Source organism: Geotrypetes seraphini, chromosome 11 (assembly GCF_902459505.1).
Source record: "Geotrypetes seraphini chromosome 11, aGeoSer1.1, whole genome shotgun sequence".
In the NCBI taxonomy this organism is placed as follows: domain Eukaryota; kingdom Metazoa; phylum Chordata; class Amphibia; order Gymnophiona; family Dermophiidae; genus Geotrypetes; species Geotrypetes seraphini.
Window position 1 is genome coordinate 130006817 of NC_047094.1, and position 63454 is coordinate 130070270.

Below are 63454 nucleotides of genomic sequence, written 5' to 3' on the forward strand. Positions count from 1 at the left end.
TCTCAGTCCAGCCAACAAATTTGGGCAGTGCAACAACAAGGGTGAGGGGGACCTGGGACGGTGGTACCCTCCCTCTCTTCCCCTCCCCCCCACCACCACATTCACGTGCCCCCTTCCCCATACCTTTTTTTAATTTCATCCCAAGCATCCACCACCTTACTGCCCATGTTGGCTTTGGCATTCTCTCCGACATCATTTCCTGGGCGTGGGGGTCCCGGAAGTGATGTCAGAGAGAGCGCCGAAGTCGACGCGGGCGGCGAGTTGGTGGCTGCTCATGTTGACGTTAAAAAGGTACGGGGGGAAGGGAAGGGGCACGTGCATGGCAGGGAGAGGAGTGAGAAGGGGGGCAGAGAGGAGGAAGGATGCCAGTGCCCCGAGCAAGATGGCGCCCAGGGCGGACTGCCCCCCTCACCTCTCTCCTTACTACGCCACTGACTCTGCGGCAGTTTCCATCGAGGGCTATACACGTACCCCCCTCTTTTACTAAGGTGCGCTGTGCTTTTTAGCGTGCGATAAATATTATCACGCGCTAAACACTTAACCGCTAACGTGTCCATAGACTGACGTGCACATGTTAAGCGTTTAGCGCGTGGTGGGTGCGTGCTAATACTTGGCACACCTAGCGCACCTTAGTAAAAAGAGCCCTACGTTTCTAGCCCTCGATGGAGTGTTTCTGCGTTCCGATATCTTTATTCATTTTATTTATTTCTAAGCTTTTAATGTTTTTTGTGTCATTTATAAGATTGTAGTTGATAGGCAGAATACAAATATTTTGGATGATAAATAAACGAATATATTATGGTTGCGTATATTTTCTTGGTGAATTCTGAACTGTGTTGGGGGGAAAAAAAAAAAAATGAGGAATCCATCACCTGGTCAGGATGAAGTTGCTGGTTAGGTTCAGCTGTGACATTTGAAGGTCATGAGTGCAGAGGTCAGCTTCCTGCGGGAAAGACGGGGGAAAATACCAGAAGCATCTGAGACATCTCTTTCTGTGATAAGCTTGAAAAAAATTAGCTTTTTTTTTTTTTTACAGATCAATTAATCTTGTATGAGTAGGATATTCAGCCATAAAGACTGAAAATAAAAGTGTGCCCGGTTCACAGTCATTCGCGCGCGGGGGAGGGGGGGGCAATGCCACGCCGACATTTGAGCTAAGACAATTGGGCGCAAGACTCCAGTGCGCCGCCGGAAAAGTTAATTTTAAAGAGCTCCGACGGGGGTGTGTGAAGGGGGAACCCCCCCAGTTTACTTAATAGTGTTCGCGCTGCCGTTGGGGGGGGGGGACTTGGGGGGGTTGGAATCCCCCATTATAGAGTAAATTGAACTTTTCCCAATTTTTTTTTTTTTAATAAATTAAAAAAATTTTTTTTAAGGAAAAAGTTAAGTTTTCTGTATAATGTGGGAGGTTGCACCCCCAGTGGCAGCCAACGGCAGTACAAACAGTATTAAGTAAAGTGTGTGTGGGGGGGTCCCCCCCACACCCCTGTCGGAGCTCTTTAAAATTAACTTTTACAGCGGTACGCTGGAGTCTTGCGCACAATTGTCTGGGCTGAAATGTCGGCGTGGCTTTGTCCGGCGCGCTTATGTCCCGTCACCGTTGTGTCCATATCTGTATCAGTATATATTAGAATCCTGTTTATCTCTTAAGTGCTCCTTTGTCTAAGTTGCGATAGTGGTTTTAGCACGCGCACTAGACGTTAACACCAACTTTGAGCTGGCATTAGTTCTTGGTGTGTAGTGGGGGGGGGCGGGGGGAGGGAAAGGAGGCGCACACTAATCTCCAGCGCAGCTTAGTAAAAGGAGCCCTAATTCTGAAAATCTCTTCTGCTAATGAGTCTTCACTTACTATAGAGACCATTCAAGTATTCTATCCATGTACATTTGCCTTATTGTAGGGATAACAAAATATTGTTGTTTCTCTTTTCAATTCTCCCTATAAGATATAGCAATATTCTGTGAGACCATAGGCCATTACTTGAGATGGCTTGGGGAAATCCACTTCTTCTTCCTAGGATAAGCAGCATAAAATCTGTTTTACTACTTGGGATCTACCTTAGGCACTTGGGACATAGGTTGGCCACTGTTGGAAACAGGAGACTGGGTTTGATGGACCTTCGATCTGTCCCAGTATGCCAATTCTTATGTTCTTATGTGAGCCAAGTATAGGGCAGTCAAGCCATTGTGACATCACTGTTGAGGTTGGCTCTTAGGTATTGGTGGAATGAGGTATTATGACATCACAATCTCAGCTCTGGAATGTTGCTACTCTTTGGGTTTCTGCCAGGTACTTGGGACCTGGGTTGGCCACTGTTGGAAACGGGATACTGGGCGTGATAGACCTTTGGTCTATCCCAGTATGGCAATTTTGTTTCATGGGGGGGGGGAGAAGTTTGGATTTTCTATGACATCAAGAGATAAACACAAGAGCGGAGGAACTTGTTCTTGGCTATGAGAACTGAAAACAATAACTACGGGCGCAAAAGTTTATTTTCACTTACCCATTCAACGGCATGGTGAAATATTTGGGAGTGAAATATATATATTTTCTCACCTGAACCGTTCTGGGCTTTCCTGGATTTGAAGAAGTTGACGGCTGGGAATGTTTAGCAATTGTAGAACAGCAAATTGGTTAAATGGGACCTAACGGTTAAGCCTATTCCTGATTCTCTAAATACAGTGTTCCCCCCAGTCGTTCGCGGTCCCGGTCATTTGCGGATTTTCTGACCGCGAATGATCGGGCAGGAGAGAGCAGCCGGAGCGCTGGCAAGTGAAGGAAATCACTCGCAGTATGCTCCGACCGCCTCTTCCTGCACTAAAGTCGGGCCTCACCAATCTGGAGTTGCGTGTCAAAGTAGCTCCTGATTGGTAAGGCCCGACTTTAGTACAGGAAGAGGCGGTCGGAGCATACCGCGAGTGATTTCCTTCACTCGCTGGTGCTCCGGCTGCCCTCTCTTATCTTCCCCGCTAACAACCGTATTGGCGGGGGTTCCTGGAATGGAACCTCTGCGAATATCGAGGGAGTACTGTACCTGATTTGAGTTTCTCTTAACTCTATTATGGCATTCCCCCCTCCCCCAAGTTTTGTGGTCTAAGGAAGATATGTGTGAATGCCTTGTTTTGCGGATAATTCAATTTTACAGCGCTGATTAGCACACACGGATTATTGTGTACAATTCTGGAGGCCACATTATCAAAAAGATGTGCTGAGAATTGAGTCGGTTCAACGAATGGCCACCAGGATGGTCTCGGGGCTCAAGAATCTCCCATATGAGGAAAGACTGAATAAATTGCAGCTATACTCGCTCGAGAAACATAGAGAGAGGGGGGACATGATTGAGACGTTTAAATATATCACGGGCCGTATCGAGGTGGAAGACGATATCTTCTTTCTTAAAGGACCCTCGACCACAAGAGGGCATCCGCTGAAAATCAGGGGCGGGCAATTTCATGGTGACACCAGGAAGTATTTCTTCACCGAAAGGGTGGTCGATCATTGGAATGAACTTCCACTGCAGGTGATTGAGGCCAGCAGCGTGCCAGACTTTAAGAAAAAATGGGATACGCATGTGGGATCTCTAGCGGGGTGAAGTTATGAGGGTGGGTCATTAGGGTGGGCAGACTTGATGGGCAGTGGCCCTTTTCTGCTGTCTTTTTCTATGTTTCTATGTTAGTAAAAGGATCCCTTAATTATTTAAAAAGCTTAAATATTAGCACGCGCTAAACACTGACGTGGCCATAGAATATAATGGATGCGTTGGCATTTTGGGCTCCTTTTACTAAGCCGCGTTAGGGCTTTAACGCGCGGAATAGCGCTCTAGACCTTAACGCCAGCATTGAGCTGGCGTTAGTTCTAGCCACGTAGCGCGGGTTTAGCGTGCGCTAAAAACTCTAACGCAGCTTAGTAAAAGGAGCCCTTAGTGTGCGATAATATTTAGCGAGCGATAAAATGGCTAGCACACCTTAGTAAAAGGAGCCCCAAATTAAGCGCGCCGATCTAGGCACCTCGGTTCAGGCATCATTTATAGAATCTGGGCCCAAATGAACAAATCATTGATGAACAGACTGGATGTCTATGTCACTAAGGCGCGTTAACTAATTTAGCGCGCTCTGATTTAGCATGCGCTAATCAATGTAGTTTACGCTAAATGCTGAGGCGCCCACTAAGGGGTCCTTTTACTAAGGCACACTAGCCGATTTAGCGCGCTAAATGCTAATGCGTCCATTATATTCTATGGACGCAGTAGCGTTTAGAGCAGTGGTTCCCAACCTGTCCTGGAGGACCACTAGGCCAGTCGGGTTTTCAGGATAGCCCTAATGAATATGCATGGAGCAGATTTGCATGCCTGGCACCTCCATTATATGCAGATCTCTCTCATGCATATTCATTAGGGCAGGGGTAGGGAACTCCGGTCCTCGAGAGCCGTATTCCTGTCGTGTTTTCAGGATTTCCCCAATGAATATGCATTGAAAGCAGTGCATGCAAATAGATCTCATGCATATTCATTGGGGAAATCCTGAAAACACGGCTGGAATACGGCTCTCGAGGATCGGAGTTCCCTACCCCTGCTTTAGGGTTATCCTGAAAACCCGACTGGCTTGGTGGTTCTCCAGGACAGGGTTGGGAACCACTGGTTTAGAGGACGATAATATTTAGCGTGCACTAAATCAGCTAATGCACTTAGTAAAAGGTCCCCTAAGTTTAATCCCAATTAACGGTCTTTAAATACAATGAATTTGGGGTTCCTTTTTACAAAGCCACAGTAGTGATTCCCCCGTGGTAAATGTACCGAAGCTCATTCTATTCCTGTGGGGCTCGCTTCTAAAACACTTATATGCACAGAATACCATAGAAACCTATGGTACTTTGCGTGCCGAAGTGCTTTCAAAATGAGGCCCACGGGCTGTGGTGTATTTGCCACGGGAGAATCGTTACCATTGCTTTGGGAAAAGGGGGCCCTATGAATTCTTTGGCATCAATGCACTTATTAAAAACGCGTCTGTGTACTCAAAATAACTTCATATCATCTACAGCTCTTACCAGATACATTGAAAACAGGGGTTCGAGGGAGTCTGGAAGGAGTGCATATGCCTTAAGGAAGCCGAACATAGTCAGGGTCAGACTGTTTGGTGTCAAGCTCACCGCAGGGGCTTGGGTGGCCATTACGATCATTTCCATAGGGCAGGCCTCTGGGTAGTGCAATGTAATCTGCACAAATTTTTAGACGAGAAAAAGGAATACGATTGAACCAACAGATTAAATTCTACCACAATACATGTCATAGGACACCAAATTCTGTAAGGGACCTCTAAAATTTAGGCGTCGCCTAGATGTCCAGCGGTAAACTGCTCAGCGTGATTCTAGGTGTCAGGTCAAAAGCGCGCCACGACAAAGGTGCGCCCAGACAATTGAGCGCAGCGCGAAGGCGCACCCCGCTCTAAATTACTGTTTTTAGGGCTCCGACAGGGGGGCGTGGGGGGGAACCCCCCACTTTACTTAATAGACATCGCGCCGCGTTGTGTGGGGGGTGTGGGGGGGTTGTAACTCCCCACATTTTACTGAAAACTGAACTTTTTCCCTGTTTTTAGGGAAAAAGTTCAGTTTACAGTAAAATGTGGAGGGTTACAACCCCCCAAACACCCCATAACGCCTGCGCGATATCTATTAAGTAAACTGTGGGGGTTCCCCAACAAAACCCCCGTCGGAGCCCCTAAAAACTGTAATTTTGTGCGGCGCGCGCTTTTGTCTTTCGTGCCGTTGTCTATGAACCGTGATTCTATAATGCAAAGATGCACTATAGCACCGCTCAGCGAGTCTAGATGCGTCTCAGTAGTTAGACGTCCTTTACAGAATCGCCTTTTAGGCATCACATAGACGTCTACACAACGTCTATACACTTCTCCCTCCGTATTCGCTGTGACAGGGGATTAACAGAACTGCAAATACAGAAAAACCGCGAATAACTTTTTCATATGTTGTTCGCTGTTTTCTATTAAAAACCATCGTGAATAGGGTGAAACCGCGAATAACATGGTGGGGAGACCTGGCCTGTTCCTGAAGGAGAGGCAAAACACGGCGAAGAAAGTGCCGGGAATTGGCGATTTTCTCTGTAAAACGCTTGGAATCAGCAATTTCTCTATGCAAGCTGAGGTCATTTGGGGGGAGGAGCCAGCAAGCTAAAAACCGTGAATAATCGAAACCGCAAATGCTGAAACCGTGAATACGGAGGGAGAAGTGTAATGTTATCAAGTCTCATTATTATGACATCATTAGAATGGCGATTTTATGCTGTTTTCCATTAAAATTGTATGCAGTGAAATGCCGGTATCACTATTACATTTTATTTATCTTTCAATCCTTTTTTTAAATTATTTTTTATTGATTTTTCAAATTTTGACAGTGCAATACAAATATATTAAACTTGAGCATTATACATAGCGCACTTAAAATACACAAAATTAATACATTACCAATCCTTTTCGCCTTCCCTTCCTCACATAACTATTACACTGCATATGCATAAGTTTGCTTCTGTCACAGGGAGCAGAGTGGGATTTGAACCAACAAACATCAGGGTACTAAGGCTGTTGCTTTAACCCAGTGATGGCTAACCTTTTTGAGCCCGAGTGCCCAAACTGCCGCACAAAACCAAAGAATTTCCTCAAAGTGCCAGCACGTCAATTAAACCTTAATAACAAGATTTTAGTATCTAAAAACTTTTTATAAAGTTGCCTGAACTATGTAACATCATTTTTAAAGGTTGGAATCTTTGTATTGTCAGAGAATCAATTTGATTCACAATCCTTTGGTTTTCATTTCAATTTATTGGCAATTTATAATGTTTTAATGATTTCATTCATGGGCCGAATACACACATACTTTTTTTCTCTGTCGCCGCACTCTTTGACCAAAAGATTTGTAAGCCTGCAACCACGTCAAGGTAGACTCTTTCAGCAGCTCCCCTCCCTCCCCCTTACCTTTGTGGCCAAGTCAAAATGATCTACCAACAATAAAATTTTAAAAACACAAAGCACGCTGTACGCAGAGAAAATGTTAATTATCATTTATATTCCGCGGGTTTTCAAAGAGGTCAAGGCAGATGACTTTATGCAATGTCACCTCAGTAACAACTACACAAAAATAAACAAATATTCCCCCTCCCTTTTTACTAAACCGCGATAGCGGTTTTTAGCGCAGGGACCTGCGCTGAATGCCCCACGCTGCTCTTGAAGCTCATAGGCTTCCTGCGCTAAAAAACGCTATTGCGGTTTAGTAAAAGGCCCGGGGCCATAGTGCAAAATATAGACAGCATATATAAATTCTCAAAACGGACACATTTTGATCACTAAATTGAAAATAAAATCATTTTTCTACCTTTGGTAATTTCATCAGTCTCTGGTTGCACTTTATTCTTCTGACTGTGCATCCAATATTTCTTCCCTTTTTTCAGCCTCCTGTATGCTTTCTCTCCTCCAGACCTCATTGTCTCCCCAAACTTTTTCTTTGTTTCACCCTGCCCCCTTCTTTCTTTTTCTCTCTCTCCATACCCCCTTTCATTCTGTATGTCTGTCTTTCTCTCTCTCTCCGTGCCCCATTTTTCTTTGTTTCACCCAGCCCTCTTTCTTTTTTTTTTTTGGCTCCCTGTCCCCCCCTTTCTTTCTTTCTCCTTGCCCTCCCCTATGCCACCACCATTGGGAAAATGCTGCCACCGCCACTGGGGAATAGGCTGCCACTGCCGCTATCGGGAACAGGCCGGCGCCGAGTTCGCCCTGCTTCTCTTCCCCACGGGGCCGACCAACTCTCGCCACTCGACGTCAATTCTAACATCGGAGATGACGTTCTGGGCCAGCCAGGCAGCGATTGGCTGGCCCAGAACATCCTCTCCGACATCAGAATTGACGCGGGTGGCGAGAGTTGGTCGGCTCCAGAGGGAAAAGCAGGGAGAACTTGGCACCGGCCTGTTCCCAATGGCGGCGGTGGCACTCAAGTGGCTAAAGAGACGCAGTTTGCCAGCCTAGGGAGAACACTGGAGGGTGGCCAGCTGTGCACCCCCTTGGGGCATAAAACCTGGGCAGACTGCCCCCACCCCCACCTTGGTATGCCACTGTCTGTACCTCACTCCCTCCCTATGACCAAAAATTCTCCTTTCTTCTATTCCCCGTGTACACAACCATCTCTTTCCCTCCCTTCCTCACTCCCAAGTCCATGCCTTCTGTGTCCAAAAACACATTCCCTCCCCCACCTCAGCATCTCTTTCCCTCCCTTCCTCTCTCTCAAGTCCATGCCTTCTGTGTCCAAAAACACATTCCCTCCCCCACCTCAGCATCTATTTCCCTCCCTTCCTCTCTCCCAAGTCCATGCCTTGTGTCCAAAAACCCATTCCCTCCCCCACCTCAGCATCTCTTTCCCTCCCTTCCTCTCTCCCAAGTCCATGCCTTCTGTGTCCAAAAATGCATTCCCTCCCCCACCTCAGCATCTCTTTCCCTCCCTTCCTCTCTCCCAAGTCCATGCCTTCTGTGTCCAAAAACCCATTCCCTCCCCCACCTCAGCATCTCTTTCCCTCCCTTCCTCTCTCCCAAGTCCATGCCTTCTGTGTCCAAAAACCCATTCCCTCCCCCACCTCAGCATCTTTCCCTCCTTTCCTCTCTCCCAAGTTCATGCTTTCTGTGTCCAAAAACCCATTCCATCCCCCACCTCAGCATCTCTTTCCCTCCCTTCCTCTCTCCCAAGTCCATGCCTTCTGTGTCCAAAAACCCATTCCATCCCCCACCTCAGCATCTCTTTCCCTCCCTTCCTCTCTCCCAAGTTCATGCCTTCTGTGTCCAAAAATGCATTCCCTCCCCCACCTCAGCATCTCTTTCCCTCCCTTCCTCTGTCCCAAGTCCATGCCTTCTGTGTCCAAAAATGCATTCCCTCCCCCACCTCAGCATCTCTTTCCCTCCCTTCCTTTCTCCCAAGTTCATGCCTTGTGTCCAAAACGCACTCCCTCCCCCTTTTGTGTTCCCTGTTTGTCTCCCAGCCCATCTTAGCAACTTTCTCAGCAAAATGTAGCTCGAGCCGCGTAGGCTTGTCTTCTATTTCCTGCCTGTCCCGCCGTGCACACATAGCCGACCAGAAGTCTTCCCCAACATCAGCACTGACGTCGGAGGGCGGGCTTTGCTTAAGCCCTCCCTCCGACGTCAGCGCTGACGTCGGGGAAGATTTCCGATCGGCTGTGTGAGCGGCAGGGCAGTCGGAGTAGAATACAAGCCTCACGGCTTGAGTTATATTTAACCCCGCGGGTCCCCCATCGTCCCCGTTCAGCTCTCTCTCCTGTGCACCCCCTGGTAGTACTGCCCTGATGGCGGCCCTGTGCGTGCCAGCTGCAAGGCCTTCGCGTGCCACAGTTGGCACGCGTTCCATAGGTTCGCCGTTGCTGCTTTAACCATTGCACCACACATTAGATTGTGAGCCTTCGGGACAGTAAGGGAATTTTTCAAGTACCTTTCTTATTTCTAATCTTAATGTATATTTTCTGTAAACCGCTTAGAACCTAACGGATGTAGCGGTATATAAGAAATAAATTACATTACATTACATTACATACTCAGATAGTCAACTGCATCTCAATTCCAAAGCCAAGCTTATATCCTCTTGATTCTTAAGCAGTCATTTCTTTAGGATAAGTATAAAAAATGTACCTTCAACACTTGTCCAAGTCCTCTTTTGGCCTCTATGTTCCTTAAAGTACATGGAAAAAAATATCTATACATGTATATTGCTTACGAAATCCTCTATTTAAATTAGAGGACAGCTTGTGAAAACAGGTCTATTTATAGAATCACGTCTAGCGTTTAGATGTCTAAGTTCCAATTAATACGTGTTAAAGTCATTAATTGAACTTATTATCCACTTTATTTGGACGCCTAAAGCCTATAGCCTAAGACTAAAGTTAGTCATCCTTTACAGAATTTGGTCCCAAATCTGTTTGTTTTGCTCTTTTCAAAAGCCGGAAGACATGAAACTCCGGATCTCTGAAGTAAAATGCAATGTTTGTTTAGCATTCGAAATTCTGGTCTCCTTAGGGTTTGCCAGATTTTGCAGTCGTAAAATCTGGACCCCCCTAGACCCGCCCGGTTTCACCCGTCCCCGCCCTGTAATGCCCTAATCCCGCCCCCAGTTCTGCCCTAGCCCCACCCTCTGCGGCCGGGCAGGGAGGAAAGCCACGCATGCGTGGATGCCACGAGATGACATCATGCGCATACCCGGATTTCCTTAATGTCCAGTGTGATGTGAGGAGGCTTTTCAAAACCTGGACAAAGTACATAAGCACATAAGCATTGCATCTGCTGAGTCAGACCATAGGTCCATCACGCCCAGCAGTCCGCTCCCGCGGTGGCCCCCCAGGTCAACGACCTGTAGTGATCTATTACTCTACTACTCTATTACTTTCCAGCCTTCTGTACTGTATAGTAACCCTCTAATTGTACCCCTGGATCCCCTTTTCCTTCATGAACTCGTCCAATCCCTTTTTGAAACCCAAAATCGTACTCTGCTCTATCACCTTCTCTGGAAGCGTATTCCAGGCGTTCACCACCCTCTGCGTGAAGAAGAACTTCCTAGCATTTGTTCTGAACCTATCTCCCTTCAATTTTTTTGAGTGTCCTCTAGTTTTTGTTGCCCCTGCTAGTCTGAAGAATCTGTCCCTCTCTATCTTCACTATACCCTTCATGATCTTATGAGTTTCTATCATATCCCCTCTAAGTCTCCGCTTTTCCAGGGAGAAGAGCCCCAGCTTCTCCAGCCTCTCAGCGTATGAGAGGTTTTCCATGCCCTTTATCATTCCCTCTCGAGAATCGCCATATCCTTCTTAAGGTACGGCGACCAGTACTGAACGCAGTACTCCAGATGCGGTCGCACCATCGCCCTATACAGCAGGAGGATAACTTCCTTGGTTCTGGTAGTGATACCTTTTTTGATGATGCCCAACATTCTGTTTGCCTTTTTTGAGGCCGCTGCGCACTGTGCCGCCGGTTTCATTGTTCTATCTACCAAAACCCCCAAGTCCTTTTCTAGGTTGCTTTCCCCCAGTACCATCCCCCCCATTGTGTAGTTGTACATCGGGTTCCCTTTCCCTATGTGCATAACTTTACATTTCTCTACATTGAAGCTCATCTGCCATTTATTTGTCCACTCACTCTGTTTGTTCAGGTCCCCTTGAAGTTCTTTACATTCCTCTACAGATCTAACCTTACTGGAGAGTTTCATGTCATCTGCAAATTTAACAACTTCGCACTTTGTCCCTGTTTCCAGGTCATTAATAAATATATTGAATAGCAGTTTTTAAAAGCTGTCGAGACGTCTGGGTTACCCTAGGTCTGCTGTTTTGCACAGAGATCTGTCCTAATGAGTTTGAAAAAGTGCCAGTTTTTATTCAGTTTAGGCCTTGGGTGAACCCAGATGTTTTGAGAGAATTAGAGAATTAGACTGATAACAGAAAATCTGAGCCTAGATAAAAACATATGTGATCTCAGTTATCTCACCTAAATTAATCAGGCACAGGAAATTCCCCTCAGTCCTTAAGAATAAATCTTTTTTAGTGCATACGTTAAGACCTACACCTCAGAAACTTAAGACTCTTGAGACCAATAAGAAATCTTGGAGAAAGAAGCAAAATGCAAGGAAAGATGGACTTAACCTTTCGTGAAATTAAACTCGCCCACCTCAGAAAATGTATGATTATAACCATCGGTACTTAGCCAAAATGCTTCAGGGAACTGAAAGAAATACAAGAAATACATTTAATTCATGAATATAATACATCTTATACATCACATGTTTTATAAATATGTGTGTGTGTATATGTGTGTATATATATATATATAATAAAACCCTAGAGCGCGCATGCGCTGTTCAAACATCGTGATTCCTGGCGCCGTGAGGTATGCCTCCGTGCCAAATTCGATTTTCGAACACGGAGGCAGGCCAGAACATGGAGCAACTCCCCCCTCGCCGTCACTCACCGCCAGAGTGCCGCCTCACTGCTGCCGCTGATTCGGAGGGTGGGGGTGCACAGGCACACCTGCCAGCATCTTCTTCTCACCCTCCTCGCTCCTGCCTACTCATCCGCCCGCCGCGGCTCCTCTCTCGAACGGGCCGGGGACCACGGGCGGGCGGCCCGCAGACAGGAGGCTGCCGAAATGCACGAAGATTCCCCGGGGAGGGGGGGGTGGAACGGCAAGCGATAGCGAGGAGGGAGTCGGAGCAGGCCGCAGAGGATGGCGGTGGAAGTCAGACAAAGAACGGAGGTAAGGGTTGCTGCTGGACATGGGAAGAGGTGCTGATGGACGGGGGGAGGGGGGTGGCAAAAAAGGAAGGGGGGGCCTACTGCTGGACAGGGGGAGTAGAATAGAGGTACTGCTGGACAGGGGAAGAGGTGCTGATGGAGGGGGGCAAGAAAAGGAAGGGAGGCCTACTGCTGGACAGGGGGAGTAGAAAAGAGGTGCTGCTGGACAGGGGAAGAGGTGCTGATGGACGGGAGAGGGGGCAAAAAAAGGAAGGGAGGCCTACTGCTGGACAGGGGGAGCAGGAAAGAGGTGCTGCTGGACATGGGGGAGTTAAAACAATGGGAGAAGGGCTGCTGCTGGATAAGGGGAGCAGTGAAGGGGTGGTGGTGGACACAGGGGAAGAAAAAGGAAGGCAGAATGAACAGGGGGAACAGGCAAGGGGTGGTGGTGGACAGCCGAGGAAAAAGAAAGACAGAAAGAAAGAAATACAGAAATAGGCTAAGGAGTGAGAGAGAGAAAGAAAGAAATACAGATACACACACACATATTCTAGCACCCGTTAATGTAACGGGCTTAAAGACTAGTATATATATATATTCCAAGAACCCCTGTAAATTATGGAAAAACCGCAAACATGGTTTTTCAGCTGATCGAAGGCAGAAGGGCAGCTGGGGTGCTGGCGGGGGCTTAAATTGTACTTCCGAAGCCGGGCACACTTTCCAACCGCCTCTTCCTGGTACTAAAGTCATGGTTACCCCAATCAGGAGCTGCTTTGATACACCAGATAGCCTGTCAAAGCAGCTCCTGATTTGGGGTAACCATGACTTTAGTACCAAGAAGAGGCGGTCGGAAAATACCGCGAATAACTTGAGTCCGCCATTTGCGAACCGCAAATTTGCGGGGGTTTACTGTATCAAGTTTAATAGAACATAAGCCACGGCCTCTACAGGGAGTGGAGATTCACGAGCCGCTGTATGAATGTGGTCTTGCTATCTATTAACCTTGCTCCAGCATGTCTGCTTACGGGGTTAGCACAACTTACATCCTTCGGGGTGATCGTCCTTTCTAAGGCATTGGCCATAAAATAGCTGGCTGCTAACGTGTGAAAAAAGTCGGTCGGGAAACCAACATATAACATGTAGTTGTTATCATCTGGAAGCGGAATTGGCTTTGGACTTAATGCGTACTCCACAGGATTTCCAGCTGGGCGAGCTTTCCCCTGCAGAGAGAGGCAAGCAGGGAAGTCGAACTGTTAGGATATGAGCAAATCATTTAAACCTATCATCTATCATTCAAAACGAATAATGTGAAAGTCCGGTGTTATCACAATTACAAAATCGGCCATGAATCATCGACTTTATGTGGTCCTGTGAAGGTACCTCCTCTATGGCAGGTTTAGAAAGTATGGTCATTATTCTAATAAGAACACAGATTCACATCACACTCTAATGTTCAACAACATTTTGTTAGCAAGGGCCACAAGCTCAGGGTCTTAATTTTCAAAACCTCCTCTTACTGATCTCCAAATGTACTCACTCAGCTGCCCCTCACTATCTCTCTTCACTTATCTCCCTCCCTCCACCCCCCTATGAGCTCCGTTCAGCTGGTAAGTCACTCCTTTCTGTGCCCTTCTCTTCAACTGCCTCCAGACTTCGTCTCTCCTGCCTTGCTGTGCTGTATGCTTGGCGCAAGCTGCCTGAATCCCTATGGCAGGCTCCGTCTCTGGAGGTGTTCAAGACCCGTTTAAAAGCCCACCTCTTTGAGAGGGCTTTCGACTCCTAACTCCTCTAACCAATAATTGTTAAAATGCCAATTATTGATGTTAGTAGGTTGTTCAATTAAATTACGTGCACAATTTGGGTAAGCGACCAAAATTGCACATGCAATTTTATAGATGTAGGAGGCAATAAATTTGCTCTTCTGACGGCCAAACAAAAAATATCCCCCCTCCCCCGAACATTCCCAGAAACCATGAGGGAAACAATACCCAATAACACACACACACACCTTTTACAAAACTGCACAAGCAGGTTTTAGCCTGGCCGGCATGCTGAATGCTGTGCACTGCTCCTTTTTTTAAAGGAGGGGGGGAATTTTTCCCGTTGCCCTACCCCTGGGGTAGGCAATTCCGGTCCTCGAGAGCCAGAGCCAGTCAGGTTTTCAGGATCTCCACAATAAATATGCATGAGATAGATTTGCATCTCAAGGAGGCAGTGCATGCAAATCCATCTCATACATATTCCATGTGGATATCCTAAAAACCTGACCTGGCTTCGGCTCTCGAGGACCGGAATTGCCTACCCCTGCCCTACCCTATCAAATGCTGCACTTGACATTTAAATGGATCGTTGACCGTAGAGCAGGGATCTCAAAGTCCCTCCTTGAGGGCCGCAATCCAGTCGGGTTTTCAGGATTTCCCCAATGAATATGCATTGAAAGCAGTGCATGCACATGGATCTCGTGCATATTCATTGGGGAAATCCTGAAAACCCGACTGGATTGCTGCCCTCAAGGAGGGACTTTGAGACCCCAGCCGTAGAGTGTTTTAAATATCGTGAAAACCAGGGCTCTTTGTAACTTTTGAAGGTCAGAATGGCTTTATTCATGTCCCAAACTCATGATTCATAAATCATTACCATCAAGTAAAGGTCAATGTATCGGTCGGTTGTTTTTGGCTTTTCTAGCAGAGAGTAATGTATGTCAATGTAAGCATCAGGCTTGGTGACAACTGTATGGAAAGGAAACCGAAAACAAGGCAGTTATTTGATGCAATATGTGGAATGCTGGATGAAAGACAATCAACGGTTCTCAAAGTAGCAGTAAACGGCATTGACTGGAAGACGACTCAACTGCAGTAAAACCTTGGTTTGCAAGCCTAATTTGTTCCGAAAAGTTGCTTTTAATCCAAAACACTCGTATATCAAAGCAAATTTCCCCATAGGAAATTCAGACGATTTGTTCCACAACCCAGAAATTTTAATACAAAATACTGTATGTAATCGTATTAATAAAATATTTTGCTTGTCTTGCAAAACACTTGCATACCAAGTTATTTGCAATCCAAGGTTTTACTGTAATGATGTACGAGAAAAATCACAACAGCTTCTTGAAAATGATCCAGACAGTCTCCAAGCACATGAAAGGCTATTCTATAATTAGGCAAAAATGCACAGAACCCTAGCACTTACCTATTGTAAGTGTACTGTACATCTACCCACAATGCCACCAGTGTACCTAAACACTCTTTTGTAATAACATATACAAGTGGCACAAGGTGTAACGACCTACGTAGGTGGAGCATGGACTGGACATGGGTGGGGGTCCTACTTAGATACGCTCTTCCGCTGTATCTAAAAACGGAAAATACTTTAAAAACGTTCAAAAGCAACTTAAAATGTTTCCTTTTTAAAGATGCTTTTAACTGAAGTTTTAACATTCTTTTTTTTTTTTTTTTAAGCTGATTTTAACTAAAGTCATTTTAGTCTTCTTTTTTTTCTATTAATTCCTGCCCTTTTGTGCTTACCCTTAATGTTTCTCTCATTTACTATAGCTATTGTATTTCTTCCCTTTTTCCTTCTTGTGTCTTCTGTTCGTTCGTCCTTAACTAACCTAGTATGTGTTGTAGTTTGTCTTACAGTTCTTTTTTGAAAGTATGTTTTAATTGTAATTTTGTTTGTTGAAATGTTATTTTATTTAATGCTTTGTACAACGCTTTGCAGAATCGATAAAGCGTTTAATCAAAAAACTAATTAAACAATAAACAATAAAAACTTGCATACATAATTCATAGAATACTCTCAGTTATGCACATCCGTGCCACATTTATGCCAGTGCAATTATACCAAGCCACTGCTTGCCCTGGGATCGCTAGCATGGAATGCTGCAACTATTTGGGGGTTATGGAATCTTGTTACTAACTTTATTTTTGTATACCGCCACAATCAAAATAATTCTAGGCGGTTTACACAAGAGAGAAACTGGACAATCAGTCAAGTACAATATTAAAATGAGAATACAGCATATTGGCTAAAAAGACAATAAAAATTTAAGTCAAAGCGGTAAAATTATTATATTAAGAATAAAAACATTGAATTAAGAAATAATACTGACTTAATTTCTTTTCTATACTGTTCTCCCAAGAGAGGTCAGAACAATTTATATGAATTTATTCAGGTACTGAAGTTTTTCCCTGTCTTTCCTGCTGGGTTCACAATAAAGGTCTGCACAGGAACAGGGATTGCGGGAATCCCGCGGGTCCTGCAGGAATCCCCCCTAACCCACGGGGACCCTCCTCTGGCCCACGGGGACCCCTCTAGCCAACGGGACTCCCCCGGGGATGGAAGGCTTTGGAAGCAGGGTTCGTCCATATAATATAATGGACACGTCAGCCTTAGTAAAAGAGGGGGTTTATAAAGTAATTACCTGAACAGAAAACAAAACAAAAAAAGGGTTCCACCAAAGAGATTCCACAAGGAAAACAGCAGCGCAAACACAAAAGAAACTGTGGAATTGATGATCCTGTCAGAAGTAATTGCAGCTTTTTATAGGGACGGGAGCTGGGATGGAGGTAATTCCTTGCGAGGATGGGTGGGGACGGAGAGGATCCTGGCGGGGATGGGTGAGAATTCTGTCCCCGTGCAACTCTCTAGTTCACAATCTATCTAATGTACCTGGGGCAATGGGGGGATTAAGTGATTTTCTCAGAATCACAAAGAGCAGTGTGGGTTTGAACCCACAACCTCGTAGCTCTAACCACTGCGCCACACTGGAATCAACTGCTAAAGAGAGTACCTCTGTTCACAACTCACCCAAAAATGTGTCCAACTTTCGATTTAGGGAGTTGATTATATCTTTGACTTTTGGACACAGCTGCGTAAAAACATTTTAAAAGTGTAATCATTAATATATATATATTTCATATTGCAAATCTTCAAGCACTTCTCACTTGTGTCTTACTCACCCAGCCCAAAAGTTTATTTATTACACATCTTTCTAACACAATGGTTCAAATCACAGCACATGACAAATATATAATATATACAGGAAACATACAACATATACAGGAAAACATATACTGTAAAATGATGAATGCACCTCGCAGGACAAGACTATAACAATAGGAATTCCAGTCATCTTGTTTGTGATATTAAACATTCTCATTGTGATCTGTTGCCAAAGTGTGTATTGCTTATACAACCACAAAAAAACAGGAAGGAATGGAGGGAAGTATAATACAAAAATTCAAACATATCACTCCAAAACAAAAGCACCACCCAAGCCAAGAAAGCTAGCTTATTACTTAAGACAAACGGAGAGGTGGACCCACGCTCTTCCACCCAAGCATCATAGGCAAAAACCGTTCGCATAAGTTTAAAGTTAGCAGGTGGGAGCAAACAAAATAGCCGAGAACAGTTAATGGTAAAAACCACGTAACACAAACAGGCCATGCTGACGATCGTTTCATGGCCGGTAACCACTGCTTCAGGGCCTTAGTGCCAAATCCAGGCTATCAGTACGCGCAAAGCAGCAGTTAGGATCCAGGCTATCAGTACGCAGATCCTAACTGCTGCTTTCTGCGTACTGATAGCCTGGATGTCCTCCTGCCCAATGCAATTTCGAGTCCGGGCAAATTTGGATATCATGTATTTTATAGGTAAGCATTAATATGGGTGGAGTGTGGATGGAATGTGGGCGGGATGTTCATATAGGGGGACAATTAAACAAATGGAGGCCAAAGAAAGGCATTTGAAAATAGAACAAAAGAGATAATTCTGTTTCCGATGAATGCATCTTCTGTGATAACAATTGACCAGGGCTTTTCCTGCCATCTTACCTTTGCGTTCAGGTTAGTTCGAATGGGTTTATCCAGAAAACCAGAGAATAAGTTATAAAGCCATCTGAGTAAGAAGAAATGAGCAGAAGTAAGATTCATGTCTGAAAATTCCCTACGGTATTAACTTGAACACAAAATTCAAAATCAAATTTTATTTTAAAATTCAAGGGTATTTTTATATAATTGATGTGAAATAATAATAATAAAAAATCCTATGGAATTAGCCATAATCTTGTTTTTGTTGTTTTAAGCTACTAGACAAATTTAAATCCAGTTTAAAAACATTTATTTTTAAAGATACTTTTGAAGCTTGACCATCCTTTTAAGGATATTTTAAGATTACATTAGAGCGGCCTGTTAGGCCGCTCCTCCAGGTCTCCCCTCCTTTTTGTCTGTTCCTTAATCATTCTTTTATATCAAATATTGTAGTTCTTCTCCTCCTTCCTCTTATTCCAGTTAGTCCCTGTCTTTTCATCTGTCTTTGTTTCACGTTTCTACATCTTACAAGTTAATTTTCCCCCCTTTTTTTGTATTCTAATGCTGTAAGCTTGCTATTTTTTACTTTGTAAAATCGCTTTGAATTTGGATAAGTCGGGATATCAAATTTTAATCAATTTGAAACTTGATCAATGCCCAACAGATAGTGCCATTTAGATAATCGCACCTCCAGAAAAACTAGGCGCCAGAAATGTAAGCCAGGGTTTTCAAAGCCTACATTTCTGGAGCTTATCTTTGCCATGAATTGTGCTTACATAGGTGCTTTGCGGTGCCTAACGCCAATTCTGGCATTAGCCGGGCCTATAGTGGCATTAGACACTAGTAAGAGCAGCTGGAGGCATGATTCTGGTTCTTTTGTTTAGCTTCTGGTAGGTGCTTTAAATGTAACGTGTTTTTTTCCCCCAGATATTTTATTGTATTAAAAAAATATGAACAAACAAAAAAAATACAATAACATATTTGAATATTATTATATACCATACAAGATATTACTATAAATAATACAAAAATATGGAAGCACAGTGCACATCAGATAAAGCTCATCATATAAAACCCTACACAGACCGTGTTTCTCCCACATTAAGGGCTGCTTCAGAGATTAATAAAACTGGAAAACAATAACAAACCAGAAAATTATCATAGAACAGATAGTATATGTTAAAACAAATCATATGTATAATCATCAATATAGAAGCTACTTGTCTATAAAGGACATAGGAATTGCAAGAAAAAACTAGGGGTAAAAAATGCAGATGACTGCAATGCTCCCAAAGGTAAGAATCCATACATTTCTCCCTCCAAATCTGTGGTTTCAGTACCCGTGGAATCGGTTATTCACAATTTTTGCCCGAACCTCCCCCTTGTTTTTTTAACAATAGAAATGCTGCATCTTGGACCTTCCCCAGACCTTACCTGGTGGTCTAGCAGTGACCCGGGGCAGGATAGATCTTCCTACACTCCTGCCCCATGCAGATCCGTCATCAAAATGGCTGCCATGAGTTCCCGTTGTAGTCTGAATCCAAATATTATAGAGAAAGTAATAAATCTGGTAGGTTATTAGCTTCGTACTTAAATAGAAGGAAAGCAAGGACTCAAATAGTATCGAGACTACAATGGGAACTCATGGCAGCCATTTTGATGACAGCTCTGCAGCATAGGAAGATTGATCCTGCCCCGCCTCACCGCTAGACCACCAGGTAAGGTCTGGGGAATGCCCGGGACACAGGAGGGAGGTGGGGATGGGTCAGAGCCGGCCCTAAAAGCTATTCACAATTTTTCAATATTTGTGGGCTGGCTCTGCTCCTAACCCCCGCGAATATGGAGGGAGGAGTGTATTATAGGCAGCTATTGAAAAAATTACAAGGCCAAACCAGCTATGGAAAAATGAGGGTGCATCTCTATATATAAAACCCTAAGCGCGCATGCGCTGTTGAAATATCGTGATTCCTGGCGCCGTGAGGTGTGCTTCTGTGGCAGTATTCTACTTGACACCTCAAGGCGCATGCGGTGGCTTCTGAAGCTGTGGCTCTCATTGAACTGCCAGTTGGCCAGCACCCTTGCTGGAGTTATTTTTCAGTTTACAGGTGCCGCCGCGGCTCCTCTCATGAGCCGCACCTGCGTCAGAGAAGACTTCCGATGCAGGCGGGGATCGTTAGAGGAGCTGCCACTGCACCTTTAAACTTAAAAATAACTCCGGCAAGTGAGCCGGCCAGACCGCGGGAAGAGTAGGGGGGATGGAGAAATCCTGTTACTGTATAGGGAAATGGAGGGAGAGGGAATGCTGTGGCTGCTGCACAGGGAAGTGGGGAGGGGAGATGAAAAAAAATGCTGCTGCATAGGGAAATGGAGGGGGAGGGAATGCTGCGGCTGCTGCACAGGGAAGTGTGGGGGGGTAGGGAAAAAATGCTGCTGCACAGGGAAATGGAGAGGGAGGGAATGCTGTGGCTGCTGCACAGGGAAGTGGGGGGGGGTAGGGAAAAAATGCTGCTGCACAGGGAAATGGAGGGGGAGGAAATGCTGCGGCTGCTGCACAGAGAAGGGGGGAAAGAAAAAAATGCTGCTAAACAGGGAATGGAGGGGGAGGGAATGCTGCGGCTGCTGCACAGGGAAGTGGGGGGATGGAAAAAAAATGCTGCTGAATAGGAAAATAGAGGGAGTGAGTATGCTGCTTCGGCTTCTGCACAGGGAAGTGGGGGGGGAGGAAAAAAAATGCTGCTGCATAGGGAAATTGAGGGAGTGGGAATGCTGCGGCTGCTGCACAGGGAAGTAGGAAGGGAGACGGAAATAAAGGAAGAAAGACACAGGGGCAGGGAGAGAGACAGAAAGACAGACAGACAAAGGGGGCCAGGGAGTGAGACAGACAGAAAGAAAGACAGCGGGAGGGAGAGAGGCAGAAAGAAAAAGACAGGGGTAGGGAGAGAGACAGAAAGAAAGACAGACATATATATTCTAGCACCCGTTAATGTAATGGGCTTAAAGACTAGTACCTAAATAAAAATCCATATTATAGGGAGCAAGCATAACGGCACATAAAACAATAATAAAACCAAATCAGCTATTAAAAAAATAATTACAGAGCCATACCAGCCATGGAAAATTGAATCAGCAACAGGTGAAAGCTGGAAAGGAATGAATCAAAACACCAGGAAAACCTCTAAAATAACAGAATTAGATGACAAAACTCAAAAAAGTGTGTTATCTAATGCTGTCATGATTAGCTTTATCTGATATCCGCACAATAACATTGAACCTGGTTTCTACACATCTTTTTGGCTGTGCTGCTTTTCGTTGACTACCAATTTGGATTTTGCAGACCGCCTGCCCTGTGGTTTACTAGGGCCATCTTTGATGTAGGTGCTGTGAATTTCAGAGTCGAAAATGACACGGGGACACACTTTTCCCCGTCACCGCAGCAACTCAAATTCCCCATCCCTTCTCTTTGAGTTTGGTCACTGTCCTTAGAAACATAGAAACATAGAAAAAAGCGGCAGAAAAGGGCTATAGCCCACCAAGTCTGCCCATTCCAAGTATCCCCTCCCCTGAATTTACTCCCTTAAAGATCCCACGTGAGTATCCCATTTTCTCTTAAAATCCGTCACGCTGCTGGCCTTTATCACCTGGAGTGGGAGTCTGTTCCAATGATCCACTACTCTTTCGGTGAAGAAGTACTTCCTGGAGTCGCCATGAAACTTCCCTCCCCTGATCTTCAGCGGATGCCCTCTGGTGGTCGAGGGTCCCATGAGCCAGAAGATATCATCTTCTGACTCGATGCGTCCCGTGATGTACTTATATGTTTCAATCATATCTCCCCTTTCTCTTCTTTCCTCAAGTGAGTACAGCCGCAATTTTTTTAAAATCTTTCTTCATACGTGAGATCCTTGAGCCCCAAGACCATCCTGGTGGCCGTTCGCTGAACCGACTCGATCCTCAGCACGTCCTTTCAGTAGTGTGGTCTCCAAAACTGAACACAGTACTCCCAAGTGAGGCCTCACCATGGCCCTGCCCCATTCCTGTAAGTTCTGCCTTAACCGCACAAGCCTCGACCACTTAAGGTTTTAAAGTGTTTGAGGCTTGTGCAGATGAGGACGGAGCTTGCAGGAATGGGGCAGGGACGGGAAAAGAACTCGCGTGGACGGGAAAATGAGTTCCCATGGTTACGGGGAAAATTTGTCCCCGTGCCATTCTCTGACCAGTGGCTGGCTAAATCGCTTTGAATTTCAGCTGGAGAATTTATAAGAAGCAGCTGAGGAACTTCAAGAAGCATCCATGGCAAGAGATATCCAGGGAGCACAGAATATCCCATCAGAGGCCATTGAAACGATGGAGCCCACATTCTGGAGATCAAAATTACAAGTTAATCATATCATAGAAGAGTCTTCAAAACATGTTATTACTGTTGAACTTGCAGATTTAATAGGCAGTTTCCATCAAGAATGACCAGATGAACAAGTTACTTGTAACCAAAGTACTCTAATTAAAAAATTCCTGTAATGAACTGCCTTTCAGATATGGGGCCTTGCCACATCTATATCTTGGTGCGTTTACCCTTATATTTCCACATATAGGGCTGAATTTCCTATGTAAAGAAAGGTGGTGGAATGTAGTCATCTAAAAAGAAAAATTTGCAGTTGGATGGATTGAATTAGCTTTTAGTAAGGGGATGGAACTTGATGTATCATATTTTTCGCTCCATAAGATTCATTTTTTCCACCTCCAAAAAGGGGGTGGAAAAGTGGGTGCATCTTATGGAGCGAATACACCTCCCCCCCGGCCCCGGTACCTCTTTTAAACTGGCAGCGGTCCAGCACGGTCTCCTGCGGGACAGCTGCCTTTCTCGTTGCAGAGCGGTGTACAACACAGGAGCATGACCTTTCTGTGATTGGCTGCCGTCAGTTCTTGTGAATCGCGAGAACCGACGGCAGCCAGTCACGGAGCAGCGTGGGACCAGGCAGGAAGCACAAAGGTCGCTCTCCTGCACTGTGTACTGCTCTGCAACGAGAAAGGCAGCCGTCCAGCTGGAGACTGCTCTGGACCGCCGCCAGTTAAAAAAGGTACTGGGGCGGGGGAGCTGCTGCGGCTGCTTTCAGGTGCACCAGGAAAAACCAAGAAAAAAAATTTTGAACCGAAAAATACGGTACTGCTTTTTCTGTGTGGTCTACAAATAGACAGGTACTTATTTTGGGTTCACAGACAATGGCGCGAAAGACAAAGGCGCGCCCGGACAACTGAGCGCAGCACAGAGGCGCGCGCCGCTCAAAATTACAGTTTTTAGGGTTTTGTTGGGGAAGCCCCCCCCCCCACTTTACTTAATAGACATCGCGCCGGCGTTGTGGAGGGGTTTGGGTGGTTGTAACCCCCCACATTTTACTGTAAACTTAACTTTTTCCCTAAAAACAGGGAAAAAGTGAAGTTTTCAGTAAAATGTGGGGGGTTATAACCCCCCAAACCCCCCACAACGCCCCCACAACGCGGTGCGATGTCTACATGCCCCCCCGTCGGAGCCCTAAAAACAGTAATTTTGAGCGGCGCGCACCTCCACGCTGTGCTCAATTGTCTGGCCGCGCCTTTGTCCCGACGCGCTTTTGACCTGACACCCTTATTTTGTACCTGGGGCAATGAAGTGTTAAGTAAATTGCCCAGAGTTACAAGAAGCTGCAGTGGGAGTCGAACTCGCAACCTCAGGGTGCGGAGGCTGCTGCTCAAACCACTAGGCCGCTCCTTCACTCTACTCCTTTTGGCTTCCCTGGGCCACATTGGCAGAAAAAAAATTTTCTGGGTCTGCACAAATGCGCAAATGTTGTAGCAAGACAGAGGAGGGAGCCGGCAAGACGGTAAACATCCGGGGGGCAGCAGAGGAAAACATTGCATCGCCCTCGACCGGGGCCAGACAAAATACTTCACGGGGCCGCAGGTTGGACACCCCTGCTCTACTCCATTCCGCTCCAGTATGCTGGTAGTCTAAATTAAAAATGACAAAAGATGCTTTAGAAATAATTGGAAGTGGGAACAAAGTTTGTTTCAAAGCTCAGATGGTGAAGATTGCCAAAATTCCTCTAGGGATATATTGGTCAATAATCAAAGCGATTTAACCGGGCCTCCTCCTCACATTGGACATCGAGTAACCCTAGACAAGAGCATGTGGCAATAATAACCTGTCAACATGAATTTTGTTCACTGTTTTCAAAGTATGACGAGTTGTTATGCCGACGCCTTAATGCTTTGGCACCACACTTACTTTCTTTTTCCAGAAAAATGAACCTTAGCTTTCCCAACACTGGACTGGCAGTCGTCGAGCAAAACTGAGGGCCGCCGAAAGTCATTCCAGAATGTTGATAGTCGGGCCTTGATGGCCACATTTGAAAGGTTTAGAACAAATTTTCCACTGTTGTTGCTGCAGAGGCAAAATAAGAGATTGAGATTAAATGGATGACTGTCCGCATTCGTTTGCGTGTTCTCTGGGGTCAATAGTCAAAGACGTTTAAGCAGGCCAGCCTGTCAGGTTTTCAAATAGCCCTAATGAATATGCATGGAGCAGATTTGCATGCCTGGCACCTCCTTTATATGCAGATCTCTCTCATGCATATTCACTAGGGCTATCCTGAAAACCCGACTGGCCTGGTGTTCCTCCAGGGCAGGGTTCGGAACCATTGATCTAGTGGTTGCAAAAGTCCAGATCGAGGTTGAGTTCAGAAGTCAAGAGACAGAAAATGCTACATTGGTAAGCTGAAAGTAGAGGAGTTTGTAACACTCGGGTCAAACCAATTCAAAGACAAATTTTCAGGCCGTGGACCAATTGTTGAAAATACAGTATCTACCTCAGCGGTTCCCAACCCTGTCCTGGAGGAACACCAGGCCAAACGGGTTTTCAGGCTAGCCCTAATGAATATGTATGGACCAGATTTGCATGCCTCTCACTTCCATTATATGCAAATCTCTCTCATGCATATTCATTAGGGCTAGCCTGAAAACCCGTTTGGCCTGGTGTTCCTCCAGGACAAGGTTGGGAACCACTGATCTACCTGAACACACTGCATAAGGCAAGAAGACATGAGTAGATCATTGAAGCAACTTCAAAATGCATAAGGAAGCAAGCAGAAATTCAGTCATTAATTGCATCACAGGAAAATACAGAAAAGAAACGAGTTATAGTACAGCAGTAGAGTCAATAAGATAAAGACGTTAATAAAGAGCAGATCGGCTGAAGAAAGTGCTCTAATCACAGCAAGAAAAGATGACCCAAATTTCCGCAGGAGAAAAAAAAAGGACAGTCCAAACAACCGAGACTGTGGAAATTCAATGTTCCTGACGCTGCTTTTATTTAACAAATTATTTTAAAATACAGAATCCACTATCCCCCCCTGATTTTTTGCATTAGTCATTGAACCTCTGGCACAGAGAATTAGACAGTCCCAACAGATAAGGGGTATGAGAGTGGCGGGAGAAGAACAAAAGCTCTTCTTGTTGGCTGATGATGAATTGGTTATTAGTGAGGCTTCAGAATCATCTTTGATTGCCCTTAAAGATACTATGGGTGAATATGGACAGCTTTCGGGCTTTAAAGCTAATTTATCTAAGACAGAGGTGATGAATATATCTGCATCTATGGAAAAGATCCAGGAATTACAAAGATTAGTCCCACTTAGATGGGTAAAAGGACCCATTCATTACATTACATTAGTGATTTCTATTCCGCCAATAATTTGCGGTTCAAGGCGGATTACAAAAGAAGTTATCTGGCCATTTCCACTACTTAGGAATAAGTCTAGGGGCAGACCGGAAACTTTTATTTCAAAAGAATTACCGTATTTTCACATAGATAACGCGCACCTGTGTAAATCGCGCACACGGGTATAGCGTGCAAAAAAACACAAATTTATGTACAGAAATTTTTACATACCGCGCACACCCGTATACCGCGCATGCTGTCCGACTCTCCTTTCGCCCGCTCCGACTCTCCTCTGGAGACCCCGACTCTCCTTTCCCCCTTGAAGTCCTGTCCCTACCCTGAAAGCCTGATGCCCCCCCCCGACGTCCAATTCACCCCACCCACAGGACGCTCGCACCCCCACCCCGAAGGAGCGCTTGCACCCCCACAGCCTCCCCCCCCCATGGAGAAGCTGTCTACCTTGTTTCCGGATGCCAGCGAGCCCAGCTGCTTCCTCTGCCAGTGGTCCCGCCCCTTCTCTGAGCCCTGCTGCGCTGCTTTTTCTTCCGGCGGTCCCGCCCTTTCTCTGACATCAGAGAAAGGGCGGGACCGCCTGAAGAGGAAGCAGCGCAGCACAGGGCTCTGAGAAGGGGCAGGACCGCCGGCAGAGGAAGCAGCTGGGCTCGCTGGCATCCGGAAACAAGGTAGACAGCTTCTCCATGGGGGAGGGGAGGAGGCTGTGGGGGTGCGAGCGGTCCTTCGGGGTGGGAGTGCGAGTGCTCCTTCCGGGTGATGAATCGGGCGTCGGGGGGGGGAACTATGTAAAAAAAATTTTGTACAACGCGTTCACGCGTATAACGCGCAAGGGTATGCGCGGTTTGTAAAAACCACGTACGTGCGCGTTATATGCAAGAAAATACGGTATATCCCTTTAATAGCAGGTAGGGCTAGTCTCAGTTAGGGTGCAGGAACTTGTCTAACTTTGTCTTGAGTCCCTGGAGGGTGTTTTCCCCTATAACAGACTCCGGAAAAGCATTCCAGTTTTCTACCACTCTCTGGGTGAAGAAGAACTTCCTTACGTTTGTACGGAATCTATCCCCTTTCAACTTTAGCGAAGTTCACCCTCTCGTTCTCTCTACCTTGGAGAGGGTGACCAACCTGTCCTTATCTACTAAGTCTATCCCCTTCAGTACCTTGAATGTTTCAATCATGTCCCCACTCAATCTCCTCTGTTCGAGGGAGAAAAGGCCCATCCACTTAAATTATGGGTGAGGGTAGAGCAAGAAATATTGGAGGGGATATAAGATATTAGGGATCTGAAATATCTATCATGGGTAGCTTTGGGGGAAAAAGAGATGGCAAATATAAATAATTCTTTTATTAGCTGCTCAATGGAAGGATGTAGTAAAAAAAATTGTTGGGTAAGGAGAAGGGGATTTATTTTTGTCCTATATTATTTGCACATGATTTTATACCAGAAAGGGAAGGGGGGATCTTTAAGATATGGGAGCAAAAAGGTCTGAGGTATTTTGGACAATTTATAGAGGAGGAGGAAATTAAAGTTTTTGGAGACCTCCAAAACCAATACCAACTAATAGGGGACCTTTTCCCTTACTTACAGGTGAAAAATTACATTATGACATTTAAGATGCTGGGAAAAGGAATAATGAGGAAGAAGGAATTTGAAAAGAGGCTGGGAAATCTGGGTTACGAAAGGGTGCATTTCCTGGTTATATAAAATTACACATGCAGATGAGGGGAAAGAAAATATCTTATATGAGAGCTTGGGAACAGGATTTGGGAAGGGCATGGACCATTGATGAATGTTTCATCTCGTTCATACAGCTAGAGCAGAGCTGCCCAAGTCCGGTCCTCGAGATCTACTGGCCGGCCAGGTTTTCAGGATATTCACAATGAACATGCAGGAGAGAGATTTGCCTACACTGCCTTCTTGGTATGCAAATCTCTCTCTCATGCATATTCATTGTGGATTTCCTGAAAACCTGCCCTGCCAGTAGATCTCGAGGACTGGACATGGACAGCCCTGAGCTAGAGCTTCTATTTTGGTGGAAAATGCTCTTAAACTTTTAGTGTGCTGGTATATTACCCCGGTTTTAATTAGTAAATGTGTAGCCGGGAAAAATGATGGTTGTTGGATGGGGTGTACTAGAAGAGGTGCGTTCTATCACATGTGGTGGGAATGCCAAGTTCTTCAGAGGTATTGGGAACAGGCGTTTCAGTATGTGAGCAGATTAATTCAGATCCCTGTGGACATGAAAGCTGAAAGGGCATTATTGGGAGTAGGAGTTGAGGGATGGTCATCCCCTCAATCTAAATTTATGGATTTGGCTTTTATAGCTTCCCGATTAACTGTAGCCCTGCAGGGGCGTAACCCTTTGCTCCTAAATTAAGAGATATGAGGGATTGTTTAGGAATAGTCTGTGAAAAATATAGATTATCAGCTCTTTTAACAAACCGATGGTTACAATTTAATGATTTGTGGGGGAGATATATTGAAGTGGAGAAGGAGGATATGTCCTTTAAACTAATTCCAGGTCCCTGGGAGGGGGGGAAATGATATATTTAATTATATGTTTAAAGCTGTGTTACTTCCACATTTTAATCCACTGTATATGGGGTTTTTTTTAGATAATGTTATCGGTTTGTATTTTATGCTTTTCTAGGGAAAGTATTATGTTATATTTTGTTTAAAATAAACAATTTTTTTTTTTTAAAAAAAAAAGAAAACTAAGGCCTGCTAATCGATTTATATTTTATGGGCACCTTAGCATTTAGTGTGTGCTAAATCAATTAGTGTACGCTAAATCAGTTAGCGTGCCTTAGTAAAAGGACCCCTAAAATTGGTTAACATGGTATCAGTCATGAATATATTGGGTAAGATATGGGACAATAGGAAAAAGCAACTTGAACAAAGATACATATGATATCCACTTTATTATATAGGGGTCTTTTTGTTAAGGCACGCTAAAGATTAGCATGTGCTAAATCAGTTAGCGTGCCATAAAAGGATCCCTAAAATTGGTAACATGGTATCAGTCATGAATATATTGGGTAAGATATGGGACAATAGGAAAAAGCAACTTGAACAAAGATACATGTGATATCCACTTTATTATATAGGGGTCTTTTTGTTAAGGCACGCTAAAGATTAGCATGTGCTAAATCAGTTAGCGTGCCATAAAAGGACCCCTAAAATTGGTAACATGGTATCAGTCATGAATATATTGGGTAAGATATGGGACAATAGGAAAAAGCAACTTGAACAAAGATACATGTGATATCCACTTTATTATATAGGGGTCTTTTTGTTAAGGCACGCTAAAGATTAGCATGTGCTAAATCAGTTAGCGTGCCATAAAAGGACCCCTAAAATTGGTAACATGGTATCAGTCATGAATATATTGGGTAAGATATGGGACAATAGGAAAAAGCAACTTGAACAAAGATACATGTGATATCCACTTTATTATATAGGGGTCTTTTTGTTAAGGCACGCTAAAGATTAGCATGTGCTAAATCAGTTAGCGTGCCATAAAAGGACCCCTAAAATTGGTAACATGGTATCAGTCATGAATATATTGGGTAAGATATGGGACAATAGGAAAAAGCAACTTGAACAAAGATACATGTGATATCCACTTTATTATATAGGGGTCTTTTTGTTAAGGCACGCTAAAGATTAGCATGTGCTAAATCAGTTAGCGTGCCATAAAAGGATCCCTAAAATTGGTAACATGGTATCAGTCATGAATATATTGGGTAAGATATGGGACAATAGGAAAAAGCAACTTGAACAAAGATACATGTGATATCCACTTTATTATATAGGGGTCTTTTTGTTAAGGCACGCTAAAGATTAGCATGTGCTAAATCAGTTAGCGTGCCATAAAAGGACCCCTAAAATTGGTAACATGGTATCAGTCATGAATATATTGGGTAAGATATGGGACAATAGGAAAAAGCAACTTGAACAAAGATACATGTGATATCCACTTTATTATATAGGGGTCTTTTTGTTAAGGCACGCTAAAGATTAGCATGTGCTAAATCAGTTAGCGTGCCATAAAAGGACCCCTAAAATTGGTAACATGGTATCAGTCATGAATATATTGGGTAAGATATGGGACAATAGGAAAAAGCAACTTGAACAAAGATACATGTGATATCCACTTTATTATATAGGGGTCTTTTTGTTAAGGCACGCTAAAGATTAGCATGTGCTAAATCAGTTAGCGTGCCATAAAAGGACCCCTAAAATTGGTAACATGGTATCAGTCATGAATATATTGGGTAAGATATGGGACAATAGGAAAAAGCAACTTGAACAAAGATACATGTGATATCCACTTTATTATATAGGGGTCTTTTTGTTAAGGCACGCTAAAGATTAGCATGCGCTAAATCAGTTAGCATGCCTTAATAGAAGGTATGGCCAGTAATGAAAACTCTCCAAAACAGAGTAGTCGGTTTTGATTTGTGCAGATTAAGAAGAATTCTACCTCTTAAGTGGTAAGATAAGTTGGGATGTTGTGGGAATAATTCTCTTATTGTCAGGGCAGGGAATGCGTGAACAATTTCTCATAAAATTCAGCTGCAGTGTTTAAAGCCCCCCCCTTTTTTTTTTTTTACTAAACTGCGATAGCGTTTTTTTAGCACAGGGAACCGTGCTGAATACTCCGCGCTGCTCCCGACACTCGTATAGTTCCTATGAGCGTCGGGAGCCTCGTGTAACAATCAGCGCGGCTCCCTGCGCTAAGAATCGCTGTCGCGGTTTATTAAAAAGGGGGGGGGAGTTAAATAAGCTGAGAGCTGCTTGTTTTATTTTTCTGGCTACTCAGGGGTGTCAAAGTCTGTCCTCGAGGGCCGCAATCCAGTCGGGTTTTCAGGATTTCCTCAATGAATAAGCATGACATCTATTAGCATACAATGAAAGCAGTGCATGCAAATAGATCTCATGCATATTCATTGGGAAAATCCTGAAAATCCGACTGGATTGCGGCCTTCCAGGAGGAACTTTGACACCCTTTATGCAAAGTTGTGAGCCAATTGGAATGGATTTTTTTTTTCCCCCCCATAGGGTACAAATTTTTAAAATAAATAAATTCGTATCCTGAATTTAAGTTGGGCAAAATAGGTCATAACCTCTGCGTTTTGCATCTGAATTGTACTTATATTACTGACAGAATGAGTACGAGTCTTTCTAATTCCCTTTAAAGAAAGATGCCCTCTATGGACAGAACTTACACTAACCAGTGGTGCATTTTCCAGTTTCCACTAGCATTTACACTGGCATCTTCAATGGATACAACAATGTTGGCAGGGGCTTTGGGAAGAGCTGCTGATTTGGGAAGCTGCAATTCTTCCACCTTTATCCTGAAAGATAAGATTTAGAATATGAGGCAAGTGGGCAGAAAACGAGGGATAATGAATGCAAGTTACTGAAATTTAAGTTACTGAAACAATTTTTATACCATCCAGCATTCAGTGGCATTTAGCCGATTCGGAAAGGCCCCCCTGATTGGCTAAATCCCGCTAAGGTGGCTAACCACCGATATCGCTGGGCAACAGAGATCTTGGGGCATGAATTGTAGTGGATGTTCTATAGTGATTTGGGGGTCGCTGAATTCAAAACTGACCTTTAATTTTCCGGCATAACCCTCTGATTTTTAGCAAAAGAGCATTTATAATGCAAAATGTAACGTTTTCGCCATATTTTCTAATGCTTGGCGTAAATGTTATAACAATCTCTGAAATATTAAAACAGCTTGCCTCATTTTAGATTTTTAAGCTAACGTATTAATTTTAATGATGATGTAATAATGTGCTATTTAATTAAATTCTCATGGGTGAGGAGGCGGAGCTGGAACATGTAGTTCTCTGAAGGCCTATTGCTTCATCAGCACAGACTAAATCGTCGATTTTGTATCGGGGTTTTTGCTTCTTAGTTAAATCGGTGCAATGCGTTACATTATATTACATTATGACTGCTCATGCTATCAATATTTGCGATTTGTTCAAAAACTATAGGGTGATAGGAGAAAACTGAGGCTATTTTCACACATACAAAGTCAAATGCTATAAACTAAACCGCATTTTCTTCCTGCTCCAGAAAAAAAAAATTTTTTTTTATTGCGCAGTGCATTTAGTGGGTGATAACCAGCTATCTCCTACTGAATACACCGGTCAGAAGATCGGCAGGTGGCTGGTTATGTCGCATGATGCAGCCAATCGCTTCCAATATTCATCGGGTCACTGGTTAAGTCTAGCAGACAGCTACACCTGCCTAAGAAAGAGGTCCGTCTTTGACTTCTAGTCCTTAGCTGACCAGCCAATGAATATCGGCTTGGCTGGCTAAGTAATTGGCGGCTGACCTGGACCTGTAAATTTACTGCCAGTGGCAGGATACAGCCCCGGCATTGGATATCCGTGTTTGCTGCCAACCAAGGGAGGCGTCTGTGCTGCCTCCTGCGGTCTGAATATCAGCCCCATATTGTCCAGTCCCAGAGCTAACAGGAGAGCGTGGGTAGTTGTATATTTGAGTATTTTATTTTTTTAATTTAATTTAATTTTTTAATTTAATTTTTTAATTTAATTTAATTTATTTTATTTTTTTATGTTTATAATACAAGCCCACAAGCAATAAACACAATAAAAGAAGATACAAATAATTTGCCTCTAAATTCTGTAAATAGCATTCAAAATTGCATATTAGGGCATTCATGAAAGATGTGTGCGGAATTATACAATTCATGGCATCTGTGAGTATTTTAAGCAACACCCAACATAGAGGGGTCCTTTTACTAAGGCGTGCTAGCCGTATTAGTGTCTGCGTTTAGTCTATGCACGCTAGCGTGCACTAAACCACTAGCGTACCTTAGTTAAAGGACCCCAGAATATCACTGATAAAATCGCACTCGCCACTCATGTTTTTCATTGACCAAATCCGGGTGTCGGGTACAGAATCTAGTCCGATTTGTCGCAAACTGTGTGCTGCAGCTCACTGGTTATGCTGTGGTGACATCCCGGGGATGTCTTGAGACACTGGCGAGGAGGAGAGGCGCTGGCACCAGCTGACTGCCTACAGGATGCGTCCTGCAGGCAATCGGCTGGCAACGGTGCCTCTCAAACTCGCCAGCGCCTCTCATCTTCTCAGCCCACGTTTTCAAGTTTCTTAAAAATTTGATGTACCATCTAATCGGGCTTCTAGATGGTGTACATTAATAATAGGGAATTACACTTCTCCCTCCATATCCGCAGTTTCAGTATCTGCAGAATCGGTTATTCGCGATTTTATTTTTGTCTAAGTTTTCTTCTATTTTTAGGCTATCCGAGCCTCCCCAGACCTTACCTGGTGGTCCAGCGGTGACGCGGGGCTGGAGCGATCTTCCTGTGCTCCTGCCCTGTGCACAGCCGTCATCAAAATGGCTGCCGTGAGTTCCCGTTCTAGTGTCGAGACTACAACGGGAACTCACGGCAGCCATTTTGATGACGGTTCTGCACGGGGCAGGAGCACAGGAAGATCGCTCCTGCCCCGCGTCACCGCTGGACCACCAGGTAAGGTTCGTGGTCGCAGGAGGGAGGCGGGGGTGGGCCAGAGCCGACCCAAAAACTTATTTGCTATTTTTTTTTTTAATTTGTGGGCCGGCTCTGTACCTAACCCCCAAGAATACAGAGGGGGAGCTAAACATAAAACATGAGTAGTATTAGCAAAATCACACATTACATAAAATACTTATAAACAGACTAAATTAATATAAGCAAAGCTCACATGGGTAATTAGTTAACAAACATAGGGTTCCTTTTACTAAGGCTTGCTAACTCAGTGGTTCCCAACCCTATCCTGGTGGACCACTAGGCCAATCGGGTTTTCAGGATAGCCCTAATGAATATGCATGGAGCAGATTTGCATGCCTGTCGCTTTCATTATATGCAAATCTCTCTCATGCATATTTATTAGGGCTAGCTTGAAAACCCGATTGGCCTGGTGGTCCTCCAGGACAGGCTTGGGAACCACTGTGCTAGCTGATGTAGCGTGCCTGTTACATTCTACGGACACGTTAGCATTTAGCATGCGCGCCTTAGTGAAAGACCCCCTTAGTGTGGACTTCAATGACCTTAGAGTCATCTCTTCTCTTAAATATTTTGGCAAGGAGTTCCAGATTAATGGGGCGGTTACTGAGAAGATATTAGAACGCTTAGTATTAATGTGCCTCAGTGAAGGAATGGCAAGCAAGTTCTGTGAGACGGAGCGAAGTGATCTTTGCGGGGTACAGGGCACGAGAAGTCTGTTAATGAATCCTGGGAGGTTACTAGAACGAGTTTTGAATATTAAGTGATTCTGCGCTCCACCTGATGTCCCCATCTGGAGGACCTCGGCGCAGGTGCGGACGTCAAGGTGATATCATTGCATCAACATCCACGCCTCCAGACGCGGCCCCGAGTTTAGCTTGCCGCGGTTTCCAAACCATTTGCGAGACACCGATCTAGGGGCCAATAAAACCTAAAAGATAGTAAAAGGTCACGACACAGATACTGAGACTATGGGGTGCAGCCCGGCCACATCCCATGGTTGGTGGCGATCCTGGATATTCAGTTGCAGGTTGAGGCCCTTAGGGGTAAAAATAAATCTATCAGAAAATTTAGCCACTCTTTCTCCTACAAACTAACAGAGCTTTGGAAGAACTTGCCACTCTCACAAAGAAGCTTAGGTCCCTTCTTATCCTTTAGGAAGGCTTTAAAGCCAGTTCTGTTTGCCAAACATTTTACACCCCCAAGACTTTTTTTTTTCCCCTAAAGTAATAGAAAGAGCTATAAGTAAAATCGAGCAGGTAATCTTTTACCCATCCTTCTGTTTCAATATCCTACCCTGTTTGATTTACTTTATAAATTGTATTTAATCCATTTTATTTTCTCCTTGTGTTTGGCTGGTACATGGTTGTGTAAATCAATTGTCTGAGTAATGTGTTTTTCCTATTATGTTACCCCAATTTTAATGGTTTTTGTAAATCGCATTGAAGTAAGATTTTGCGATCAAATCAAAATTTTATTAAACTTGAAACTTGAACTTGAAATTAATTCTCTGCCTTTTCCAAATAACACTTCCTTCGCTTTATTTTCCTGTATTTTTCATTTCTTAACGTTTACCGAGTCGAGCTCCAAATTGGTTGACGACCCACTTTATAAAACTAACCCTCTCTTTAACTAAGGTGCGCTAAAAGCTAACGCGTCCATAGACTAACGTGCACGCATTAGCGTTTAGCGCGTGCTAAATCGTTTAGCGCACCTTAGTAAAAGAAGGCCTAAGTTTTAGTTTAGTTAAAACCTCGATGCCTCGGACATAGTCGGCCAAGCTGATACTCAGTGACTGGGCTTCCTAAGGCAAAATAGTAAAAGATAGACCTGCATTTTTGGGTGAGTCTATCGAGCCGCTAGCCTTAGCTGGCTAGATGCTGAATATTGGCGGTGACTAGCTATCTCCTGCTGAATGTTGGTGATAGCTGGATATGTGATACTTATTCATTCATATTTATTAATTTGTGACATCTTGACAGACATTGAGGCCCTCTTTTACGAAGGTGCGCTGTTTTGTTTTTTTTTTTTTTTTATAGAATACTCACCCTGATAAAAGAAATTCACCTTTCCCGAACTTTGTAGTAGAGCCCGTCATGTCTGGAAGCATCTGATTCATCAGTTTCTTTTTCAAGAATTCCATCCCGAAATTTTTGACTGTGAAAACAGAGGGTTATTGAATGTAGCCCAAGGATAAACAACATAGAAACTTACCAAAATCAAGGTAGATAAATGGCAACATCTAGGTGCCTAAATTTTGTCACCAGTTTTCCAAATGCGAGGCCATTATCTTCCCCTGCCCTCACTCAGCCAACCTCGTAGCCACATACTTTAAAAGCAAGATCGCAAACATCAGAGCCGCGTTCAATAGAATTCCCACTCACATAGAAGAGACCTCATTTCCCCCCCAGAGAAAAAGAATCTGTTGCAGCAGACAGAACCTGGTCCCACTTCTCACCCATACAATGGAAAGATTTCAACAAACTATATAATAAATACAGCCACGCAGCCTGTGACCTTAACCACTGCCCCCATACCTACTGAAAGCCTCAAGTACACTATTCCGCTCCCTGTTCCTACTCTTAGATGGACAATTCCCACAAGACCTCAGCAAAATCATCATAACTCTGATACTAAAAGACCCCAAAGGAACAACGGACCAACCATCCAACTACAGACCCATAGCATCAATCCCACTGTACGTCAAGCTGATGGAAGGCCTCGTAGCCATAACGTTAACCTCATTCCTAGAAAACCACAACTTGCTCCATCCCACACAGTCTGGCTTCAGAACCAACTATAACACTGAGACCCTACTAGGAACACTAATAGACACAGCTAGACAACATCTCTGTACAGGCAGGAAAATCCTGCTCATACAACTAGACCTCTCTGCAGCCTTCGATCTGGTAGACCATGACATCCTCCTACAAACACTAGACCCCATAGGAATCTCAGGCAAGGTACTCTCATGGTTTAAAGGCTTCCTACAATCCAGAACCTACAGGGTTAAAACAAATAAAGAAAAATCTGAACCATGGTCCAACCCCTGTGGAGTTCCCCAGGGATCACCTCTTTCTACCACACTATTCAATTTATACATAGCCTCCCTCAGCTCCTACCTAGACAAACATGGCATAACCTCATACAGCTATGCAGATGACATCACCATTCTTCGCCCCTTCGACCAACCAGAATCCACCATGACAGGCACAATACACAGAACACTTGAAACAGTAGCAACATGGATGACAGAACACAAACTAAAGCTTAACTCTGACAAAACAAAATTCATCCTCCTAGAAAACAGTAAATCTCCAACCTTAACAAACCTAGTAATACCCCATTCAACCCACACTAAAACTTTTTGGAGTACTGATTGACAGAGGTTGTATCATGCAACCACAAATCAACAAAGTAATAAAAGCATCATTCGTGACTATAAGAAACCTAAGACAAATCCAAAAATTCTTAGACAGGAAACAATTCCAACTTTTGGTACAATCTCTTATCCTTGGACTAATAGACTACTGCAACATACAATACCTCCCCTGTCCAGTGACCTTGATAAAGCAATTACAAACAATACAAAATACAGCCCTAAGATTCATCTACTCACTGAAAAAATATGACCACATCACAGCAGCATACTACGACTCACTCTGGCTCCCAATACAAGCAAGAGTATACTTCAAATTCTACTGCCTACAATTCAGAGCTATTAATGGAGAAAGCCCAACCTACTGGAACAACCGACTAACCCAATCCACCTTAACCAGGCACAGGAGAACCCACTCACTATTCACACACCCACCAACCAAAAATGTTAAACGAGGAAAATTATATGACAACCTAATGGCCACCAAAGCAGCTAAACTAGACAGACAAATATCATCAATCTGTTGTCTTCGACCACAGACTACAAAACCTTCAAAAAAGAAACCAAAACCCTACTCTTCAAAAAATACATAAAGCCTATCTAACACAGTTCCTTCTCAAACTCCACCTACCACACACTCCACCCATATCTAATCTAAAATGTTTCTAATTATCCAACATGTATCTCCTTAACTTCTCAACAATTCTTATGTAATTCTTACGACAATTCTTATGTAATGTTACAATTCTTGTAATCTGACAACTCTTGTGTAATCTGCCTTGAACCGCAAGGTAATGACGGAATAGAAATCACTAATGTAATGTAATGTAACTCAACTACCCTTGTGCCCCACACTTGAGGGCTTAACATTTCCTTTCCAAGACTCCCTTAAAAATTCTTTTTTCATGTTGTCTGTTCCAATTTTTTTTTGCCCTTCACCACAGCTGTGTCCCTTTTGGCCTTTTCTCAACCCTTCACTAGTCCATCCATTTCTTTTCTCTCTCATTAACTCAAAAATAGACTACTGTAATTCACTTTATGTGGGTCTTCCTCTTCATACTCTAAAAGAGCTTCAATTAATCCAGTTCACTTTGGAGAAGTTCTCCACTCCCCCGCAGTTTTGATCTCATCACCCTCCTTCTTTGTGCAGAACACTGGCTCCCCATATCTGCTTTTAGCAAATTTAAGCTTCTATGTTTGGTCTTTAGATCCCAATATCCTTCCTCTCCACCCTACCTTAGCTCCCTCCTTATTCCCTACCATCCCTCACACTCTCTTCATTCCTCATCTTCCAACCTTCTTGTAGTACCCTTACTCCCATCCTTGTTCCTTATTATTTTACATGAAACCAGACTCATCTATCTAGGCCCCTCCCTCTGGAATGCTTTATTTACCCACGTCTACTGTGACCCTTCCTATTCAAAATTGAAATCATTATTCACGACCTACCTGTTTCTAGAATCATGTGGTTCATCTCCATCATGAGTGATTTTTTTTTTTGGTCCCCCCTTCTGTTTCCATCCCTTGATTTTACTACTATTGAGAATCACTTGCGGTATGTCACGTCTTTATAAAGAAATAAATAAAATTTACCCTAAATGCGCATTTCCCCCAGTTCTATTAGAGACATGTTCCAGATAATACTTTTCTCCAGTCCAGCTAAAATTTTAATGTTGAGAAGGTACATACATTTTGCTCGTTCGAAGAGGGTAATTTTCAGATGAACTATCCAAGAAAAACAATTTAGTCGGTTAAATGGTTTTGAAAATTGTCTTCATAAATGTAAATTGTTAACTTACCATAATCGATACACTTCTGATTCACCCTCATTGTTATCCCATGATTAAAATCAAGAGAGCAATTCAGACTGAACAGCAGGACCAAACAGAAGACTTTGATCATCATCTTGTCTACTGTTAACTCTTCCTGGTGACCTACAGACAGTAAGAAAAAGCCAGGGAATGAGGAAAAACAGAATATGTGGGAATATTGATAGAATCAATAATCAGGGTTGGATTTATATGAATTGCGACCCTTAATCTATAAAATTTAAGAGCCTCACCACCCACTTATTAAGCAGGAAGTAGAGTTTAGATTTAATACTTGTCTATACTAATGACGTGTGAGGCTTATCTAGCTAACATATACATCTGTTTCTGTGAATAACCGAAAACATTGTTTACAGAACTAATGACCAGAAGAATCAATAATGGATCTATTAACTACAGCTATCATTTAGAAATATAATTCTCCAGATATCAAGATAAAGACACCACATACAGCAAACTAGATGGTCCACATCTCACAGAATTCTTAACAGGATTCAGCTAAACCTCCCCTCGACAAAAAAATCTTAAGTACAGAAGAATTTTCCAATCCATGCTCACCTTCCTGGGAGTCAAAATCTGGGATAACCTCACAGAGACAGTTAAAACAGAACCCAACCATGCCCTCTTCCGGAGGAAACTGAAAACTCTACTCTTTGATAACTAATATCTACATGATCTCTACATGTACCTTTTTTCTTTTCCTTAGCATGATCAGCTCCTTCCTCTCCTTTTCTTATTTTCTCTCCCCCTTTCCCTTCCCTAGTCACCCTTTTCCCCACTGCAGGTCACCTTAAGCCTGTTTAGGTTTGCGTGACGAACAAATTAGATTATTAGTAAAAAAAAAAATGTTACTGGCTCTAGAAGTAAAAGATCTGAGGATTCCCAGACATCAACACCAGAATCAGCAAGTTATTGTCATCTTTGAGAGGGAAATGGAAAACCTGATCTTCTATGAGAATGCCATTGCCCGCTACCACAAAAAAAGTTTTGTTGCCAAACTAATGCACCTCGATTAAAAAAAAAAAAAAAAAGATACACTCACAGTGGCACTGAACACCAGGTGTTAATGGGCCAAGGTCAGGGCCAGACTTTATTTCCAAATCTAAGATTTAGGATTTCAGTGAACCATAGAATATTTACCAAGCCACTCCTGCACATCCACACATTCCTAAACTGAAATGTCACCAATATATAAATCAAATAGGAGAAATAAAAACAATGATAGTCAAAGTACAATGGCAGAAGATTCAAATATTTCATTATTCTAAAGGTAACCAGGTGCCTATATTCCTTCATAAAATAGGCCCCTACAATACTTGAAACAATCATTCTCTGGCTTCTAAAAACTCCCAACAGAGCGGTAACCGACCATGTGCACAAGCTTGAAACTTATCTGCTGTTGCCAGAGAGACTGTTGCACTGTCTTCAAATGCTTGAAGCGATCATTCTCTGTCTTTCAAAATTCCCGATGAGGGATCTCGTTTCGCCATAACAAGTGACTGCTTCAGGAGAAAATAAACTTCCTGTGCACAGATACAGTTCACATGGCCACGATCGTTTCAAGCATATAAAGAATGTGCAACAGTCTCCGGCAACAACAGATAAGTTAGAAGCTTTTGCACATGGCTGACTGCCGTTCTATTGGGAGTTTTTGGAAACCAGCGAATGATCGTTTCAAGCATTTGAAGAACCTGCAACAGTGTCCGACAAGAACAGATAAGTTATGAGCTTGTGCACATGGCCGGCTGCCATTCTGTTGGGTGTTTTAGCATCTGTGTTTACTGTACAGGATATATCTGATATACCAGAAGCCAATTGGATATACGCAGGAAATGAAGATGGGAAACTGACAGGGTCGACAGTCAGTCTAGAAGAGTTATGCAGACAGATTGATAGGCTTAAAAACAATAAATCCCCGGGACCGCATGGCATCCACCCGAGGGTAATCAAGGTTCTGAAAGGGGTTATAGCTGAACTGCTTCAACTAATAGCCAATCTGTCAATCAAATCAGGAAAGATTCCGGATGACTGGAAAGTGGCGACTGTTACGCCGATCTTCAAAAAAGGTTCAAGGGGAGATCCGGGAAAGTGAGTTTGACTTCAGTACCGGGAAAGATGGTAGAGGTGCTGCTAAAGGATTGCATCATTGATCACCTTGATGGACACAAACTGATGAGGACCAGCCAGCACGGCTTCAGCAAAGGAAGATCTTGCTTGACAAACTTACTGCACTTCTTTGAAGAAGTAAATAGGAAGATGGACAAGGGTGACCCGGTCGACATCGTATATCTAGATTTTCAGAAGGCATTCGACAAGGTCCCGCATGAACGTCTACTTTGAAAAATTGTGAGCCATGGAATCGAGGGTGATATACTCATGTGGATTCATTACATTACATTACATTACATAAGTGATTTCTATTCCGCTTGTGCCTTGCGGTTCTAAGCGGATTACATGTTAGAAGACTGGACATTTCCAGTAGCATTGCAGTACATATAAACAAGAATGCGTTAAGTTACAATTGTTGTTCTGGACTTTTCCAGGATAAATTGGTAGTAGATAGTAGATAGTGATAGGTTGTTTAGACGAATAGAGATAATATTGTCCGGATTCTGTTGTTTAGACGAGTAGAGATAATACTGTTCGGATTTGGGTGTTGCTGGTGGTGGTGTTTGGGTAGTCATGAGAGCATTATCTTAAACTTTTGTGAGGTTATGATGATGGGAAGTGTTTTTTGAAGAGATGAGTTTTGATTTCTTTTCGGAATGCTTTAATGTCTATTGATTTGGTCAGTAGATTGGTGATGGTAGTATCGATCTTTGCTGCCTGTGTCGCTAAAAGGCTGTCATATAGTTTCTTTCGTCGTGTTCCTTTGAGAGGGGGGTGAGTGAATAGGCTCTGGGTTCTCCTTGATCTGTGTGAGAGGTTACGGTGTAGTCTGTTGTTTAGGTAGCTGGGTGCTGTTCCATGTATTACCTTGTATAGTAGACAGTAGAATTTGAACTGAGATCTTGCTTTTATTGGTAGCCAGTGTGAGTCTAAGTATGCTTTGGTGATGTGGTCGTATTTGCCCTGGTTGGCAGATAGGAAATGGAGAGTGGGGGTAAATGGACAATACTTGGACTGGAAAAGCATCACGAGTGGGGTGCCACAGAGTTCGGTGCTTGGAACTGTGCTCTTCAACATATTTATAAATGACCTAGAAATTGACACGTTGAGTGAGGTAGTTAAATTTGTGGACGATACAAAGTTATTCAGAGTGGTGAGGACACAGAAGGATTGCGAAGACCTACAACGAGACATAAACACACTCAAGGAATGGGCCACGAAATGGCAAATGAGGATCAACATGGATAAGTGCAAGGTGACAAAAATCACGTGCACGAATACAGGATGTCCGGTGCTAAACTCGGAGAGAGCCCCCAGGAAAGAGACTTGGGAGTACTTGTAGAAAAGTCAATGAAACCGTCCGCACAATGCACAGTGGTGGTGAAGAGGGCAAACAGAATGCTAGGGATGATTAAGAAGGGGATCACAAACGGATCTGAAAAGGTTATCATGCTGCTGCACCTGGTATACTGCGGCCAACACTGGTCACCATACATGGAGAAGGACATAGTACTACTTGAAAGGGTCCAGAGAAGAGTGACAAAAATGGTTAAGGGGCTGGAGGAGTTGCCATACAATGAGAGGCTAGAGAAACTGGGACTCTTCTCCCTTGATAAGAGGAGACTGAGAGGGGACATGATCGAAACATTCAAAGATATTGAAGGGAATTGACTTAGTAGAGAAAGAGAGATTGTTCACCCTCTCCAAGGTGAAGAGAACAAGAGAGCACTCGTTAAAGTTAAAAGGGAATAGATTCCGTGCAAACATAAGGAAGTTCTTCGCCCAGAGAGTGGTAGAAATCTGGAACGCTCTTCCGGAGGCTGTTATAGGGGAAAACACCCTTCAGGGATTCAAGAAAATGTTGGATAAGTTCCTGCTGGAACAGAACATACGCAGGTAAGGTTAGACTCAAATAGGGCACTGGTCTATGACTTAAGGGCCACCTCATGAGCGGACTGCTGGACACGATGGACCACTGGTCTGACCCAGCAGCGGCAGATCTTGTGTTCTTATTTGAAGAATCTGCAACAGTGTCCGGTAACAGCAGATAAGTTACCAGCTTGTGTACATGTTCAGCTGTCGTTCTATTTTGAGACTATTGGTGACATTTAAAGTGGAGTTTTTTTGTAGCCTATTATAATAAGGCAGCTGGGTTTTACTGACTATGAAGTGCTGCCACAACATACTGCTTTGTGGGGTCTTTTCTTCACTTGAGGTCCCCATAGTCCACGGGACATATATTATAACTTTTGTTTTTGAGTGTATTGTGCAAAATTAAGGCATCTAGAGGCACAGTCCTCAGATCACTCATGCATAGACCCCCCTTCCCCAAATAAAGTGGGTTTAATTTTTATTCTTACTAGCGGCTCGGATTTCAAAAAATCTGAGAACAATACTAGTGATAGTGAAATTTCACAATGTGAAAGTCATGTGTGTGTGTCCAGACCCTCTTTGCTTTTTTTGTTTGCAACATGAGTATTAAAAAAAAAAAAACCTGCTTTTGCTTTTTTCTCTTTTAAACCATGAAAGGAGTTGGCTCTCTGTAGGACCAAGTGAAGTAAGAACTAGATGAAATTTCACCCGGAAAGTTCAATGACCCTTCAGTAATGCTGTCACTCTGAAACAAGCCGATTAGCGAGTGTGCTAACTCCTGGCGTTATCAAATTAATCCTGATCTTTTAAAAACCTGATTATGAGCACTTCTTAATGCTGGTCATTGAGATCGTTGTAATCTGGAAATGTACCAACTGTGGATAAATGCTGTACAGCTGTAAAAGAGGAAGGTAACATTTATTTAAGAACATAAGCAATGCCTCTGCTGGGTCCATCGTGCCCAGCAGCCCGCTCACGCGGCGGCCCCAACAGGTCCAGGACCTGTGCAGTGATCCTCTATTTATACCCTTCTATCCCCCTTTCCAGCAGAAAATTGTCCAATCCTTTATTAAACCCCAATACCGTACTCTGCCCTATTACGCTCTCTGAAAGCGCATTCCAGGTGTCCACCACACGTTGGGTAAAGAAGAACTTCCTAGCATTCGTTTTGAATCTGTCCCCTTTCAACTTTTCCGAATGCCCTCTTGTTCTTTTATTATTCGAAAGTTTGAAGAATCTGTCCCTCTCTACTCTCTCTATGCCTTTCATGATCTTGTAAGTCTCTATCATATCCCCTCTAAGTCTCCTCTTCTCCAGGGAAAAGAGATCTAGTTTCTCCAATCTCTCAGCGTATGAAAGGTTTTCCATCCCTTTTATCAGACGTGTCGCTCTCCTCTGAACCCTCTCGAGTAACGCCATATCCTTCTTAAGGTACGGCGACCAATATTGGACGCAGTATTCCAGATGCGGGCGCACCATCGCCATCACCATCTTGTCAATCTATGACACCTTTTCAAAAGGGGCCTGGAAACAGGGGGGGGTCTCTTTTTTCTTTACATCCTTATTTGAAATAGTTTATTTTCTAGAAAGTTCAAGACTTGTGGAAGTCTTCCACAAATCGTCCTCTTTTATCATCCAGAGTTTCACAATCAATGTACTTTGTTATGTGGAATGCAGTATGGACTCCATATCGTAAGTGGAAAGCGAATCTACAACAAGATTCTACCTGTTGGAACTGTCTGAAAGCACCCGGAACTCTCGATCACATGCTTTTCCACTGCAATATGGTTCATTCCTTTTGGCTTCATATTTGGGATACCATAAAATCTATCACTAAATGTTCAGAAGTGATCTCCATGGATATTATAATTCTTCGTTCTCAACACCCATGTTTTGCACAATCAAATTGCCCGCCTAAACTCATTGACACCATGTTCGTGACAGCTCTAATGCATATTCTGAAAAACTGGAAATCATCCTCATTGCTAGACTACACTTTTTGGTGGAACTCTTTAAGTATGTACCATAAATTTGAATCTTATGCATATGAGAAGAAATTGTTTTCTCGATCTTCCACAAACTTGACACGAAACAAATCACCTTGGCCATTCTTAGATTCATATGTTCGTTCTGCTCTATAGACACTTCTGCCTCTCTCTTTCTCTCTCTATATCTCTCTCTATTTCTCATTCTCTCTCTCTTCCTTTATCTTTCTCTCTCTTTCTCTTATCCCTCCTGCTTCTCTGTCTTCTTCTATTCCTTTTCTAAGCAGTTCCAGATACTCTGGATCCTTCTCATTAATCTAGTTTTATTCAAATGATTGTAGATACGAATATTTGATACATGATTTTTATTATGATCTATATGTTTGAACTGCTTTCTGTTTATAATTCCTATAATATTCAATAAAATCATTGAACTAAAAAAAAAGAAAGTTCAAGACTTATATTATGATTTTATCGGCATGGTAATTGACCATGCGGTAGGTACATAGACGAAAGCGCACGAGATAAAGACAATCGCACGCAGGGAAGGCGGCAGTAACGTCCTGCTAATTTGCTAGGTGTATGCAGCAAGTCGGGGAGCCAACAGGCACTGCTCTCCCCCCCTGTCCCAGGGCTTCTGCAGCCCCTGAAGCAGGCAGCGATATCGGCGCAGCAGAGAGCAGGGCAGAGGCGGCAATGGAGCAGGAGCGTTGGTAGAGGGGTGTGCGACTGGTCCCCAGCAGTTGCTTTAGGAGTTGATCGGCCAGCCCAGTCGGATCGAGAATTTTGTGTTGTGAATCGCTGCCTTCCCTACTTTCGAATGTCCCTCCCCTCATTTGCATGCGCGGATCGGAGGATGGTTGGCAGAGAGGGGTAAGTGAATCGTGCTGTAGGGGAATTTGATTACTAAGGGGGGGGTCGCAAACCAATCGGTACACGATCGGCTTGCTTTGTGAATCTAGCCCATAGAGAGTAGAGGTTCGCAACCCTGTCCGTGGGACAAGCCTAGGCAGTCAGCTTTTCAGGATATCTGCAGTGAATATGCATGAGAGAGATTTGCATGTGCTACTTCCACTGTATGCAAATTTATCTCATGCATATTAGAAACATAGAAACATAGAAATAGACGGCAGATAAGGGCCACGGCCCATCCAGTCTGCCCACCGCAATGACCCTTCCCCACCTAACTCAGTGAATAGATCCCAAGTATTTATCCCATTTGGCCTTAAAATCAGGCACGCTGCTGGCCTCAGTGACCTGAAGTGGAAGATTATTCCAGCGGTCAACCACTCTCTCAGTGAAAAAGAATTTCCTGGTGTCACTGTGCAGTTTCCCTCCCCTGATTTTCCACGGGTGCCCCCTGGTTGCCGTGGGACCCTTGAGAAGGAAGATATCTTCTTCCACTTCGATGCGACCCGTGAGATACTTGAACGTCTCGATCATGTCTCCCCTCTCTCTGCGTTCCTCGAGTGAGTAGAGCTGTAACTTATCCAGCCTTTCCTCGTAAGGGAGATCCTTGAGACCAGCGATCATCCGGGTTGCCATTCTCTGCACCGACTCTAGTCTCAGCACATCTTTTCGGTAATGCGGCCTCCAAAATTGCACACAGTACTCCAGGTGTGGTCTCACCATGGATCTATACAATGGCATAATGACTTCAGGCTTACGGCTGACGAAACTCCTGCGTATGCAACCTATGATTTGCCTTGCTTTGGAGGATTGTAGATATCCTGAAGACCTGACCGGCTAGGTGTGTCCCAAGAAGTGAGCTGATGTATAGGGCAGTGGCTCTCAACTCAGTTCTCAGGACACATCAAACCAGTCTGGTTTTCAGGATATCCAGAAGGAAAACGCATGAGATAAATTTGCATGCATTACCTCCTTTCTATGCAAATTTATCTCATGCATATTCATTTGGATATCTTGAAAACCTGATTGGATGGGTGTGTCCTGATATAGAGAGATGTATGTATAGGGAAAGGGATTTGATAGACTGCCTTTCTGTGGTTACAATCAAAGCATTTTACATACCCTGTTTCCCTGAAAATAAGCCCTAGTCAGATCAACCCCTGAAGCCTCCCCTGACACTAGTGCAGCCTGATTTGCTGAAAAAATCGGACTCGTTGATTCAGCAACTCCCACCCCTGCTGCTATAAGGAAGCCTCAGAGCAGAGGTAAATCAGTCTCACAGTGGGAGGGTCAGTGGGGTTCTGCTGCACAGGGGGGAGGGAGAGAAAGATAGAAAGATGCTGCAAAAGGGGAAGGGTGAGAGGGAAGGAAAGATGCTGCACATGGGGGGTGGGGGAGAAAGAAAAGAGGAAGAAATGGGGTGGAGGAGAGGAAGGGAGAGATGATTGTTGTACATGAAAAAAATAATACATCCTTGAAAATAAGCCCTAGTGCAGTTTTTTGGACCCATCATTAATATAAGACACTGTCTTATTTTCGGGGAAACACGGTATTCTTATTTCACACCTGGGATAATGGAGAGTTGTGACTTGCCCAGAGTCAGAAGAAGGAGATGCAGTGGGGAATTGAACCCTGTTCCCCGGGCCACTGCACTATCCATGCTAACACACTTTACAGATTATGGGTTTCACAATAGTTTTGATGTACGTAAGCTGGAATGATCAATTTTAAATACCACTTTCTTGAAGTACAATAATTATCTTCATGTACAATTATATACATATGTAAAAAAAAAAAATATGTCAAAAGCGAAATAAAAATTTAAACATTTTCAGAAAATAATTGGGGAAAGTCAGTCAATTCCACTTTATGTTTGGACAATATAAAGCATTTATTAGGCACATAAAGAATTCCAAATTAAACTCATTTTGCTATTTCTTTTTTTTTTCTCACTCGACTAAGGCCCTCTTTTACTAACGTGAGCTAACCAATTAGCGCGTGCTAAGCATGCATGCATGCATGCTAGTCTGTGGACGCGTTAGCGTTTAGCGTGCACTAAGTCGATTAGCGCTTGCTAATTGGTTAGCGCACCTTGGTAAAAGAGGGGGGGGGTAAGTAAATACTATTACTTTCAGGCAGGGCTGTTGAGAAATAGAATCGGATTCCAAAGAGACCGCGGCATGACACACAAGCTCTAGTAATGTCATCCTCAACTCGTTCCTTCAGACAGTCAGTCAGATTTTCAAGATACCCAGAATGAATAATAATAATAATAACAGCTTATATACCGCAATACCGTGAAGTTCTATGCGGTTTACAAAAGATTAAGCAAAGGTACAAATTGACTGACTTCAAGAGGGGAAGAAGAAAGAGAAGTAATAAGACAGGAAATTCATTGTAGAGGAGAAAAGTGATCAAAAGGACAGTAGGTCGCTATTGAGAGGAAAGAGATAAGTGGATCAGTTGTCAAGATGTTTTTAGACGTTTCCTAAATTCCTCATAAGTAGAGGGCGAAAGTAATTGTTCTAGGTCTTTACCCCATGATGCTGCTTGGTGTGAGAGAAGGAATTCATGACACATTTGCATCCGGTGGAAATCTAACTCGCTGCTGTTATGTGTCTTGAAAACTGGGTTGAAAAAGCCCTACTCTGATGCTCTATACCAGACATGGGCAACTCCGATCCTCGAGGACCGCAATCCAGTCGGGTTTTCAGGATTTCCCCCAATGAATCTGCATGAGATCTGTGTGCATGCACTGCTTTCAATGCATATTCATTGGGGAAATCCTGAAAACCCGACTGGATTGGCCCTCGAGGAGGGACTTTGAGATCCCTGCTCTATACCAGACATGGGCAACTCCGATCCTCGAGGGCCGGAATCCAATTGGGTTTTCAGGATGTCCCCAATGAATATACATTGAAAGCAGTGCATCCAAATAGATCGCATGCATATTCATTGGGGACATCCTGAAAACCCAATTGGATTCCGGCCCTCGAGGACCGTAAAGCCCATGTCGGTTCTATACTGAACACTTTATCGTATCAAAAGCTACCACTACAGAAAGATTTTTTTCAAAGGCTTTTAAACAGGCAATCCCATGTCTACTAAGTAAAAATGGCTTTGAAAATTGACCTCTCTTCCATGTATAAATGTACACACACACTGTTTCAATACTTTCATTTGCTGGGGGAAAAAAATGGGGTTAGGACAGAGAGGTAAGAACATGCCCATGTGGGTTCTAGAAATGACTTGACTCTTATACATTTACCTTAAGTCCTTCCTTCTGTCTCTCTTCTCAGTGCTTTCTCATTTCTTCCAGGGCTGAAAGGACCCTGGAGGATTTATAGATGCAAATGTAACCGATACATTCGAGGAAATAACACAGGAATGGTATTGTATTAGGTGACTGGGATTAAGTGGTGATTGCAATGTTTACTCTTGTGGAACGCCAATTCAGATAGCCAAAATCCGTGCATTATATTCTTTTGACCTTTATTGTTCTTTATAACATAAGTCTTATTGTGAAGTATGGTGCTAGGCCTAAAACTGTTACACAGCCAGTAGGTCAGGTTTGGGCTAATGTGGGCAGAATTGGCTGATGCTTTGAAATTTGGTTTACTAAAAGCTGAAAAGGGACAACAGCTAGATTGTTCTGTCACAATGAACAGAGACAATTTTTTCTCATTCTCCTCTTTTCTTCTGAAATTAAACTCACCTTATTAAATACGGATGAAATACGGATGTTTCCATAAGTGACATCTAGATTAGCAGTGCCTAGCTGATTTCCTCGCGGAACGCAAAATTTTTTAATTGGCTTACTTGGCGTGATTATGGAAAACACCTTTAAAAGCCAATTAAATTTTTTTTTAAATATGAATTTAAGTGCGTGCAAAAATCGGTGAGGTACCTCCCAATGCATATACTGAGCCATCTACTGTCTGAATTTAAGAAAGCATTAGATAGGCATGTGGGATCTCTTAGGGAGAGGAGGAGATAGTGGATGCTACGGATGGGCAGACTGGACGGCCCATTTGGCCTTTATCTGCCATCATATTTGTATGTTTCTATAAGCATAAAGCTTTATGACTTTACAATGCAGGTGTAAAGAGCCTTAGCCTATAGGAAGAGGAGATGCAAATGTTTAGAGCCTTAGCCAATAGGGGGAGGAGGAGATTGTGGATGGGCAGACTGGATGGGCCATTTGGCCTTTATCTGCCACCATGTTACAATGTTTCTATAACTATAAAGTTCAATGACCTCACAATGCAGGTGTAAAGATCCGTAGCCTATAGGAAGAGGAGATGCAAATGTTAAGAGCCTTAGCCAATAGGGAGAGGATGAGATAGAGGATGCTGTGGATGGGCAGACTGGATGGGCCATTTGCTCTTTATCTGCCGTCGTGTTTCTATAACCATAAATTTCTTTGACCTCACAATGCATGTGTAATGAGCCTTAGCCTATAGGAAAAGGAGGAGATAGTGGGCGCTGCAGATGGGCAGACTGGACGGGCCATTTAGCCTTTATCTGCTATCATATTTCTATGGTATTTTAGGCCAGGATAAAATACCAGCGCCTACGTTGTAGATGCCTTCTGGCCCATAGTTCGATTTAGGTGCCAGTAGGTGTGGTTCTGTAAACAGTGCCTAAATTTGCTTGACACGGGATCAGCACCATTTCCCTAGTAATCTACTGATTTAGGTGCCGATGATGGAATCGGGCCCAAAATATAAAAGGCATGTGAAATGGGAACTGAGACATCCAGATTAGGACCTACACATTTCTATTTGTATTTTGCAAAAGGCTCTGCCAAACATGAGCCACTTTGTATAATAAGCATGAGAGCGATGGATGTGCGTTTCTTTGAACCAACTTAGGAAATATCAACACGTTGTTTTTTTTTTTACATGAAACAACAGGAAAAATCCAAAATTTTTCCCCCTGTGTTGTCAATAAACCAGGCACTCTAGAAGCTGTTGGGTCAGACCAGTGGTCCATCATGCCCAGCAGTCCGCTCATGCGGTGGCCCCCAGGTCAAAGACCTGTGCCCTAACCGAGACCAGCCCTACCTGCGTTCGTTCTGGTTCAGCAAGAACTTGTCCAACCTTGTCTTGAATCCCTGGAGCGTGCTTTCCCTTATAACAGACTCCGGGAGACCATTCCAGTTCTCCACCACTCTCTGGGTGAAGAAGAACTTCCTTACGTTCGTACGGAATCTATCCCCTTTTAACTTCAGAGAGTGCCCTCTCGTTCTCACATCTTTGACCGTCTATTAGATTTGGAGCAAGTTTCAGGTAATAATAATAATAACAGTTTATATACCGCAGGACCGTGAAGTTCTATGCGGTTTAATGAAGTTCTGTGCGGTTTAAATGATTAAAAGATGTTACAAATTTATTGGAATTAACAAAAGTTAGAAGCTAGAGATTAACAGCCCTAGGGATCAGTTATTGTGGAGTAAGATTGTACGGGTCAGTTGCCTAAATACTTCAGGAACAGATATGTTTTTAGGCGTTTCCTAAATTCCCCATAAGTAGTAGGCGTAAGCAATTGTTCCAGATCTTTACCCCATAATGCTGCCTGATGTGAGAAAAGATGTTGATGATGTCTTTTAAATTTACATCCTCTAACCGGTGGGGAAACAAAATTCAGATGTGAGCTTCTCTTATGTCTGTTGGTTGAGAAAGAGAAAAGGTCAGTTATATATTTAGGGGCTTGACCGAATAGTACCTTAAAGCACAATCCACCAAACTTAAACTTCACACGTGCCTCCATCGGCAGCCAGTGTTGCAGTCGGTAGGAAGGTGTTACATGATCAAACTTCTTCAGCCCAGTACCATCGAACAAACAGGAAGAGTGCGAGATAACATCGGGCAATGGTGCGCCCGCACCTGGAGTACTGTGTTCAGTATTGGTCACCGCACCTTAAGAAGGATATGGCAATACTTGAGAGGGTCCAGAGGAGAGCGACACGAATGATTAAGGGCATGGAAAACCTTTCATACACAGAAAGACTGGAGAAGCTGGAGCTCTTCTCCCTGGAAAAGCGGAGACTCAGAGGAGACATGATAGAGACCTACAAGATCATGAAGGGCATAGAGAGAGTGGAGAGAGACAGATTCTTCAAACTTTCAAAACATAAAAGAACAAGAGGGCATTCGGAAAAATTGGAAGGGGACAGATTCAAAACAAATGCTAGGAAGTTTTTCTTTACTCAGCGGGTGGTGGAGACTTGGAATGCGCTTCCAGAGGATGTAATAGGGCAGAGTACGGTACTGGGGTTCAAGAAAGGATTGGACAATTTCCTGTTGGAAAAGGGGATAGAGGGGTATAGATAGAGGATTATTATGCAGGTCCTGGACCTGTTGGGCCGCCGCATGAGCGGACTGCTGGGCACGATGGACCTCAGGTCTGACCCGGCAGAGGCATTGCTTATGTATGTAACATACAATAGTACAGAATATTGAGGACATTCCCCCAGAATGAAAGTAAAATTAAAAAAAAAAAAAAAAATACAGAATACAATTCCATACATGACATGAGTGAAATAGTGTATTTTTCCCCCGTTACGTATTTTGTTTTATTTCTACATATTGTCCTAAATGACACGATAAACTAATTTTTACTGACCTTCCAATAATTCAACAAACAGAACAGAATCAAACGTTATATCAGACGGGATGTAGTCATCGTTAACAGAATCAGGCACTTAATACCTACCAGGTCCTAAGACCACTTAAGCGCCCCTAGGTGTGATTTTATAAATGGTGCCAACCGTGCTGAATGGTGCCTAGGTGTTGGACGCCGTTTATAGAATCAAGGCCAAATTGCCTTCCAAAAAATGACCCATCTCTCTTCCTATTTGCACCATTGCACACTCCCACCTCATGTGAAAATGTTTATTTATTTGTTGGGATTTATTAACTGCCTTTATGAATATATACAATACCTAGTGCTGCAGAACCCTGCCAACACACTTTCAGGGGCATCAGATACCATCATAATAACACTTTTAAAATACCCTCCTTTATATGGGCTTATATCACCATTTGTAGACAAAGGTGGAGAAGAAAACAGTGATGGAATTTAAAAAGTGTGGGATAAACATAGAGGATCTCTAATTAGAAAATGAAGAATGTAAATTAACGAACTAAAGCTGGTACTGGTCAAACTTGCATGGTCTGTGTCCCATATGTAGTGATTTGGTGTAGGATGGGCTGGGGAGGACATCAATGGGAGTCCTGTCTGAGATAGTCCGTTAGAGAAAATTTTCATATTTCAAAGGCGTCTTTGAACAAAAAGGACTTCAGTTTTGACTTGAAACGTTTGAGTAGAGGTTCTTCTCATATGTAGATTGGGATAGAGTTACAGAGAATATTAAAGATCAGATAAAATCATAATTTATTTGGCGTAACGATGGAATCACTAATAGTGTAAGGGATCAGAAGTCAATTAATGAATTCTGGGGCATTGATTGCCAAAGACTTAAAAGATTGGGGGCCAGTGTCCTATTAACATAGTAACATAGTAAATGATGGCAGATGAAGACTTGAATGGTCCATCCAGTCTGCCCATTAGACATATCCATTAAAAATGCATGATTAAATTAACTTGTCTCTTCTTTGATATTTCTGGGCCGTAGACTGTAAAGTCCACCTGGTATTGTCCTAGGTTCCAACTGCCGAAGTTGCCATCTAGTAAAGCCATTATGACATCAATGCTGAGGTTGGCTCTTAGGCATTGGTGGAATGAGGCATTATGACATCATAATCTCAATTCTGGAATGTTGCTACTCTTTGGGTTTCTGCCAGGTAACTTAGTAAATGACGGCAGATAAAGACCTGAACGATCCTTCCACTCTGCCTATTAGTTATTCTCATTAAAAATGCATAATTCAATTAACTTGTCTCTTCTTTGATATTTCTGGGTCATAGACTGTAAAGTCCACCTGGTATTGTCCTAGGTTCCAAATGCTGAAGTTGCCGTCCAAACTCACTTCAGCCTATCCAACCATCCCGTTGTTTGCAGGATATCTACCGTAAAGTCTGTCCAGTAATATCCTCATGTTCCAAATTAGTGGAGTTCCCACACTTTTTAAATTCCATCACTGTTTTCTTCTCCACCTTTGTCTACAAATGGTGATATAAGCCCATATAAAGGAGGGTATTTTAAAAGTGTTATTATGATGGTATCTGATGCCCCTGAAAGTGTGTTGGCAGGGTTCTGCAGCACTAGGTATTGTATATATTCATAAAGGCAGTTAATAAATCCCAACAAATAAATAAACATTTTCACATGAGGTGGGAGTGTGCAATGGTGCAAATAGGAAGAGAGATGGGTCATTTTTTGGAAGGCAATTTGGCCTTGATTCTATAAACGGCGTCCAACACCTAGGCACCATTCAGCACGGTTGGCACCATTTATAGAATCACACCTAGGGGCGCTTAAGTGGTCTTAGGACCTAGTAGGTATTAAGTGCCTGATTCTGTTAACGATGACCACTGTTGGAAACAGGACACTAGGACAATTCTTATGTTCTTAAGTGAGCCAAGTATAGGACAGTAAAGCCATTGTGACATCACTGATGAGGCTGGCTCTTAGGCATTGGTGGAATGAGGTATTATGACATCACAATCTCAGCTCTGGAATGTTGCTACTCCATTGTGACATCACTGCTGAGGCTGGCTCTTAGGCATTGGTGGAATGAGGTATTATGACATCACAATCTCAGCTCTGGAATGTTGCTACTCCATTGTGACATCACTGCTGAGGCTGGCTCTTAGGCATTGGTGGAATGAGGTATTATGACATCACAATCTCAGCTCTGGAATGTTGCTACTCTTTGGGTTTCTGCCAGGTACTTGTGACCTGAATTGGCCACTGTTGGAAACAGGAGACTGGGCTTGATGGACCTTCGGCTTGTCCCAGCATGACAATTTTTATGTTCTTGTGTAAGTTAGGTGCTGCATAGGGCAGTGGTTCCCAACCCTGTCCTGGAGGAACACCAGGCCAATTGGGTTTTCAGGCTAGCCCTAATGAATATGCATGAAGCAAATTTGCATGCCTATCACTTCCATCATATGCAAATCTCTCTCATGCGTATTCATTAGGGCTAGCCTGAAAACCCGATTGGCCTGGTGTTCCTCCAGGACAGGGTTGGGAATCACTGGCATAGGGCAATACAGGTACCTAACTTATAACGAGCTGCACAAAAAATGGTCGTTAAGACCGTGTGGGTCACTGTGGGCCAATTTTTTGGCCGATTTTCAAAATGACGATCGATGTTCAAATGACTTCTCTTGCAAATGAGTTTTGCAGTGTTCTGCCATAATCCCATCCAATCGAGCATTTAGAAAGTGACTCTCACACATGCACAGAGCCAGCAGGGGAAGCCCCAAAGCAACCTTCCTGCCACTCAGCTTTTTGGGGCAGGAAGACATTTTTTTTTTTTTTAAATGGACACAGATGTTGTACATGTGTTACAAAAAGATGAGCTGGCCACCCTTCCCCCCCCCCCCCCCCGATGCCCACCGAAACAAAAATAAAGAGAGACAGGAGGGATGCCTACTCCCTCCTGCTGCTGCAATCCCCCCCCCCCCCCAAGCCACAAACCACCTCCCCAGGAGGAATGCCCAAGCCTTCCTTAGTGTGGGGGAAGCCGGAGGAGCTGGAGGGCTGAGGCAGGAGGGCGTGGGTGTGATATTTTTCTAAGTACTGGGGAGGCGGTTCACAGCATTGGGTGGGGGGGGGTAGGATTGCACCACGGGGGTTGCGGCAGCAGGAGGGAGTGGGCATCTTTCCTTCTGATTTTTTTTCTAAGTTCTGAGGAGACGGTTCGTGGCATTGAGTGGTTCACAGCATTGGGGGGTGGGGGTGGGGGGCGGGGTTCATATCATGGTCCTGGGGGGGGGGAATGCAGCGGCAGGAGGGAATGAGCATCCCTCCTGGCTCTCTTTATTACACACACACAACTGGGCCCGTTTTTAGGTGGCCGCCGATAACGACACCATTTACTGAATCCAGCCCTCGGTATCAATCTCGAGTCAATGCTTTACCCCCAATTCCCTGTTCAGATCTCCCCCCTCCCACCACACCACATTATTTCATATAACTTAACTTCTCAGACTTAGACTGTTTTATCTCCCGATAGAGATCCAATAACAGCCTTCTAGTTATTTTCTTAGTCACCCAGAACACTTCTTGGCTGTTATAAGCTCTCTGCTTCAGCTCTTTAAATGGGTTTGTGTTTACATAATGGCTCACTTCTAAATAGGGATAAAAGAGTCATAAAGGAATGATTTAATGCTCCTGCACCATTTCTCCTATCCGGTGCATTTTTTTCTAGCCCAAAAGGTGCAGATGTTCCAATGCCAGGCCATTCTTAAGGAGTGGAGTAATCGCTCGCCTTTGCAAACTATTCATGATGCATATGAGATAAATTTGTACACAATGAAGGCAGTGCATGCAAATTTATCCCATGAATATTTATTGTGGATATCCTAAAAACCTGAATGGATTGGTGTGCCCTGAGGACTGGGTTGAGAAACTTTGGCCTGGACCATCCAAAATTATTTATTCAATTTTCTATACTGTTCTCCCAAGGGAAGTTCAGAACGGTTTGCATGAATTCATTCAGGCTCTCACAATCTATCTAATATACCTGGGGGCAATGGTGGGGGGATTAAGTGACTTGCCCGGGGTCACAAGGAGCAGTGTGTATTTGAACCCACAACCTCAGGGTGCTGAGGCTGGAGCTTTAACCACTGCGCCACTCTAGAAATCAAAATGTAGTAAAAGTGAGCCAAATATAGGACAATCAAGCCATTGTGACATCACTGATGAGGTTGGCTCTTATTGGTGGAATAAGGCATTATGACATCATAATACTAACTCTGCTTATCAAAGGCTGAAACTTTTCACACTATTTATTTATTCATTCAATTTTCTATACTTCTCCCAAGGGAGCTCAGTTTACGTGAATTTGTTCAGGTACTCAAGCATTTTTCCCTGTCTGTCCCGGTGGACTCGTGATCTATCTACTGAACCCAGGGCAATGGGGGGATTAAGTGACTTGCCCAGGGTCACAAGAAGCAGCGTAGGTTTGAACCCACAACCCCAGGGTGCTGAGGCTGGAGCTTTAACCACTGCACCACTCTAGAAATCAAAATGTAGTAAAAGTGAGCCACGTATAGGACAATCAAGCCATTGTGACATCACTGATGAGGTTGGCTCTTATTGGTGGAATAAGGCATTATGACATCACAATACCAGTTCTGGTTATCAGAGGCTGAAACTTTTTCACTCTATGTATTCAGTTTTCTATACTGTTCTCCCAAGGAAGCTCAGAACGGTTTGCATGAATTTATTCAGGTTCTCACAATCTATCTAATGTACCTGAGACCATGGGGGGATTAAGTGACTTGCCCCGCGTCATAAGGAGTGGTGTGGATTTGAACCCACAACCCCATGGTGCTGAGGCTGTAGCTTTAACAACTCTGCCACGCTCTCCTCCCCCCCCCCATACACACTGTGCCTTCCCCGCCTCCATATACTTTATTATTATTATTTTATTTCTTATATACCGCTATACTGTGAGGTTCAAAGCGGTTTACAATGAAGATAGATTAAAAATACATTAAAATAAATAAAAATGGTACTTTGGATTTCCCTAGCTGTCCCGAAGGCTCACAATCTAGCTAAAGCACCCGAGAAAACAATAAATAAAAATAAAATAAATGGAATAAAGTAAATTCCAGTCAGACAATAGGTTCTGATGTTAGAAGTTCATAAAGACGATATGTCAAGGAGCGAAAGCTCCTTGAGCCCTGACGTATGCAGCCAAGCCAACACACAATATTTCAGCCATGAGGTTTCCCAGGAAGTAGTAATGAGTGCCAAAATACAGGCTAGTCATTTAGATCAGAGTCGATGCAATGCTAAAATGCAGGCATGTCATTTGGATCAGATGACCTCTGCAACAGCCAGACAACCGCCACTATCATCTCGGTGCATCAGCTGCATTAAACGGTCAACTGCCACCATTCTCAGATCCGATATCTAGTATGGTATAGAACCCTGCTGGATCGGGGGAGGGGCAGAGCTGTGCTTTTTAAGTCCCTGCTGCTGATTCTGCTGTCTGACGCTGGTTTCGGTGCGGCCCCAGCGTCTCCTCGTGCTTAACCCGTTAGCCCCTGCTGGATCAGGGGGAGGGGCAGAGCTGTGCTTTTAAGTCCCTGCTGCTGATTCTGCTGCCTGCCGCTCTTTTCGGTGCGGCCCCGGCGTCTCCTTAGGCTCATCGTTATCCCCTGCTGGATCGGGGGAGGGGCGGAGCTGTGCTCTTTAGTCCCTACTGCTGATTCTGCCGTCTGCCGCTGGTTTCGGTGCGGCCCCAGCGTCTCCTCGCGCTTAACCCGTTAGCCCCTGCTGGATCAGGGGGAGGGGCAGAGCTGTGCTTTTAAGTCCCTGCTGCTGATTCTGCTGCCTGCCGCTCTTTTCGGTGCGGCCCCGGCGTCTCCTTATGCTCATCGTTATCCCCTGCTGGATCGGGGGGAGGGGCGGAGCTGTGCTCTTTAGTCCCTGCTGCTGATTCTGCCGCCTGCCGCTGGTTTCGGTACGGCCCCGGTATTATGTGTGCTGTGAAACTTCAGAGTCGGTTTCCCCATGGTTAGACACCCACATTTACCTATGGAAATCTGAAAGTTGGTCCTGTTAGGACTCTGGAAACACAGGTGTGTGAATAACACAGGTTCTTCCCATGTAAACATCATATGAGAGTCAGGTAATTAATCAAGATAGATCGCCTCACTCCCTGCCATGGCATTCCCCTGATGAGTCTAAGGGGTTGTGGGTACGGTAGGAATCAATTAATTAGGTCACAAGGTCTGTCTGGGGAAATTTAGAACTAGTCCCAGGGTACCTTGTGACAAGCGGATTAATGACCAGCATTAGCATGCAAGTTCCATATAAATGAATGTACACAGAGCAATAAAAAATGCACATTCTGTACATGTTAATAGAGAATAATAAAGTTAGTCATGTCCCATCATGCCACACACTAACTAGTGAAGGTATTTATAGAGATAATTGCCGAGAGGAAAGGAGAAGGACCAGTTCAGCAAGAATTTTACCAGTAAACACTATAGCAAAGAGGTTTCCAGGCATGTTTAAGGAACTCATGACCCACATTGCTGTCATATGGGAAAAAGAGATTCAAATGGAATATTTGTATATTTCTACATGAGAATATTTTTTTTTTTAATAAATTTTTATTGTTACATCATAACAAACTCAAGCAAAAAATACAAAATATAAAGAAAATAATTCAAATTAAAATATAAACATTAACAAGCCCACATTATTGAGGGTTGACTAATCCTGTCGCCGATTTTATCTTCCAGAAAAGTAAAATAAGAAACTAAACATCAATATTCAATCAACTATAACACCAGGCAATAATAATCTCCATGTTTCATTCCTTCTCAGCTTCTGCATTAGACAGAGTACAATACTGGGTTTCAAAATGGGACTGGATGACTTCCTGGAAGCGAAGGGGATTACAGGGTATAGATAGAAGGTCACTCTACAGGACATAAGCGAAAAGCATATGACAGTTTTAGGGTATGAGCACTATCAGGTCCTGGACCTGAGGAGCCGACGCGTGAGCGGACTGCCGGGCACGATGGACCTCCGGTCTGACCCGACAGGGGCATTTCTTATGTTCTTATGAAACAGGTAATATATCCAATTTAGGTTTGTCTAAAAGAAAATTTTCTAAGTGAACTGGGTCTAAAAATATATATTTAGTATTCTGAAAGGTCACTAAGCATTTACAGGGGAACTTAAGAAAAAATGATGCGCCCAAACCCAAGGTTCTTGCCTTGAGTTGCAGGAATTGCTTCCTCCTGTACTGTGTTCCATGAGAATATTTTCTGAGGCCTATAATGGACACTTTTTGCCCTTCCTTAGAGGACCTGCTATGTCAATGCAACGATGAGCATTAAATTTTGTTCAAGGGAGGGTGGGGGGGGGGGCAGCGTGGTCAGATTGTGGGTGTTCCTAAAAGTTAGCAGCACTGTTATAGAATATGCCCGATACACACGGGCATTTAGGCCTGGTTTTCCTTGGCCTAAGTAGGTGTGCCTAAATGTTATGTCATATATGGCCGCTAAGCGTGATTCGTATGTGGTCTAAAACGCTGATGTTTTACTGCTCTTTTCTTCTACCCACCTTCCCTAACTTTCTTTGACACTCGGGGCTCCTTTTACAAAGGTGCATTAGGGCCTTAACGCGTGGAATAGTGCGCGCGCTAGCCACTACCGCCTCCTTTTAAGCAGGCGGTAATTTTTCGGCTAGCGCGCGCTAATCCGGTGCGTGCGCTAAAAACGCTAGTGCACCTTTATAAAAGGAGCCCTCAGTGGCATAGTGAGGGTGAGAGGCGTCTGGGGTGGTGATGCCCCTTCCCCCATTCTATGCCCCTCCTCACCTCCACACGCTCCTTCCCCGCCCCCTCCTGCCACACGCGCACCACTTCCCTTCCCCATACCTCGGTAACGTTCCAGGCGCCAGCGGCAACTCCCAACCTGCTGTTGTGCCTGCGTCAGCTCTTCCTCTAATGTCACTTCCTGGATCCATGTCTAGGAAGTGACATCAGAGGAAGAGCCAAAGCTGGTGCAACAGCAGGTTGGGGGTTGCTGCTCGCACCAGGAACGCTACAGAACCATGAAAGATCAGGTGGACTCCTTAATCAGAAAGGGTTTTTTCACTCTCTGGAAACTCAGATCCATTAAATCATATTTTGATACATCAGCATTCAGAATCCTGGTACAATCCTTCATACTAAGTCAACTTGACTACTGCAACATCGCCTATTAAGCAATTTCCCCAAAGAATATGCGACACTTACAACTAATGCAAAATGCAGCAGTCAGACTTATCTTCGGGCTAAAGAAATTTGATCACGTGACACCTTACTACCGGCAGTTGCACTGGCTACCGACGGAAACACGTAAGGTTTAAGTTCGCCTGTCTCTGCTTTAAAGTACTATATGGACTAGCCCCTAAATACATAACAGACCTTTTCTCCTTCTCCACCAACAGACACAGGAGAAGCTCACATTCGAACTTCGTTTCCCCCCCAGTCAGAGCTTGTAAATTGAAAAAACACCACGAACACCTTCTCTCACATCAAGCAGCATTATGGGGCAAAGACCTAGAACAATTGCTTTCACCCACTACCTACAAGGAATTCAGGAAGCGCCTAAAAAAAGATACCTGTTCCTGAAATATCTAGACAACCTCAGGATGTTGAGGCTGTAGCTTTAACCACTGCACCACTCTAGAAATCAAAATGTAGCAAAAGTGAGCTGAGTATAGCACAATGAAGCCATTGTGACATCACTGATGAGGTTGGCTCTTATTGGTGGAATGAGGCATTATGATATCACAATAGCAGCTCTGGTCAGAGGCTGAAACTTTTCACACTATTTATTCTGTTTTCTTTACCGTTCTCCCAGTATGGTTTACATGAATTTTGCTTAGGTACTGAAGCATTTTTCCCTGTCCTGGTGGGCTCACAATCTATCTAATGTACCTGGGGCAATGAGGGGATTAAGTGACTTGCCCAGAGTCACAAGGAGCAGCATGGGATTTGAACCCGCAACCTCAGGGTGCTGAGGCTGGAGCTCTTAGCTCCTGTGCCACACATTCCTCATTCAGCCTTCCACCTCACACATAGACTGCCCAACCCTAGATGAAAAGTCCTCTTCCTCACTAGTTGGGAAATAAAATTGAACGTCATCAGCATACACCAACGCAACTAAGAGCACGCTTAAAGGGGCCATAATCTTTAAGTAGAGCGTGCATTAGCCCTAGGATTCTACATATAGCACCGAGTGTCAGGTGCCAGAATTTGCACATAGATCAGAGATCTGCACGCAACCTAACAAGGTAATAAGCGCCAATTAATCACTTAATTGATGTCAATTGGCACCTAATTGAAGTTGCATACAGATCTCTCCTTCTGCGCTTTTCTATAATGTGGCACCTAATTTTTTTTTTGCACACAATCAAAAAGGGGGCTTAGGCCTGGGGGGTTGAGGTTGAGCGGATCATGCACTCCCAAAGGTTAGGCGCCAAGGTATAGAATATTGTCAGTTTGGCCTGGATTCTCTAAACAATGCCATTTTCAGTAGCCGCCTTAAAAGCGACCAGCGATCACATGTCGATCTTGCAACGGTGCTGTTTAGAGAATTGTGCCTTCAGGAAAGGTAGGCACCAGAAATGTCGGCCAGGGTTTTCAAGGCCTACTTTTCACGTGAATCATGCCTACGTAGGCGCTGTGTAGCACCTAATACCACTTCTGGCGTTAGCCATGCTTACAAGGGCATAAGGTGCCATAAAGCGCCTATATAGGCATGATTTCAGCATTGTATTTATAGGTGCTGATAGGCATCTTGAAATTTGTTTTAAAAGGTTTTTTAGACAGCATTTTGCTTTTAACTTAGGCGCCGGTGGAGCGCCTACGTAAAGGCGTTGTTTATAGAATATGGGCCTTTGAGCTTAACTATGGACACCGGCCTTACAAAGTTGTATGTCTGGTACCTGGAGTTAGGTAAGGTCTGAGTGCTATGCCAATATGCTCTAAAGCAGGGTATTGCAACCTTTGTGCCACGGTGAGATTCCGGATGTGCCACAAGACACCGGTGAGGAGGAGAGGCACTGACGCCGGCTGACTGCCTCTCACATTGAGAGTCGCGTCCTGTTGGCAGTCATCCGGCACCCCCACCTCTTCTCTGTACCTCTCCTGCGCCCCCCTCCCCCCCCCCCCCCCGGGCTGGCGGATCAGGGCCCTGTCTAGAGGGCCTTCGGGCATGCGCATCATGTCAACATCTGCGCATTTCTGGGTGCCCTCCAGCCGCAGCCCGGAGTCTGCTGTGCCAGGTTGCGGGACACTGCTCCAAAGGTTAGGTGCCCTTTATAGAATACCGGCTAAGCACCATTCTTTTCAGTGCCTAAATTTTGGCACTATTTGTAGAATTTTCCCCCATGTGCATAGTTGGGACACTCTTTCCCAATGAAGCACGTGCTACTGGGAAGAGTGTATACTTTTATGCAGAGGTGCGCTATTGCTATTATTACGAAGAGGTGACTTTTATCACAAATCACAATCCATCTCTAGTGCACTGTCTTTCCAAAGAATATGCGGTCTTGCCGAAAAAGTGCTCACTCTTAATAATAATAATAATAATAACTTTATTCTTATATATCGCCAGACCATGCCAGTTCTAGGCAGTTTACAACAAGAGAATCTGAAACAGTCAGCAAATTGTACAAAATCATTGTAGAATACATGACAAACCAAATGAACAAAACAGTAAAAAAAAACAAAAAAACTTAGGTTACAAATCTATCAAGTAATTGTGTTTTTACTAATTTTCTAAAAGTAGTAAGATGAAATACATGGAATAATTCTACCTAGCCAATCGTTCATTTTGGCTGCCTGAAAAGCAAGAGTTCTATTGAGGAATCTCTTGAAAGGACAAGATTTGACAGTAGAGTATGCAAACGGATGTACTCTACGTGTGGACTTATTTGAAAGATCCAGGAGAAAATGGAAAACGAGGTAGGCTGGAGACGTACCAAACATTGATTCAGGTCACTAGCCTCCGTTGGTAACTAGTATAATTTTTGGTAGTAGGGACCGATGTGCTCCCATTTTTTTTCAAACCAAAAATCGATCGAACAGCTGAATTTTGTACAATTCGTAATCTTTTAAAAGTTATCTTATATGCACCCAGATAGATTATGTTACAATAGTCAAAGATACTTAAAATAGATGGTTGGACTAACAAGCGGAACGATGGTGTATCAAAATATTTATTGATGGTTCGGAGTTTCCATAAAGCTGAGAAACATCTTCTAACTCAATGGTCCCCAACCCTGTCCTGGAGGACCACCAGGCCAATCGGGTTTTCGGGATAGCCCTAATGAATATGCATGAGAGAGATTTGCATGCAATGAAAGTGACAGGCATGCAAATCTGCT

The 63454-nt window shown here is 43.8% G+C and overlaps 1 protein-coding gene across 1 annotated transcript; it reads right to left on the bottom strand.

The window, feature by feature from the left end:
- Positions 1 to 868: 868 nt before the first annotated feature.
- On the bottom strand, positions 869 to 39159 carry LOC117368887 (BPI fold-containing family C protein-like). Its single transcript, XM_033962628.1, has 12 exons — positions 39099 to 39159; positions 38511 to 38645; positions 35381 to 35489; positions 31008 to 31136; positions 24333 to 24488; positions 18101 to 18164; positions 17076 to 17136; positions 14904 to 14995; positions 13310 to 13486; positions 11704 to 11757; positions 5042 to 5209; positions 869 to 943 (listed from the first exon to the last, which is right to left on the bottom strand). Exons 1-12 carry the CDS (start codon positions 39157 to 39159, stop codon positions 869 to 871), a joined length of 1281 nt encoding a protein of 426 aa, XP_033818519.1.
- Positions 39160 to 63454: the final 24295 nt, after the last annotated feature.

Bases quoted from the DNA above. Each gene is read 5' to 3' on its own strand.
- LOC117368887 (XM_033962628.1), bottom strand. From the start codon at position 39,159: ATGGTTGGGTTCTGTTTTAACTGTCTCTGTGAGGTTATCCCAGATTTT. The intron at 13,487-14,903 runs GTAATGATTTAT...CTCTCTCTGCAG, and splicing joins ACATTGACCTTTACTTGATG to GGGAAAGCTCGCCCAGCTGG. The intron at 944-5,041 runs GTAAGAGCTGTA...TCTTTCCCGCAG, and splicing joins CCCTGTTTTCAATGTATCTG to GAAGCTGACCTCTGCACTCA.